This window comes from Ruditapes philippinarum, unplaced genomic scaffold (assembly GCF_026571515.1).
Source record: "Ruditapes philippinarum isolate M1 unplaced genomic scaffold, ASM2657151v2 ctg1013_1_1_1_1, whole genome shotgun sequence".
NCBI lineage: Eukaryota > Metazoa > Mollusca > Bivalvia > Venerida > Veneridae > Ruditapes > Ruditapes philippinarum.
In genome coordinates, this window is record NW_026851668.1 from 107223 (window position 1) to 168170 (window position 60948).

The 60948-nt window shown below is 33.9% G+C and overlaps 3 protein-coding genes and 1 long non-coding RNA gene across 6 annotated transcripts; 1 reads left to right on the forward strand and 3 right to left on the reverse strand.

The window, feature by feature from the left end:
* Positions 1–10384: 10384 nt before the first annotated feature.
* Positions 10385–20717, reverse strand: LOC132736283 (uncharacterized). 2 transcript variants are annotated; one of them, XM_060723388.1, is made up of 6 exons: positions 20537–20717; positions 17008–17195; positions 16453–16617; positions 11862–12295; positions 11418–11586; positions 10385–11208 (listed from the first exon to the last, which is right to left on the reverse strand). In XM_060723388.1, the coding sequence occupies exons 3-6, from the start codon at positions 16577–16579 to the stop codon at positions 10385–10387; spliced, it is 1554 nt and encodes a 517-aa protein (XP_060579371.1). In that variant the 5' UTR covers positions 16580–16617; positions 17008–17195; positions 20537–20717. The 2 variants fall into 2 exon arrangements, with proteins under 2 accessions (XP_060579371.1, XP_060579379.1); XM_060723396.1 differs by lacking the exon at positions 17008–17195.
* Positions 20718–35312: 14595 nt separating this feature from the next.
* On the reverse strand, positions 35313–43187 carry LOC132736263 (heat shock 70 kDa protein 12B-like). Its single transcript, XM_060723367.1, has 3 exons — positions 43001–43187; positions 36148–36253; positions 35313–35576 (listed from the first exon to the last, which is right to left on the reverse strand). Exons 2-3 carry the CDS (start codon positions 36249–36251, stop codon positions 35330–35332), a joined length of 351 nt encoding a protein of 116 aa, XP_060579350.1. The 5' UTR covers positions 36252–36253; positions 43001–43187; the 3' UTR covers positions 35313–35329.
* Positions 43188–49568: 6381 nt separating this feature from the next.
* On the forward strand, positions 49569–50047 carry LOC132736313 (uncharacterized). The gene is made up of 3 exons (XR_009626564.1): positions 49569–49697; positions 49741–49842; positions 49930–50047. It is a non-coding gene; the product is annotated as an uncharacterized LOC132736313 (long non-coding RNA).
* A 195-nt stretch (positions 50048–50242) lies between these two features.
* On the reverse strand, positions 50243–60528 carry LOC132736299 (RNA N6-adenosine-methyltransferase mettl16-like). Of its 2 annotated transcripts, none has more exons than XM_060723405.1 (8): positions 60398–60528; positions 57196–57543; positions 56533–56673; positions 55853–56108; positions 54882–54951; positions 54398–54487; positions 53540–53677; positions 50243–51013 (listed from the first exon to the last, which is right to left on the reverse strand). In XM_060723405.1, the coding sequence occupies exons 2-8, from the start codon at positions 57506–57508 to the stop codon at positions 50273–50275; spliced, it is 1749 nt and encodes a 582-aa protein (XP_060579388.1). In that variant the 5' UTR covers positions 57509–57543; positions 60398–60528; the 3' UTR covers positions 50243–50272. The 2 variants fall into 2 exon arrangements, with proteins under 2 accessions (XP_060579388.1, XP_060579396.1); XM_060723413.1 differs by lacking the exon at positions 60398–60528 and adding an exon at positions 60246–60336.
* Positions 60529–60948: the final 420 nt, after the last annotated feature.

The window sequence follows — 60948 nt, forward strand, 5'->3', positions numbered from 1 at the left end:
TGCGATTTTAATTTTGCCTTCTAAAATGATGAATGGTTTTGTCCTGATTGGAAGAAAGACAAACCCATTTAAGATATATAGGAAAATCAAATTATAAGTGAATTTCGAACACGCACATTAACCGACCGACCCACACCTTTCTCCCTTGAACCTCATTTGTTAAGATACACGTAAACCTACTGTACTGTTCATAATTGCTATATTTTAGTGTAAACTTTTTTTTTTATTTGCTCAGACTGAAAGATATGGATATTCCACCAATTATTTCTCTTTGTGAAAGTCTAAGTATGTGTAACATTTACATTAATCGACGTTTTTTTTCCCTATAAGTAGGCGCCTATAGAGTGTTCATACAATAATAAAGTCTGATAAAATGAATCAAAAATTAAAGTTAAAATCTTTTCTAAGTAATGAGGTAACATTCTTTTATATTGACAGGATATACTCGAAAACACAGTTATTTTAAGACAATATACAGTTGAGTTCACTCTAAACTTCCCACCCTTTTGCACTTATAGAATAAAGTTACGTAATCTCCAACTTGATATACTTACTAACTTGCATTTCATTTTTTTATACACGGGAAGACGAAGATTTATGACAGTGTCCAGGAATCTGACAAATAAGTTATGTAATATGAATGGTTAGTTATTCACAAGGTTTTTTTAGCAATTTTCAGAGTGGCCCACGATTATTGAAAACTCTTCATTTTCACGTATATGTAAGTATATAGAATATATCTTTAATTAAGGGCTATTTTTCCGTTTATATTTTAGGATATTAAGTCTTTAAATCTATACGGTATCTTCAGAAATGTTTGAAATTGTATTGTCATAATTTTCCTCAATTTCACATAATATTTTTTTTGTCATCAGCGGACATTTTATTTTTAAGGCTTTTGACGAACGTATAATTGGCTTCAAAGTGTTCATTGTTTTTGTGCAAATTAATTTAGAAACATTCAAATGACTTATGGGACAGTCCAAATGCATGCAGTCAGCACTTTTTATTTTATCATTATTTCATGTTTAAAAAACACCGACAGCAAATGAAAAAAAATAGAGTTTGTACTTTGAGGTACCGTTTACATTTAAACTTAATGCATGGAAATATGTTTAATTTCGTTTTCAATACATGACAGTTTCTGTCTTTTTTATGTTATGGAACTGGAAAAATTAAAACGGACATGCTTTATTATTACGTTATTCTTGTGAAGATTTATACAGTTTTATTCCTCTATAAGTCCTTTTATCATATCTTTATGTCTTCTAATTTATTTCACTATATGATTTTTCCTAAATAGGATGTTAAAAGACTAACTTCGGAATGAACATATGAATATTTCGGGTTTTCCCAGCTAATCCGTAGGTAAAATCTTTTACAGTTACAGCTTCGAAAATAAGCGAAAGAGGTTTGCGGATAGTGCACCGTGAAGCCTCAACGTGTAATTATAGATCCACATTTGCCGAGTTCCGGATAACATCTATTACTAACAGTTATTGTTTCCCCGCCTTTATATCATCTCCTAATCTTTGTTGTCTAACTGGGTACTGTATCGACAGTCATGCGTGGCTAGATTACATATGGCCTGCATGTGTTCTATGGACGTCGCAATTGCCTTGTTCATCTTTCTCATATTTTATACACATATTTTAATTGACTTCTGTCGGTGATAATCAGTGAAATTATACTCATAAAAAGGTGAATGTCGGTGGAAACAAATAAATAACCCTTGCTTCCTGCTACGAGTTTTCAATATCTAGTATATAAAACTTGCTATAAAGGACTTATTATCGCACACTGGTTCTCACTGGTTAGGATTACAGATTTTGTATCTGGGATAAAACATGTCATAATATTGAGATTGAAAAATATCTCGGTAAAATATCCCTGCGAATGAAGTATATAAGACATAGGTTTTGGACACAGAAAAGTGCACCTCATGTAGCTTCAGAGTTATGTCCCAGACAAAGTTCAAAGAGCAATAATTCCATAATTAGGCATGGAGTTATTGCTCTTTGCACTGCACTTCTATTCAATAAGATCTATCTACCAACTTAATTTCTTGTTGACATCTCTTGTAGTTTCACACTTATTTCCCTCACTGTGTGAAATGGGCAATGATACCAAAATTAAGGAAGGCAGAATTACGGTTCTTTTGCGCTGCATATCTAAGCAATGAGATCTATCTACCTAAAATGTTAATATCTCTTATACTTTCTGGGTCATGTCTTGGACAAGGTTTAAAGTGCAAAAAATGAACAACGGGCAATAATTCCAAATATTAGGCAAGGCAAAGTTACGTTTTTTTGCACTGATCATCTACCAATGAGCTCTATCTATATACAAAGTTTCTTTTTCATATCTTGTATAGTGTCAAAGTTATGTCCCTGACAAAGTTCAAAGTGTAAAAATAAACAAAGGGCATTAACTCCAAAATTAGGCAATGCAGAGTTACGGTTCTTTTGCACTGCACATCTACCCCATGAGATCTATTTACATTCAAAGTGCCTTGCACATATCTCTTATTCTTTCAGAGCTATGTCTTGGACAATGTTCAAAGTATAAAATGAACAAAGGGCAATAACTCAATATTAAAGGAAGGCAGAGTTACGATTCTTTTGCATTGCACTTTTATGAGATCTATCTACCCACAAAGTTTCTTGTTGATACCTCTTATTGTTTTAGAGGTATGTCCCGAATAAAGTTTAAAAAGTAAAAATGAACAAAGGGCAATTACATCAAAATAAAGCAAGGCAGAGTTACCGTTCTTTTGCACTGCAGTTTAATTTCACGAGATCTATCTACCTACACATTTTGTTTTTGATATATATTATACTTTAAGAGCTGTGGTCCGGACAAAGTTAAAAGTGAAACAAGAGCGATCAGTGATCACACGTGTCGCCTCATGATGGCCAATTTCATGTTGGGACAAGTTTTGTGACAGACGGACAGACAGACGGACAGTGCACAACTAGACTTGGTACTGATCATTCCTGTAAGGTTTGGATAAAATTGCACCACTAGTTTATGAGGTGTAGTCCGGACAAGATTTTGTGTATCTGGCAACACACAGAAAAAACACATTTTGATCAAAGGGCCATAACTCGGCCAAAAATCATTAATTCAGAAAACCCGTGCAATATGCGCAAGGACTGGAGCTACAGATCAAGCCTGTCAACTTTCATTGAAATTGCATTAGTGGTATAAGAGAAGTAGTCCGGACAAACTTTAAAAATAAAAATTATTAAATGGCCATATTAACTCTGACAAAAATCATTGAACCGAAAAATGCTGACAATATGCACAACTAAACTTGGTACTGATCATTCCTGTAAAGATTGGATGAAATTGCACCAGTAGTTTATGAGGAGTAGTCCGGACAAGCTTTTGTGTATCTGCCAACACACAGAAAAAACACCTTTTTATCAAAGGGCCATAACTCGGCCAAAAATCATTCAACCGGAAAACCCGTGCAATATGCGCAAGGACTTGAGCTACAGATCAATCCTTTAAAGTTTCATTGAAATTGCATTAGTGGTATAAGAGAAGTAGTCCGGACAAACTTTAAAAATAAAAATTATTAAAGGGCCATAACTCTGACAAAAATCATTGAACCGGATAATGCTGACAATATGCACAAATAGTCTTGCTACTGATCATTCCTGTAAAGTTTGGATGAAATTGCACCAGTAGTTTATGAGGAGTAGTCCGGACAAGTTTTGTGACGGACGGGACAGACAGACGACGAAGAAGTGATCCCTATATGTCGCCACTACTCCGTAGAGGCGACACAAAAAATGAACTGCACTGCACTTCTGCCCAATGAGATCTATGTATCTGCAAAGATTCATGTTGATATCTTTTATAGTATTAAAGTTATGTCCCGGACAAAGTTCGACAAAGGGCAATAACTCCAAAATTAGGCAAGGCAGAGTAATGATTCTTTGACACTGCAATCCTTTTCAATGCCCTCTACCACTGTGTGCAGTTTTAACAAATTATGGCCAAGGGTTTTTAAATTTTGCTCCGGACAAAACGGACGGACAGACGGATAGGCCGGCGGCTGTATGCTCTCCGTTCGGGGATCATAAAATAGAAGTATTTTAAAGTGAAAATCTAAAACTTCGGTCATTGTGATTCAATCATTATTTTACAGCTGTTGAATACAATACTCAATCACAAAGATATTTGCCACATACGCCCTTTTTACATTGTTATTTTTCAAGAATGTCAATTTGACAAAGTTCTATTTTTTTTTTCAAATTTTATTCCCACAAATACAAATCATATGATTATTTTGTTAACACTTTCATTTCAATACTTCTCATTTCAATACTTCTTATTTCAACTTCCTTTCATTATTTTGAATATCTTCCATTTCTTAATACGCAAATTGATTTGTTAACAAATTATAAACAAGAGGGCCATGGTGGCCCTGAGGTCGCTCACCTGTATAAAGGCACCCAGAGCGGGGCAAGTTTAAACTCCAGGGCTTTTATTTGAACAAACTTGGAAGACACCCATTAGAAGATGTTTCACGATGTTAAGTTTTTACTACACACATAAAATGAAAAACAACAATCTACCCCCCTCCTCCCCCCCCTCCCTGGCAGGGCCAATTTTAACCCAAGGGCTTTTATTTGAACAAACTTTGTAGACACCCATAAGAAGATGTTTCATGCTAAACATCTAAGCTCTAGCTCATTGGGTTTTTTTAAAAGAAGATTTTTTAAGTTTTTACTATACACATATAGTTAAAATCAATGACACCCCTGGGGCAGGGCCAATTTTGACCCCAGGGCTTTTATTTGAACAAACTTTGTAGACAATTACTAGAAGATGTTTCGTGCTTAATATCTTAACTCTAGCTATTTGGGTTTTTTCAAAGAAGATTTTTAAGTTTTTGCTATACAAATATAAGGAAAATCAATTACACATCAAGTTTTTACTATATGCATATAGGGAAAATCAATGACCCCCTGGGGCAGGGCCAATTTTGACACCAGGGCTTTTATTTGAACAAACTTTGTAGACACTCATTAGAAGATGTTTCTTGCTTAATATCTAAACTCTAGCTATTTTAAGATTTTTAAGTTTTTACTATATGCAAATAGGGAAAATAAAAGACCCCCTGGGGCGGGGCCAAATTTGACCCAAGGGCTTTTATTTGAACAAACTTGGAAGACACTCACTAGAAGATGTTTCATGCTTAATATCTAAACTCTACCTATTTGGTTTTTTTTTCAAAGAAGATTTTTAAGTTTTTATTATATGCATATAGGGAAAATCAATGACCCCCTGGGGCGGGGCCAATTTTGACCCAAGGGCTTTTAATTTGAACAAACTTGGTAGACACTTATTAGAAGATGTTTCATGCTAAATATCTTAGCTCTAGCTCTTTGGGTTTTTTAAAAGAAGATTTTTTAAGCTTTTACTATATGCATATAGAGAAAATCAAAGACCCCCTGGGGCGGGGCCAATTTTGACCCCTGGGCTTTTATTTGAACAAACTTGGTAGACACTCACTAGAAGATGTTTCATGCTAAATATCTTAGCTCTAGCTCTTTGGGTTCTTTAAAAGAAGATATTTTAAGTTTTTACTATATGCATATAGGGAAAATCAAAGACCCTCTAAGGCGGGACCAATTTTGACCCCAGGGCTTTTATTTGAACAAACTTGGTAGACACTCATTAGAAGATGTTTCATGCCAAATATCTAAGCTCTAGCTCTTGGGGTTTTCTAAAAGAAGATATTTTTAGTTTTTTCTTTCGGTTGCCATGGCAACCAGAGTTCTGCATGGAATTAAATTCTTTGAACAATTTTTAAAGGTGACCACCAAAGGAACATTCCTGTGAAGTTTGGATGAAATTGGCTTAGTGGTTTATGAGGAGATGTCATTTAAAGTAAAAGTTTACGGACGGACGGACGACGGACGAAAAGCGATCACAAAAGCTCACCCTGTCACTTTGTGACAGGTGAGCTAAAAAGTGCATAAATTAAAGATCAATAATAAGATAAAAATCTTCATTAAACAATAATTGGGAAAAAACTTGCATCCATATAAAATAGGATGAGGTTTAAAGTATATTATTAGCTGTCAATATTTATAACATGCTATATGACCCAGTATTAACTATTATAAGTTAAATCAGTGTCTCTTTGAAAGCTTATATAACAAGCAGTCATATAACCTGAGAAAAGTGTTTATAATAAATTTATAATACAAATGCTTTCTTCAATTAAGATGTTACTTATTTATGAATTTGCAGCATCTGTGTATACAAATGTAACAAGTGTCAAATGAAAATCGATATTACAAACGTGTAAAACTCCAATTGTTGATACATTTTTAACAAAATAGTCATAACAAAGAATAGTGATACTGCCTCTAGCGCTCTTAAAAGGGGTTTCATTGTAGGAAAAATACCTATGAAGTTTTAAAGGCACTCACAATGTTTTATGAGGAGATCCTGTGGACAGGCAAAACATTATTAATTCTTTTGGTCTCCTTTCGTTTTCCTCTTCATTTTTCCAACGTCTATGAATGTATAAATTTTTTGACACATTCGTAAAAATCACACATGTTCTCTGATTAAAATGCCGTTAAATCCGAAGAAATTAATTCCTTCTTTCCCTTAATTGAATTTAAGTATAAGTATGTACACATACCAGTAAAATCTATAAACTATTCAATACAAAGAATAGTGTAGTAATCTTATTACCAGTATTTTTTTTATTTTCCTCACTCGTAGTAAATGTCTACGAGAATGATTCTTGCCGACCAGGTTCGTGTTTAACTGTGTCTGCATCATATTATTTGCTGCCATGGTAGACTGCATTACGATTATCAAACAAACAAACTACATTAAGTTTTATATTTTGCTATAGGTTCTTGAGAATATTCTCCTTAGAATTTCTCGAATTTGTAATTTGTTGTTTGATGTATCAAAACAGTAACACAACTTTACCACGTTTGTAAAGGAGGCAAGTTGTCTGTATAGATACGAAGTACGCTGCCTTTACATTTATAAGAAGCCCAGCAAAACATTTTCTTAGTAGTGAATGTTGTTGCAGCCAGAACTCCACATTCAAAAACCAAATCACAAATTGCAGGACTTATGAAAAATACATCTAGTGTCTGTGTTTGGTCATACAGCCTTAAATCTTTGTTTGGATTATATGATGTGTATTCTGTTCCTGATTGTACTTTAATGATAAATTTCTTTTCACTTAATTTGTCTGGAGGTTGACCTTTTCCTAAACCTGGTAACGGAGCATTAGTCCCCCGGACTACAGACTTTCCAGGACTGAGAAAATCGTTCCATTTCACTGTATTTACCATCTTAATATCTACTGTAAAGTTTTCAACAATGAGTCTGCATATTGACTTGTGTCGTTTCCAGTGATGTGTCTGACATTCCTTTGAACAGTAACTTGCCTTTTTACACTTCGCACAGTATTTTAATGTTTTGGAAATAGCATGACAGAAACAACAGGTTTCTAGAAGGACTGCCATCTTATTTGGATGTTGCTGGCCTCTATTGTTTTTCTCAAAAATATTCCTTGTAGTAATAATAGGTGGTATTGAAAATCTAGTGTTCTCATCATCCAACATACCTTTACTTTTCATCATCGGACTTGCGGGAAATGACCTTCTAAAATGATTCTTCACATCTGGTGTCAATGTGTGAATAGCAGGACCAGTATGATCCCGAATGGAATTTCCATCTAATACAACTACAGCAGAATAATTTATTCCAATCCTTATACCACCGCATTTATTCTCAAATATATCGTTGTTGCAAATATTTGCTGTTGATCTAGATTTTACCATCATTCCCCAAAGCCAGTTGTCAAAAATTTTGTTTCCGGATACATCATATGACCCTCCATCTAATGAAATTCCTGACATACCATTTTGATAGATCAAATTATCAAATATCTCGCATGTAGACCCACCTCCTGAATCTGTTGTGACTGCTAAACGTGATTTTCCTACAAATGTTATGTTGCCGCCACACCAGATACCTTCATTTTTGTTATTCTGTATAATACAATTTTTTATATGTCCTTTTCCCATTGGTCCTATAGCCACCCCGTGATACTGATTGTCACAAATTGAGCAATTTCCAACAATGGTAGTGCCACCATCTCTTGCTTCAATACCCATCTGTCTCATGTTACAAACAACACTGTTCTTGATCTTTAACACAGCCCCTCCTGTACTTACAGTTCCACCACCACCGCACCTATCAAGAAGACAATTGTCTATCAATACATTTCCATTTTTAGTTGCACAAATGCCTGGAAAACCAACAACGCCACTGGGATGCGGAGCTGACAAATTCCTTTTTTTCAAAAATAAAGTACTGCATTCGTCAGGATATGGATTGACACAACCGGAATTACCATCGCAAAATGGAAAGTTTTCGCATCCTTTTTTCCCGTTTGAGAATTTGCATTTGTAGAATATTGCATTAACATTAGTGTGGATTGTTATTTGACCAGTATCATTTGGAAAAGAGACGTTTTCAAAATAAACATTTATTTTTTGTTCGATCTGAAACTGGGGCATAAACTGTTTCGGATTTATTAAAGCAACGCCCAATTCGCTATGAATTTCAACTCCATCCTCAATGCCAATGATCTGAACACTTTTTGTAGTGATCTGCCCTTTATCAAGCTTAATTTGGTATCTGCCTCTACGCAAAAGTAATGTCGTGTACGTCCTATTCATCATGGACGATATCTCCTCGCCAAGTTCAGATTCATTGTCAACAATTATGTATCGTACCACGGGATATTCAATTTTCATCCTGTATTCAAGTAAGCATTGTTTGTTTAGGTGTCCAGCAACAGCTGCTGCAGCTAACCCGGCAGACTCCCAGGATTTGGGTAAAACTTCAAGACGTATGAGATTACTTATTGCATAGGCTTTCCAACAATAGGCTTTGAATGATTTCGGATCAATTTGTATGCACTTATCTGCATCACGTAAAGCATTCTCATAGTCGCATATTCTTAAGTATGCCAGACTTCTGTTCGTAAGACACTTTGTTATGTCAATGTTTTCATTACTTGCTGTGATCGCCTCAGAATAACATTGTATTGCAAGTTGATATCTTCCAGTCTTAAATGCATCATTTCCCATCTTGCGCAACGATTCTTTATCCAAAAGTGCGATAGTTTGGTCTTGACTTGAATCTGACGATGTATTCGATTCTGCTGGTATAACCATTGTTATGCTACTTTGAAGAATAAGTCTGTCATTCTGTAAAAGAGGTATCTTGATTCTAGTCAGATAATTATAGTCACGTTCTGAAATTGAAAGAGCCGGTATAATACTCAGCATTTGCGCCTGGCATGCTAAGGCCTCATCCTGCCTTTGGTACAAACTGTGATATATTGCACTAGTTTGTAAAATCCTTGTTGTTTCTATGTTAAAGCAGATGTGTTTCGATGTTTCATTTCTTTTTGTGTAGTCAAACAAATAAGTTTTGAGGGTGTTTGCATTGAGTGCTAACTTACTCCACATTTGCAAGGAAGCTCTGCCTATATTTTCCTCTTGTAATGCATCCATTGGTGATTGTGTGTTTTCTAACGCCATATTGACCATTCGTGATGCACACTGTAGGATGAAAGCATTTCTGTCTGCATCTTTCATATTCTGTCGAATTACCTCCTGAACTAATCGATGCACACTTATGCTATTAGTGGTACATCTGTTAAACAAAGAAAATCGTGATAGTATTTCGGCAACTTGCTTGATTCCCAATTCTTCTTCAAAAGTGTCGAGTAGATCTTCGTCAAGTACGTTTGGCGAGCCAACATTCAAAAGAATCATAGGGATATCGTCAGCATATAGGAAGGCCGCAATTTCCATCACAGTTCTTGCTGAATTTCCAAGTCCATCTTCTTCAGATTGTTTTTGAATGTATTCAAAGTTTAATTGCCAAGTTGTTCGCACCGCTAAACGTTCTTTTGACACTTCATATTGTGATCTTATTGCTTTGAGTACACCTAATCTCTTCCGATTAAATTTCTTCAGATACTCATCAAATGAACAGTGTAAAGCTTTTATATAAGCAGCTGCTTGTTCCAAAGCAAGTGGAAGTCCACCGAGCTCTTCTGCTAATTTTATGAGACTGTCGTCAATTTTACCATTCTGATCTGAACGTATCATCAAAAATTTTACACTTTCATTTCTATTTAAAACATCTAAAGAGATGCAGTCATCCAATCTCACATAAAATGTCTCTTCTGCGTTCTCTGCTTTTCTCCGAGAAGTGATAATGATATGCCCCTTTGAACCCTTTTTCCAAGGTGAGAGAAGTATTTCTTTCACACTTCCCTGAATTTCCTCCATGTCTACGTTGTCGATTACAAGCAGCCATCTGTCTTGAACACAGCACAACCATTTAAGTGTTTAACAAGCGTTTCTTTAGCATTCTGTCCGACAGTATTTGTGTCTATAGCAAGGCGTTGTACAGAATCTTCCAATGCTTCATTTGTTTCTGCTGACATCCAAAACACACCTCCAGGATAAAATGTTTGAAATGTCCATGCATATTCCACCGCCAGTGTTGTTTTACCTATTCCCCCTAATCCGCAAATAACTTGTGTATGTGTTTCACTACTTCGAATTTCAAACACTTCTTGCAGTTGTTCCAATTCATCTTGTCGACTAACAAATGTAGAAACCCTGTCCGGGGGATAGAAGAATAATTTCCCATTTGGTCTTACATATGATAGGTATTTTGCTATATTAGCGATATCCAAAGTATTTTTATCGACGTCCGATTTTGTACTTTGAAAGTTAAGTGTACTAATTTTAAGAGCTTCTTGTGTCCCCTTTAGTTCATTCTTCACACCAGTTACCTCTGTATCTATATTATGCAATTCAGTCTTCATCTTTTCAACACTTTCAAAATCTGCTTTATGTGAATCTTGCATACCTGTCACCGCATCTGTCAACGACAGTATGTCCCCATTCATCTGAAGACTCTGAGTTTCAATGTTATTTATTCTTTCAAGTGTATTGTTTAACGAACTTTCTATTGACAGTATAGATTTGTGAACAACTTGAAAGCTCATATCATTTTTTGAAACAACATCTAAAATGAACTTACTTAATGCTCTAGTCTCATTTTTAAGTTCTTGCACCAGTTCAACTCCAAGTGTTGTCCCTTGCAAAAATTGCAGACCTGTAAGATAAATTATCTTTCATATTCCATAAGTACCCAAAGCTATCACACTTATAATTTCATAAATTGTTTAGATAATCGAAATTTGTATATAAATGTAAAAAATGTTTTAATAATTATGACCTCATTCATATTGTAAGAAAAGTAAATCAAAGTTCCTGCCATTAGCTTATCGAAAGAATATCTTAAATAAAACATGTCAAACGAACCATTTGTTTGCCACTGCATCAGTTGGGCAAGAATTTCTGTCTCATCTTGAACTGGAAGTAACAGATTTTTTATGAACTGTTGCATCAGTTGGAATGAGTTTTGGTACTTGATCACGTCCCACTCGGAAAAGTTGCAGTGTGCCCAAGGATTTCGAATATCAGACCTTAACTGTAAAACAATTTTTTTATTTTCAAATATACCTTTATAAATGACAGGAGATCGTATAAATTAAATGTCTAAATGTATACTGTCACAGGCAATGTATATATATGTATGTCTAGTGTTACTGTTGTAAACTTATAATTCGTTTGACATCATTAAACATATTTGCACGCCTTGTTTGTTTTATTTCAAATAAATCAATGATTTGAATCGTTCGAAGATCCTTAAAGATTTTAAATAAAGTGATACAGTAATTTAAATATTTTTAAAAAAATAAGTACCTTTTTAGCCGTTTTTTGTGGTAGAACTGGGAAAGTATCTATATTAACAATGATCCCCAGGAGAGCTGAGGAGTCACACGTGTCATCGAATCCGGTATAGTGTGCCATGCTGGTAATCATGAACAGTTTAGTCAGATCTACATCGTTTGTTACATCATAGTTGTATTTCTGTTCATCCTTTTTCCCTTTCACTTTTGGTATGGCACTGTTGTTATTGATCGCCTCGTAGTTCAATTCTTTGTTTGTAGGTTTATAACGCTTCATGTGTTTAGCAAATGTTTGTGCGTCTATCTTGTCTGTTTGCTTCAATTTGTTGTAGAGTTGGCTTACAACAGGGGGGATATACTTTCTTAATGCAGGAGATATGACACTGTGTAGACATATTCCAACAATCAGCCATCTTTTTTGGTCATCTTCTATATCAGGTTTAACTACTGTATAAAATAAAAAAAAAAAAAAAGAATTTTAAATTACAATATGAAATCAAGTTCCGTGCTATACGGTTAGTTAGAAAAGTTTGTATGATATTTGTTGACATAAAACGTGTGAGTACCTACACTTACCTCAAGTCAGAATATTAAACCACTTATTGTTCGTTAGATATACAGTTTTCTATAGAAACAGAAAAGTTATAAAATGTTTTGGCCAATTAAAATGAAAGTTACTTTGTTTGCCAGACGCTAGAAAGATGCTAAAACTGCAGCTTGTAAGGTGACCTGATGTCAATTCTACAAATTTTCAAAACTGCTACAGAGCTCAAATTAATACGACACTATTTTATTTCCTACCATTGAATTGCCGTATTCCAAATAGCTTTACATATCGTTTATTAGCACAGAGTGCTTTAAATTAATTCTTAAAACTTGTATTAAAATATCACATGTACGTTCACGACATTACTCTCCTGAAATAGCAATAACTATTTGAATACCTAATTTTAATATATAAATACTATACAACAACGTTCGAACTGCTGCTGCTGTAACTACGTCAGTAAATTCCCGTAACCTAGTTTAAACTCTAATGTTCATGCCTTCAGATCAACCACAATATATCCAAAAAACAACCTTGAGACAAATGAACTTAGACTTTTAAAAAGTAAAAAGTACTCACAATTCAAACAAGAGGGCCATGATGGCCCTTAAGTCGCTCACCTGTATATAGGCCCCCGGAGCGGGGCCAGTTTAAACCCCAGGGCTTTTATTTGAACAAACTTGGTAGACACCCATTAGAAGATGTTTCATGCTAAACATCTAAGGTCTAGCTGGTCAAGTTTTTTCTTTACACATATAGTTAAAAACAATGACACACCTGGGGCAATGCCAGTTTTGACCCAAGGGCTTTTATTTGAACAATCTGTGTAGACACTTACTAGAAAATGTTTCATGCTTAATATCTAAACTCTAGCTATTCGTGTTTTTTCAAAGAAGATTTTTAAGTTTTTTGCTATACACATATAGGAAAAATTAATGTCACCGGGGCGGGGCCAATTTTGACCCCAGGGCTTTTATTTGAACAAACTTTGTAGACACTCACTAGAAGATGCTTCGTGCTTAATATCTAAACTCTAGCTATTTGAGTTTTTTCAAAGAAGATTTTTTAAGTTTTTGTTATACACATATAAGGAAAATGAATGACCCCCGGAGCAGTGCCAATTTTGACCCCAGGGCTGTTATTACAACAAACTTGGTAGACACTCACTAGAAGATGTTTCAAGCTTAGTATTTAAACTCTAGCTATTTGGTTTTTTTTCAAAGAAGATTTTTTAAGTTTTTGAAATACACATATAAGAAAATCAATGACCCCCGGGGCAGGGCCAATTTTGACCCCAGGGCTCTTATTTGAACAAACTTGGTAGACATCCATTAGAACATGTTTCATGCTAAATATCTTAGCTCTAGCTCTTTGGGTTCTTTAAAAGAAGATTTTTTAAGTTATTACTATATGCATATAGGGAAAATCAATGACACCCTGGGGCGGGGCCAATTTTGACCCTAGGGCTTTTATTTGAACAAACTTGGTAGACAACCATTAGAGGATGTTTCATGCTAAATGTCTTAGCTCTAGGTCTTTGGGTTCTTTAAAAGAAGATTTTTTTTATGTTTTTACTATATGCATATAGGGAAAATCAATGACCCCCGGGGCGGGGCCAATTTTGACCACAGGGCTTTTATTTGAACAAATTTGGTAGACACCTATTAGACAATGTTTCATACTAAATATCTTAGCTCTAGGTCTTTGGGTTCTTTACAAGAAGATGTTAAGTTTTTACTATATGCATATATGGAAAATCAATGACCCCCTGGGGCGGGGCCAATTTTGACCCCAGGGCTTTTATTTAAACAAACTTGGTAAACAACAATTAGAGGATGTTTCATGCTAAATATCTTAGCTCTAGGTCTTTGGGTTCTTTACAAGAAGATTTTTATTTTTTTTGCTATACACATATAAGGAAAATCAATGACCCATGGGGCGGGGCCAATTTTGACCCTAGGGCTCTTATTTGAACAAACTTGGTAGACATTCATTAGAACATGTTGCATGCTAAATATCTTAGCTCTAGCTCTTTGGGTTCTTTAAAAGAAGATTTTTTAAGTTTTTACTAAATGCATATAGGGAAAATCAATGACCCCTGGGGCAGGGCCAATTTTGACCCCAGGGCTTTTATTTGAACAAACTTGGTAGACACCCATTAGAGGATGTTTCATGCTAAATATCTTAGCTATAGGTCTTTGGGTTCTTTTAGAGAAGATTTTTTAAGGTTTAACTATATACATATAGGTAAAAATCAATGACCCCCTGGGGCGGGGCCAATTTTGACCCCAGGGCTTTTATTTGAACAAACTTGGTAGACATTCACTAGAAGATGTTTCATGCCAAATATCTAAGCTCTAGCTCTTTGGATTTTTTGAAAGAAGATTTTTCTTTTGGTTGCCATGGTAACCAGAGTTCTGCATGGAATAAAATTATTTGAACAATTTTCAAAGGTGACCACCAAAGGAACATTCCTGTGAAGTTTGGATGAAATTGGCTTAGTGATTTATGAGGAGATGTCATTTAAAGTAAAAGTTTACTGACGGACGACGGACGGGCGGACGCCGGACGAAAAGCGATCACTAAAGTTCATCCTGTCACTTTGTGACAGGTGAGCTAAAAATAAGTTACATGTTATGCGCAATTAAAGATGATTTTTTTCAGTATTTATCTTGATATTTTCACTGCATGACTAAAGCAGTAAGGATTTTTTTTGCAAAATCTGATTTTTGTACATGTATATTTTATGTGTAAAAAACCCTGGACGTGAAGATCGTGGCGAATTTGTGTTGGGTAATAAAATACTTTTAAAAGATTCTCAAGTTTCATCTTTTATTGTTCTTTTTCGGCTGAGGCCGTATGGTTTGGGTTGTTTGTTTTATTAGGGTTTACGTCAAACCGACACAGGATAGGTCATAAGGCGACGTTCCAGCTTTACTGGTGGAGGAAGACCTCATGTTGTGTGTTGAACTTCTTGTAAAACTTACAGGGAAGAGCTTAATATTTGTAAACATTTCATTGGTCATTTTAAAATTACAATCTCGGAATCTGATAGGCCAATGTAAAATTGTTGTTAAAGTAATATATAAAGGATTTTTTCTGACATGGCAAACGCGTCCACTTTCAAATTGATCAAAAGGAGTTCTGGAAACGAACCACAATGTATCATACAGTTATAAGTTCTTTAACTATCAAGATAATGCATCCTCGTACAGATTATTTTTCGCTATAAATTTTGCCAAAAATTAACGAAACCACCACTTAAAATGCAAATAGAAAGTTTTTTCCCCAAACCAAATCTGTCCATGTGCAAAAATCGTTTTAATTCAGTCGAGTATCTTTTTTAAAGATCCTTCTTGTTTATTCTTTCGTAACGCCGTTTTTCTAACAGGAAAAGACACATAGGTCTAACATCTCTGAAACAAATCTTCTTTTACGATGGTTACTTCAATTGTACAACTGTGGTGTACTCTCCAGAACTTATCTGACAATATTTTACTTTTAATAAAGTTTTAACAATTTCGTGAATGTTTACATGAATCTGGAGGCTTGTAGCTATAGATTATCAAAGTAAACTGCCGCTGTACTGGGATGAATCGGCGAAAATTTATGACTTTTTATGTCGGCTCTACAAAGTAGTGGAAACATCTAGGGCTCACTTCTCCGTCTTCCGTCTGTCCATCTGTAGGTCTGTCACACAACACTTGTCTATCCTTAAAACTACTAGAGCAAGTTCATCCAAACTTAACAAGAATGAATATTTGGATGAAATTGAACGTATAGTTTCTGAGGAGTAGTCCAGACAAGCTTTTGTGTAGCTGGCAACACCTCATAAAAACTCCTTTTTTATTTAAGGGCCAAAACATTCAACCGGAAAACCCGTGTAATATGCCCAAGTACCTAAGCTACAGATAAATCCTGTAAAGTTTCATTGCCAGTGCATAAGTGGTATACGAGTCCGGACAAATTCATTAGGCGACACATGTGATCTCTGATGATCGATCGTGTTACCCCAAACGTTTCCATTGAATTCAAAAAAAATGTAATTTACTCTTACCTTGACTTGAAGATACTTCATTGGCAATATCAACAATTATAAGTTCAGCTTCTGGCTCGTTCAATCGGGATGAAAAATCTTCAAAGTTGAAGGACGAAGAAAAGTTTCCAGTGTTGAAAGTCGTCATTGTGAAATTGTTTGGTAAGTTGTTTCTTCTCTGTAAGCCTTTAAATACAAACACATACTCTCAACTTAAGAGTCTTACTTAAATTATTGTTTTAATTTTGTTTCAGAATATCCAATTGTGCAGAATGTTGAAATCAAAACATTCAGTAAAAGTTAACATATTGATCCTATAGTAAAATAAGAAGTGACAGATAAAACAGACGACAGAATAACATGTTGAAATACTTAAATAAAATTTAATGTTAAACTGGTTACACATAATACGTACATGTACTACGGGATAGATAACAATTTATATATCAAACTGTCATCGTTTTTGCCCTAACGTATCTCATAAATATTGATAAATTTAATATACAGGTAAAGTGAAATCGTATGACAGATAACACGTATTTAATTTCTAAATAATCATTTTATGTATGTACTTACATGATTATATATAATTCAGTAAGGGGGTATGTAGTAGATCATCAATCCGAAGTTTATTCTCTATCACCGCCTGCTTTTCTCACGAAACTTGTAAAGTGGACTGCCTTCTCAACAAAGAAATGACCACGTCTAAAAAAACACCACAAATAACAACAACCTCACAAACGTCTGAAATCATATACATGTACCTGAAATAAATACATTTCATACTAAATATTAAAAAACACATGAACCTCATTGTAAAAATCAATTTTACTTGTCTAACATTTAGTATTCTACTTGAAAATTTGAACACAATTGTCAAGAATAGCCAACTTTTCCAATCCTGATGAACATCATACGCTGTTGTGTATTCTTCTCAAACAGCAATCTGAAAATACGTCTTAAGTAAGTGTCGTGATTATAATCATTCTTTTGAATACCGTTTAGATGGAACAGCTGAATTCCGAGCTGACACACCTGAAACACTCACACCTGGCACGTGCATTTTTACAACACATCAGTTGATATCATATATTAGATACTGAAACTTGAAAATAAAACAGTTCTAAATATTAAGAAGCGCAAATATCCTCTTCAATTTTTTTTCTTATTTGTAAACTTGAACCTGGCAAGTTAGAAACTTACCGACTGAAAATATTTATACAAATTGCATTGTTTCGACATGACACCGCTTGTTTGAAATGTACTTTAACCATTACACGTGTGATTTAAAGTCGGTAAGCTGCGAATGAAATTGGTAATTACTGGTTAGTTATGAAGGAAAACCGGTTTGATGGATTGTTTTCAGAGATATCACGAAATCGGCTAAAACCAGACAGTCAAAGAATCAAAACACCGTAAATATTAAAGGCATCATGTAAGGATATTCCAACCGGAGATATTACATCGGCATGTAAACATATCCAATATACATATCATATTACCTTCTTGTCTTATTTGGTGTAAATTCATTGACATAAAAATAAAAATTATATTTTTTGCTGATAATTCCTAATACAACAATAAAAATGGTTCAATTATCCACTTCTTTTTCAAAATAATCTCTTATTTGATTATATAATCGTATGACAAGTCGTATAATTAATTTGAGTCTGATTTTCGGACACCTTTGTAAATCATCATGTACATCTTATTTTCTCCAGGTGATAAAGATGACACACTCTGTGTGACAAGTCACGTGGTAAACTACTCTCTTCTATCGTGATTGTTGGCTAGGTGTTCCGAAACGACACAGTTTTTTCTAGATTTGAAAAGCATAAACCGGATACCTAGTGTTTCCACAAAAACAAATGTGTAACAGTTATTTGTCTTTGGCACCATCAACAATTAAAATAAAATAAACAAAATCTTGACAACTACGGTATTATACAAATGCATCCAATTTCATATACATGTATTTCAACAGACTATTGTTGTATGTAGGAATGTATTTTGCTTGAAGAAACAATAAGTGTTTTATGAAATATTCTGAACATCGAACCCTTACATATCAATATCATCTAAAGCAAACCCAAGAACAAACAAATGGACAGACACAAGGAACATACACAAGGAACATAGAACATACACAATGGACATACACAAGGAACATACACAAGGAACATACACAAGGAACATACACAAGGAACATAGAACATAAACAAGGGACATAGAACATGCACAAGGAACATAGAACATACAGAAGGGACATACACAAGGAACATACACAAGGGACATACACAAGGAACATAGAACATGCACAAGGAACATAGAACATACACAAGGGACATACACAAGGAACATACACAAGGAACATACACAAGGAACATAGAACATAAACAAGGGACATAGAACATGCACAAGGAACATAGAACATACAGAAGGGACATACACAAGTAACATACACAAGGGACATACACAAGGAACATAGAACATGCACAAGGAACATAGAACATACACAAGGGACATACACAAGGAACATACACAAGGAACATACACAAGGAACATAGAACATAAACAAGGGACATAGAACATGCACAAGGAACATAGAACATACAGAAGGGACATACACAAGGAACATAGAACATGCACAAGGAACATATAACATACACAAGGGACATACACAAGGGACATAGAACATACACAAGGAACATAGAACATGCGAAAGGAACATAGAACATGCACAAGGGACATACACAAGGAACATGGAACATACACAAGGGACATAAACAAGTGACATACACAAGGGACAAACACAAGGGACAAACACAAGGAACATACACAAGGAACATACACAAGGGACAAAGACAAGGAACATGTACAAGGAACATAGAACACACACAAGGAACATACACAAGGAACCTACACAAGGGACATACACAAGGAACATACACAAGGAACATAGAACATACACAATGGACATACACAAGGAACAAACACAAGGGACATACACAAGGGACATACACATAGAACATACACAATGGACATACACAAGGAACATACCCAAAGAACATAGAACATACACAAGGAACATAGAACATACACAAGGAACATACACAAGGAACAAACCAAAGGGACATAAACAAGGAACATACATAAGGGACATACACAAGGGACATACACAAGGAACATACACATTATACTTAGAACATACACAAGGGACATACACAAGGGACATACACAAGGAACATACACAAGAAACATACACAAGGGACATACACATTGAACATACACAAGGAAGATACACAAGGAGCATAAACAAGGGACATACACAAAGAACATACACAAGGAACATAGAACATTCTCTATGCAGAAGGTTTGGAAAAAGTCATGCATTGCAGCTTCTTAAGGTGATTCAGCTTTGTCAGCCATGTTTGTTTTCACTAAGTGGGTCCAAAGTGAAAGCAGGTCAAACTTCATTGAACATTTTGCAATTACAATTCCAGGTCGACTTATATAATATTTACTGTCGCACAACGTCAAAACAAAGGAGACATATAAAGTTATGGAAGCCAGAACTATGAGTAAAAAATGTATTTAATGTTGTTTTTGTTCTTCATTTGCCTATGAAAGACATTGCACATCATGCAATCACAAAACATCACCTCTGAACACTTTGTTAATTCGCAAAATTATGTTTAGAAATATTGGAACCATAGAGAAAAGATGAATAGTTAAACTAGTACTGTCGCCTATAACTGTATAAAATATAATGCATACGAAAATTCAAAACACACACCAACTCCACAGGTGCGCATCCAGTCTTGGTGCCCATATAAAAAAATTGAAGTTAAAAAAAAAAAAAAAAAAACATCAAAATAACTATTTTGGGTTGAGTGTAAGAAAAAAAAAATCGAATTTTTTTTTTCCTTTATACCATTACTACGAAAAGGTCACCTAGTCGCCGTAACGCTATGGAGCTTTGTGGAACAACCACAATGTCGAGTTCTGTAACATTACAAGCTATTTTGCTACTCTTTACACATCATGCATTTAGAAAATTGTTAACATTCTTCTTCTACCTTACATACAATCTTAAATAACTTACATTTAAACTCGGACACTCCAATTTGTTAAAATCTTGCCAAATTCCGTTGATGGTCGGCCATTTTGTCGAAAACGAAAGTACAAAACCTACATCGTACTGTTCCGCTCTCCTGGTTTCCAACGACTACGTGCGCAGAACAGAAGACAACGGTAACCATCAATTTATTGGTTACTGTTGTCTATTGTTCAGCGAACGTAGTCGTAGGGGACCAGAACAGCGAAACAGTACGGTGTTTGTTTTGTACTTTCGTAAATGGTATATAGGGAAAAAAATCAATTTTTTTTTCTTACAATCAACCCAAATTAAATAGTTATTTTGATGTTTTTTGTTTTGTTTTTTTTATTTATTTTTTTTAACTTCAATTTTTTTATATGGGCACCAAGACTGGACGAGCACCTGTGACCAACTCTAGATCTACCTCAGTTTTCGTTAAAAAGTCATGCCGTGAACAATTAAGCTGGAGCCAAACAGAGATGTAATCAATAATTAATAACATGATTAGCACAAAAGACAGACAAAATTAGTAAATATCAACTAAAATTTACTTACATACGTCAGCGTTACATACCAATAATATAGATCTATAATAGCCGAGACAGTTCCGAATGCGTTACATACTTGAATGACTCACAATCGTAACAACTCGGCAATCTCCGTCAAGTTCGGAGATTGACCTCGTACGTAAGTGTAGGAATACACCAAATTGTTATACGGCCCGGCAAAGCACCGATTTTGATCATTGATGTAAACAAAGATGGCGGAGTTCTCTCAGCTGTTTGTTATATGCGTTGAAAGAAATGAAAAATGATTTAAATTTAAATCATGAACAAGAAAAAGCGCAAGAGAACATGAGTCCGGTATTAAAAGCAGGTCTTTAACATGAATTATACATAAATTATACAATAGATATAGATCTATATGAGTATTCATTCGAGAACTCGGATGCTCCTCTGTGCACCAGAAAAAAATATAAACATGCTCCATCACTAGTTCACAGGCACTAGACACAATTTATTTATCCATATCCATATAAGAAAAAACAACATCAAACTATAAGAAAATGATCGCACAAACAGTGAAGTATAAGTAACACACTTATAAAGGTGCTTATTAATTAACTGATTAATTAACCAGTGTTTAACAAATTCTTTCACACTTCTAATTGTTCTTATAAATATAAAAACATATTTTAATTAATCAATGGTTTTATTTAAGGTATTTAATTTTTTGACAACAAAAAAAAATGAATAAATAAAGACTTATAGCTGATTATTCTCTCAGAACTCATATAAATTATTATTTTAATAATTATTTTTTAAGGGAAAATTCACTATTTTTTTGCCAAAAAATATCTTCTTTATATCATAAATGTAATTGTGTGCAAGTATGCGTTACGTTACATATGATATTATAACTCATAATGGTATTTATTTTATATATTTATCAAATTTAAAAAGGGTGCCGAAAAGACCAGGGTTTTGAGGCTGAAACGTCCAGAGCTGAAACGTCCAGGAGATGTAAAGTCCTGAAATCGCCTGATTGACCATTCATATTTCTAAAAGAAGTGATTTTTTTTATTGAAAGGTCAAATTTGTTAAAATCATTGGGACCTGGCCTTAAAATTTGCAAAAAATTGTTGATACTGGTCAAAATTACCCTCAGGATTCCATGGAAACCCTGTGACCCTGAACCACAGACCTTTTTTTTACCTTATTCAACATTGTTTTGCAAGTGATCATTATATTAAATATGTACTTGTACAGGTCCAGTAAAGTTGTATATTCATAAATTGTCTATAAAGTTTTAGATAAGGTGTAAATTAACAGAATTTTCATAAAGATTGAGAGGATTTCATGAGAGGAACTTTCATGCTAAGTGGTGCATTTTATAATGTAACTTGTTTCACCTTAATGATACTATAAAAAATGCTTAATATCAACTGTGTAATTTAGTTCAATAATCTTTCATTGTAACTAAAGTATCTACATGCATACAGTAATTATCAGTTCCACTTTAAGATATGAAATTTAAAAATGGGTTAAAGTTAGTACATGTAACCTGTAATGTACAGAAAAGGAAAATTAAAGGAAAAAGTAATATATTCATGTAAAAAAAAATATATATCATATAAAAATTACAATTACAAGTTAACCAGATAGCTCAGCTGGTAGAGCATCCTAGACTTTGTATAGACAGGGTTATAGGAAGGCCTCAGGTTCAAGTCCTGATCTGGTTGTTACTTGTATAATACTAATTCAGGCTATTTTCGTATAAGTATTAATTATATCTAAATATTTCAGAATGTTTAATAAATTTATGTACTTCACAAAAAATTAATTCATTTTTTACAGCAGTAAGTGATGAGTTTCCAAATAAGTTTTTCTTTATTTAAGGGTTGAAAAGGTCTTAATAGCTAAAAATAAGATGCAATTGTTCCATTATCGGAATACCCAGCTTATTATCATTGAGTTACAGTAAAAGTTGTGGCACCCTATTATAACTGACACTGAAAATTTCATTGATAGAAATTTTTATATATTTTTTTATTGTTTTTTTATTTGATTTCCTTTTATATATAAATGTTTAGTCTACAGATGGACAAGCCAATGCCCAAAGGCCCTTGACTTCCCCATATAAAATAAAATTCTGTGATCATCAATTCCCTATTACTCACTCCACATTCTTAATATATTTTTTAAGATCTTTAACACTGTGAAAAATTAATGTACTAAAACAATATTATATCTTAAATAAATAAGTTAATTAATCAAAAAATATTCCAAATATGGCGAATTCTTGAAGTCGCCCGAGGTGTTCCGATTGGAATGACTCATAGTACGCGCTGCTGACTTTTTTCGAAGTATAGAGTCCCATCCGGTACATTTCATAAATACCCGATGATAATTTTAGACCTCAGTTTATACGTAAACAAAATTCTAAAAACTATTGTTCATCTTAAACAATTTATAGCCTCTGTCAACAATGTTTATTTTTTCGATAAATTACATGTATTTAAAGTTAATATACCAATGATACATTACTCATATCATATTTTTTTTAAAACTGAGTAAGTTATAGAACTTTGGCCCTGTTCTATTCATAGCCGCTGTAACGTTGTAAACTGACCCTCATAAAATAATGAACCCCCGGTCAATATTTTATATAAAATAATGCCCTCCCCAGGTCCTAATATTATGACTCCCCTACACGTAGAAAAATTACCCTTGCCCCAACCCCCAACCCAAACTATAAAGCCCTTACTGGATTTTTTTCAAAGGAACATTCTCAATATAATTATCTCGGATGAGAAATATGTTAATGTCAATTTTTCCGTCCGTTTGTCCGTCCGACCGTGCAAAGATTCGACCTAAGATTGGGCCAAATTGTTTCAAACTCTCGGGGATAGCTACTTTAATCGAACCCCAGCCTCAGTCTGCATTTTCTACAAATGACAACGGCTCGGGGTATTTTATTCGACTGTTCTTATTAGCTCGGCTATACGAAGTATATCGAGAGCTGTCCTACTCGCCTCGACGTCGGCGTCCGCGTCCAGATTTAACATCAACCTCAAAGTTCACAACTCATGTTCCAATATTTTCAGATTTATCTCCCCTTAAACTTAGAATTTTCCTTAAAAATATTTTTTTACTGTTACTTCTTTATCAATTAAGGAATAAACTTCATACTTCAAATATATGTTCCTTATCATCAACCACATCTTATGTAACAAGGTTCATAACTCTAGCACCAATATTTCAAGAATTATCTCACCATGAATTTAGATTTTTTTTTACTATAACTTCTTTAGTTTTAAAGGTATCTACGTCAAACTTCAAAATCATATTCCTTATTATCAACCGCATCTTATGTGACAAGGGTCATAACTTTTGAAGCAATATATTTAGATTTATCTCCCCTTAAACTGAAAATTTTCTTTAAGAAATATTATAACTTATTTATTTTTAAGGTATCTTACTTCAAATATATATTTCTTATCATTACCCACATGTTGTGTGACAAGGTTCATAACTCTAGCGTGACTATTTCCTGAATTATTCCCCCTTGAACTTGGAATTTATATTAACAAATGATATCTTTTACTATAACTTCTTGTCATATGGATAAGAGTTACAAAACGCAAGCTCCTGTATAGACCTTTTTACGACGCGGTCCGTTGCTATGAAAAATCGATCGGAAGTAGTATTTTCTGGCGCATGCGCAATCTGCGTAGGGCAAAAAATGCATAGCATAACATAGAAATACAGAAGAAGTTCATAGACAATTCCGAGTAAGTTTAAGGTAAAAGGTAGAAAAATATGTAAATTAGCTTTTAACAAAAATAGAAAAGATTCCTTTATAGTTTTGTGGCCAAGATTGCGATACAAAGGCATTGAAAAGGAAATTGTTTAAGAATTTCCCCTTACGGTCACGGACCTGACTTTGAGATTTCTTTTTAAGAAAATGTGGAACTATATCTATCATTCAAATGGGAGTCAGCTAAATTGTTGTTAAAATAGTTCATAAAAAGATAAAAGAAATTTAATGACATATGAAATCGAGGTTAATTATCATTAATTATCACGGTAATAATGCATTTTTAGAGTTCAGTTTACCTGATTTTATCCTTTATTTGACTGTGATGCAAAGCAAACAATTTTTAAGTCACATTTATATATTTTAAACAGTTAATTTTTTTTGAATATCTTTAAGGAAAGTGAAATAACACACATTTTATCATGTTGGTGAAGTTGGAAGCCTACCAGCCTGAAGTTGGCAGCCTACCAGCCTGGCAGCCTAACAGCCTGGCAGCCTAAAGAAAACTAAGGATAGTACAAACATGAAAACAGTCGGAAATACATAAGTAGCACTTTTTTTAGATCATTCCACGCCTTTTTTCAATATCGTGATCTTTATTTTTTAAGATGTTATAAAAAAGATGTTTTAAAAAAATAAAGACTGCGATACTGAAATAAGACGTGGAATGGTCTAAGTATGTGCTACCGATTCATTTCGGACGGTTTTTTTATGTTTGTACTATCCTGCTAGTTCAACATCTAAAAAAATAAAGATCACGATATTGAAAAAATGCGTGGAATTATTAAAAGAAGTGCTACTTATGTATTTCCGACTGTTTGCATGTTTGTAGTATTCTTAGTTTTCTTTAGGCTGCTCGGCTGCCAGGCTGCTAGGCTGCCAGACTGCTAGGCTGCCAACTTCAGGCTGCCAGGCTGCCAACTTCACGAACATCATTTTATCCGGTTCCTCGTAACACCTGTTAATATTTTTAATGCAAGTCACACTAATTGTCACTTCTCAAAATCAATAAACATTGATGAAATCGGTATATATAAAAATTACTTAAATTACGATTTTCATAATTGTACGTGATTAACTATGTCATGGTACTGAAACGTCCGGGTTGAATGATATTATAGCTGGAAACAAACAACCGTGTCGTGTGTCAATCTGTTTGACACTTACCGCCTGGCCAATCCAAAAGGAAGTCTACAATACACACTGTGTACTATTATATAATTATTGTAATGCAGGGGTAATAAAATTTAATCTTTAACACGCTGCTGTTAATATTTAAATAACAGATGAAAAAGTCGTCTAATGATACGACTTTTGTGTGCGCCTTTCGATCATTGGATTATTAGTCTCGCATATTTATTATATGTTATAAATATCAATTAACGTTTATCGTAAGTACTTATCGCTTAAAGTCATCCAAAAGTTACTGTTTTTATGGTTGCCATAACATGGAATCACGACTATTAAAGCCTAAACGTATCATACACTGTTTTTAATTTTACTGCGCTTTTGCCCTACGCAGAATGCGCATGCGCGAAATGCAACGAAGAATCGTATGTAAAAAGGTCTATTCCCAGAATTATCTCCATTTTATTTTTGAACTTAGATTTCAATTGTAAATTGATTTTTAGTATTGTCTTTGTTATTTTTAATGGTATCTTCTCTAGACTAAATATTTAATTGTTCTTTGTCATTAGTCACATCATGACTGACAATTTTCATAATTCTAGCATCTTTTTTCAAGAGGTACTTCCTCTTTGAATTATAATTTTACTTTAAAAACTTCAAATTCTTTTGACTCTTTTTGTTTGTGGATTTTCGGATTGGTCTCAAAAATATAGAGGATTTTTGACATCACTTCCATAGCTGTCATGAAACATAGTCCTTTTCCATGCCTCAATCGCCTTCTAACAATATAAAAATGAGATGTGTTGCCGTCAGTTACTGAGACCGTGTGCTTTTTTTTTCAGACAACATCACCGTTTTCTGTTTCAGAATACATACATTACACTGCACACATGGTATGCATATTATGCTAATATGCCCTCTTAATGAGAAAAACAGGTATCAATAACAACATAAACCGAAGTCGGTATAGCTCCATTTTTAAAAAATGCGTTACTAGTATGCAAACGCAGTTCAAATAAAAGTGTATTAAGGTACAGCATTTTGCCAGACCGACATAATAATGATCGAAAAATAAAGAAAATATATTGCACTGATAGTTAGCATTCATAAACAGGGACAACTTTCCTTCATTTCCTTTATTTTTCTTTTATTAGTAACTGAAGTATAAAGGCTTATTTTCTTAGGGTATTATTGTGAAAACAACATTCGAGAGCCCTTAACATAAAATTAAAGTAACATGACTGTCTTATAAGGCGAAATGTCATTATTTATGACGGACGTTAAATGGTTTGCTATTCCTTTAAGGTTAGACGATTTTGTCGACGACTTAAGCAGGTGATGTTTTCTTTTGTTTTAAATATATATATTAGAAATAATAAACCCCCAACAGTGATTTTATCGCTCAATAAAATCACTGTTTGGAGTGTGGATGCGAAAAATTTTATCATACGCAACTATGGTGGCTGATTTGTGCCATTTGTGTTTTCGTCCGGCGACACCGTCAAACGAAAATTCGAGAATAAACAAGGTAAAATGGCGGGGGCGCGGAGCGAAAACACGCTAATTAGCGGGGGAGCGGGGCGAAGTTAAATAAATAAAACTTCGCCCCGAGGTGGCGCGGAGCGAGATTTAAAAAATAAAACGGCAGGGTTGCGGGACGAAAACACTCTAATTAGCGGGAGCGCGGGGCGAAGTTTAATAAAACACAAATGGAAAAAATCAGCCACCAAACGCAACCGAACGACAAACAGTCATTTAATCAAGCGATATAAAATGACAGATTAGGATATGTTAATTCGACTTTATCAACAAATAAATGCTGTCGTACATTATATAAAGCTAAATTGGGCCTTATTGGTTCCGTACATATTATCAGCGCGCCGCATTTTTACGTCACATATCTAATGGTTACGTCACATGTCTAAATAAAGAACGTCAACAGTGATTTTATTGCATATTCCAACACGACCCGCATTTTTCCCTATTGAACATAGAAGAACCGAAAGTGTGTGTTATTATGCTATAAAATAACTGTTTGACGTTCTATATTTAGACATGTGACGTAATCATTATACACGTGACGTAACCACTAAAAATGTGACGCGCTGACAAATAAGTAATGAAACAAATCAGGCGCAATTAAGCTAATTATAATCTACGGCAGCATTTATTTGTTGATGTCGTGTTAGAATCGAAATAATATATCCAAATCGGTGATTTTATTGCTTGATAACATCACTGTTTGTCGTTCGGATGTGCATCATTATATCACTCAGACTACGTCCTCGTGATATAATTCCCCGCATCCGAACTCCAAACAGTAATGTTATTTAAGAAATAATATATCCCAAACAGTGATTTTATCGCTCAATAACATCACTGTTTGGAGTTCGGATGCGAGGAATTATATCACGAGGGCGTAGCCCGAGTGATATAATGATGCGCATCCGAACGACAAACAGTGATGTTATCAAGCGATAAAATCACTAATTTGGATATATTATTTCGATTCTAACACGACATCACAACAAATAAATGTTGCCGTACCTGATAGCTAAGCAAAATTGCGCCTGATTTGTTTCCGTACTTATTTTCAGCGCGTCGGATTTTTAGTGGTTACGTCGCGTGTATAATGATTACGTCACATGTCTAAATATAGAACGTCAAACTGTGCATCTGTTGCATAATAACACACACTTTCTGTTCTTCTATGTTCAATAGGGAAAAATGCGGGTCGTGTTAGAATGAGCAATAAAAGCACAGTTTGGAATATATTATTTCTTAAATCAGTCATTAACCCCTTCAGCTGACTTAAATTATGGCGAATACAAATTAGTGTAAAACTTCATGTGTTCAAGTAAATCTTTGTTAATGAAATATAACATTCATTAAATTGAAATGTAACAAAGCAAAACCACTAAATATGTGATTAAAACGACTTTTCCGGGATCCGAACGTTTACGAAACGAACGCTATATCACTGCGCCATACTCACTTAATATGTATACAATGTAATTGAGTGAGAGTGCAGCTCGTAGAAAATTCAGGTGATAAATGTTTGCTTAATATGCACGGTATGTGTTACATTTAGATCTTAAATTAAGTGATAAAGAACTGATTTCTTTCAGTCAAAATACTTATTTACATATAAAAAGTTGATGGCCTATATATAGCTGAATTGCCTAAATGAAGGCAAAATATGAAGAAACAAGCAATTATCATAGTATTGCAAGCAATCCATAAGTCTCCTAGCGGAAAGAACCCCAGCAACATTCTGATGGGCCATTAAACATTCAAATATATTATTTTAAGTAAATTTGTTGGAAAAAATCTTGTCATATTATTATGATGTGGGAATTTGAAGTAAATCCTTAAAGGAATGAAGAAATTGGGAGTAAAAAATACCAATTTCTCGAAAAAGGTTCAAGGGGGGCATGATTCTGAAAATAGTCTAGCTAGAGTATTGAACCTTCTCACATATGTTGAGTGATAATAAGAAACATTCATATGAAGTTTGAAGCAGATACATTAAGAAATAAAGAAGTTATTAAAAAAAACATATTTTTTCATTAAAATTCTAATTTCAAGGGAGGTAATTCTGATAATTTTTGTGCTAGAGTTGTAAACCTTGTCACATATGATGTGGTTGATGACAAGAAACTAATATTTAAAGTTTGAAGTATACCTTAAGAAATAAAGAAGTTAAAGTGAAAAAACGTAAAAATCGGATTCAGAAATCTTGCAATTCAGTGTATTTGTTGCCATAGCAACCAGAATATTCAACATAGGAAGTAAAGAAAAAAAAGTGCATAATCTCCAGACTGCCATCTAGCCATATTTAAGTGTCATAAAAATATTTTCAGTACTGTTAATTTTACGTTATCACTGGATCCAGTTTATGTGTTAAAATTGCCATATTTTCAGTCTATTTGTTGCCATAGCAACCAGAATTTTCAACATAGGAAGAAAAGAAAAAGACGTGCATAATCTTCATACTGCCATCTATCCATATATCAAGTTTCATAAAAATATTTTCAGTACTTTTTAAGTTATCGCGGGATCCAGTTTTGTGGACGGACGGACTGACGGACTGGCAGACGGATGTTCTCACAGGACAGTAATTATGTGGCTACTCTATTGTTCTTTCTATTGTTCTTTTTAGCCACACAAAAGAAAATAGCCACATAAAAGCATTACGGAATGAATGACATCAAAGAGAAAGTACAGTTACCTATTGTCCCTTTAGCTACATAATTACTGTCATGTGAGTGCGGACAGACAGACGGACGGACGGACAGACGGACGGAGGGTAAACCTAAAGTCACCTCCGGTTAAACCGGTAGGGGACTAAAAAAGAAAAAAAATGCTTTGCTCTTGGCTTTGAACTCATTCTTTACTGAAACTCTGTGTTCTCACTGAAAAGGAACAGTCTTTCAGATAGGAGAATTTGGATTAAGCATTTAAAACTTTAAATTTCATTTTTATTAGATGTTCGCTTATTCTTAGCGGGACCTCTGAATTTTACCTTTGTTTTGCAAGCTGTTATCGCAGCAGTAGCAGCAGCAGTACCAGAAGCAGCAACAGGCACAACAACAGCAACAACACGAATACGCAATTGTAATACATGACGTTAACTTTACAGATTATTTTAGGTGGGGGTCAATATTTTATAGATAAAATAGGTGGTTTTATTTTATATTAAGGGGGTCATTTTTTGTAAAAAGGGGGTCATTTTTTATATAAAAAAATGACGGGGTCATTATTTAGGGGGTCATTAACTCCTTAAATTTTGTGGGAAGGGGGGGATATTGCTGAGAAACTGTTCAAAACCAAATGTAAAGGATCGATTGTGCAAAAAAGGGATTAAAAAAAGGGATTTGTAAATGTTTAGTCATAAAGAAAAAGGGTTTAAAATTTTATATAGAAAAACATAAAAAAAATTTGCCGAATGGCTGATACCCTCCCCGTGAAATTGGGGGCCCATCTTATTTTGGGTAAGCAGTAGGTTTTCCCCCCTTTTAATCTTTAAAAAATTTTTAAAAATTTAAAAATAACTTTTGCCGATTTCTTTGTTGGTTTTACTTCGGTTAAAATTTAACTTTTTTTTTAAAATGATAAACATTCAAATCCCTAAGAAATAACTTTTGCTTGCATTTCCCGTTGTGCCGTTATGACAGACAGTGTATCTCTTTCCCCGACTTCAATCTCAAATAAAACACTGTGTGTCGGGCCCAAAATTTCTTGGAGTTCTAAACATTTCCCCCCTTTAATCCTTCACTGGGGTATACTTGTGTAGGCAGGTTTTGCTCTTACTTGATTTTGCCCCTTTGCATTTTTTCGGTTTCCCCAAACTTTTATTGATTTTTCCCCTTTTGAAAAACCCTTTCCCTTTACAAAAATTTTTATATATCTGCCCCTAAGCCCGGGGGTGCGAAAATCCTTTGTTGTAGGGGGTGTTTTGTTAAAAAGCCCGGCAGTTTCGTTATTAATGGTATTCTTTTGTATGTTTCTGGAAGATGGTGTCAATACAGGCCCTTTTGAAAAGAAGATGGTTGCGGGTTGACAATTTTTTTAATTTTTTGGCGAGGAAGCTGCCATTTTTTCTGTTTTTTACTTGTAAATAAAGGGGAGTCGGCAAAAACCCCCCCCAAAGTAAAAAAGAATGGTGGGAACCCTTTGTTCTTTACAATTCTGTAAGCATTTTTTCAATTTTTTCATGGGCCCTTTTAAAAAAAAAAAAAGATCTTTCGTTTTTTTGGGCCTTTAAACTTTCCCCCCGCGCGAGAAGATATAAAATTTTTGTCAAATTCGCTTTTTGGGTTTTTTTTGGGTGTTTTTTGATTTCGGGTTTAAAATTTTAAAAGGAAAAATTTACAGATGCTTCCCCGGGGGCCTTTGACTTTTTTCCTTTTTTGTTTAAAAATTTTATCTTTTTTAAAAAATCTTTTTTGGCAGTGGGTTTGAGATCATTTTTTCCGTCCCTACCGTTTCCGAAAAGAGCCCTTTTATTTTTTCGTGTAGCCCCCAGGTTCCCCCGTAACCCGATGCAGTTCACGCAATTTTCCACCGTGTAATACCTTGTGTGTCGCAATGTCAGCTGTTCCACCTATTGCAATATATAGAAACAAACACAAATATCATTTCCCGATTTTTGACCAGTTGAAATGCAGTTTAAAAATAGAGAATGACTCAACTACAGTTCTTCGCCTCTTTCTATCTTCAGTAATGTTTAATAATCAGTGTGTTTTTTTTTTCAGACAGAAATTAGGTAAAATATTGGTATCCAACTTTTTTCGTTAAAAATAAATTTACCTCCTAAATCAGCAACAATGTATGTGTGATCCACCGGAAACGGATGTAATTCGACAATTCCGCCAGCTTGAACATTTCTCACCGTACAATTTGCCTGACAGTAAACACTAGCTGCTTCCGGTTCCAAAACAAGACAGCAAAGCGAACAATTATATATGCCGCCTATTAAACAAAAACACACATCATTATTTTCTACGTTTTTTTTTTGTTTTTTTTTTTTTTTTCTTTTTTAAAGGTCAATTTTGTATTTTAATGCATCTGCTTTGTTTACAATTAGACCACGTCGGCCATTATTGATAACCTATTGTCGAGTTGGTTCATGTTATCGGAATACTACCCCCCTAGATATAAACATTGCAGCGTCCCAACAAAAAATGTACTGAAAAATTTCACTGATAGGTATATAATTCTATATATTGTAACTGACTTTTTATTTGATTTCCTTTCAAATACACACGTGTAGTCTAAAATATATAAGTGTAGTCTATAGCCAGACAAGCCAAAGCCCGGGCCCTCTTCGCGGTCACGGCATTTGACTTCTCTGTAATATTAAGGCAATCAGGATGAATACTCTTAGCTTGCTAACATAAAGGATTACCCTATTTGCTGCTTCCCTCATAAATTGCTTTGCTGGTTCCGACCAGATGGGAGGGACAGTTTGAAAACCCCGCTGAAAGTCGTCCTTTAAAAACCCCAAAAAGTTTCCCTTTTCGTCTTCCCTCATTTTTTTCATTTTATTCAAATTTACTAGAAAAACCTTTTATTGAGCCATCTTTTTTTTTCGGGTATTTTCAATAAGCGTTTCCCGATCCAAAATTTTTACAAAACAAAAATTTTAAAATAATTATTTTTGGGATGTTTTTTAAAGTTGTGTTTAAAAAAAAGTATTTTTTCCATTGAACTAAAGGGTTTTTTTAAAAAGGGCTCCCATAAGGTTGAAATTTAAAGTAAATTTCTTAATTTTGCTTTGAAATTTTTCAGTCCTTTTAAAAATTTAAAACAGAAAAACAAAAAAAAAGGTCATATGCAAATATATGCCCTTTATAAACTTAAATTAAGTTATTTTTTTATTTTCCGAGTATAAAAAAAAATTTCTTCCAACTTTTAAAATGTTATTCGAAAGTTTTTAGATACGGTGTCCCCCGACATGAAACCCCTGTTGACTTTTCCGTTTCTAAATGGTCTTTGGTTTGCATTAAAACATGGCCCTCCAAATATATTCAAGTTTTTGAAAGAGTTACCAAACACATGTCTTTTTTTTTACGCGAAAATTACGGGGATTGTCATCCTGGTTAAAAGTTACTGGTTCTTTTTATTTTTCACTTTTGTATGGGAATTTCAAAAATTGGGGGGCATTTAATTTGGGGGTTTAAAGGTGGGCGCAAGGGGGGGGGGCCCCTTCCCCCCAGGTTTTTGCCGGGGTTGGGGTCCCAGCCCTTACCCAAAATGGGGTTTTCCCCGGTACTGGTACCCGCCCAAAAAGGAAAAAAATGGGTGGAGGTCGGCAAAATGTCCCAAACCAGCTTTAAGGTAGGTTTTTGGGCCTTCAGGCAACGTTTTGTGCAAACCCGCAAATTATCTTCAAAAAGTCCCTTTTCTAAAGCTGCGGGGTCCCCTGTTTCCCCGAAAACGGTATGTAGAGGGCTACATAAAGGTAATGTTTATTCAAGAGGACCTTGCATACGTATTGCCTTGACGCGACGACATCGCCAGACCAGTTTGGAATGAACCATGGAGTTTACACGGTGGACCATTCAACACTGGAGACACGTTCTGTTCACTGATGTGTCCAGGTTCTGCCTAAACTTCACAGATAGGCCGCAAATATTGCTGAGCATGACCGCTACAGAGGTGGGTCAGTTTTGGTGTGAGGAGGCATAGGATGGACGAACCGACCGGATTGTGCTAAATAGAAGCACAGTGACAGGTCAGCGATACATATACGACATCTGAGATTGTATGCTGGAGCAGTCGGCGATCAGTTCATTCTAATGGACGATAATGCTCGCCCCCATAGGACCAGGGTGGTCCAGGACTACCTATCGAGGGATTCTATTGAGCGCATGAACTGGCCAGATCGCTCACCTGACTTAATTCCAATAGAACACATGTGGAATGAGCTGCAAGTTAGAATTTCAGCTCGTCAGCTGCAACTCAGAATCATCCAAGGGCTTGGAGCCATGTTGGTCAAAGAATGGGCAGCCATACCCGTAAAAACGATCAGAAACCTAAAAGGAAGTATGCCAAGCTGTCATTGATAGTCACGGGTCACATATATGGTATTAAGTCTAAAACTGTAAAAAGAAATCCAATTTAACAAATTTGGAAAACACGCTGCATGTTCTGAAATCTTCAAAGAGGGGGGATCATCCTCTTCTCTAGCATAAAATCAATGTAAAACTAATTTATAGGTTTAAATTCGTCCTTCAGCTGAATTGATAAAACAGTAAATCAACATTTAGAACCTTTCGTTAATAAAATTATCCCAAAACATATTCACACTCAAACATATGGTGCTTGAGTAAAAGTTGAGTAGTATATGTGCCAGCCCGCATGATCCAATCGGTTAGAGCGCGAGACTTGTGGGTTTGATTCCCGGGCTGGCCTATTAAAATTTCTAATCAGTCTTTCGGGTGAGACTTTAAATCGAAGTCCAGTGTTTGAATGTCTTAACACTTGGCATTCTGTAGGACAGGGAGAAGCTTCTTGAATTGGGACATCTGCAGGACATGGGCAACATCTCGCAAGTGTAAATAAACTCAAACAAACACCCACAAAAGATGTGCAAGCTGGCATGCCTCTACGCTAAGGGAAAAGACAAATTATTTCCAGATATATAGCAGGTTGGCTATGGGTTAGAAATTTCTATCGATACATGCTTTCGGCAAACTTTAACAGCATAATGCTAAGAAACACACAACTTTACAGTAATTATTGGTCACAAAAAAGTATTTATTTATTCATTCATTTTAATTATATGATTTATTGAAACTAAATAATTTCTTATATCATGTCATTTTCATAATGTGACTAACGCTTTTAGTCATGATAAAACATAAACATGCATACCGCTTGTTTGTATAACTCCATCTTGAAGTTCTGAAAATAGTACCATCCATTACTGTTATCCTCGTCAACTAAGTTACTGTACATTTCTTCAGCCTCAAAACCGAACGCTTTGAAATTACCATCCGGATCCAGAAGAACTGTTGTGGGTGCTTTACCCGTAGATAACATCATACCATCAGCGTACCATGCATTTGTGAATATCTTTAAAGGTTGGTGCCTAAAAATAATTTCGGTCCTTTGAATCGGTTCTGAACACAATTATATTATACATGCTTTTCGGTGGTTTATAGAAATTTAATTCATGATTTGCGTTGTTTTATTGTAATTCATTACATGCTTTTCGGTGGTACTTATATATCAGTGAAATAAAAAAAACCTGATATTTCACTGTTTCAAATAATGAAATTATAAATTTGATATTTTCACTGTTTCGAATTTAAGTCCGTTACAATACCAGCGTAGTCTACACAATACTGGAAACCAGCTTAATGACGTGATCTCGTAAATTGATGTCACGTTGTATTATTATTTGGCGGGTTTTTCATTTAGTATTAGGTTAACATGTCTTTCCATATAATAAAAAGAAAATTTGTTTTGTTTAGTGTAAGATCGAAATATATTTCACCTCGTGAATATCAAATATTCATATATCACTCGTGGCTATTCTTATTTTACCAATAAAAAATACACGGTCTTCTCTTTACCAAGATATATTTTCCTAATTGTTGACATTAAAACTTGTGTGGTATTCTTGTTGTGGTCAACTATACAAATGATAAAGAACTCACCTGAATGCAAAGGCATATCCAGAACATGCTGTTCCAAAGTCTATTGCTGCGGTAACAATCGAACCAGCCATGGGAGGTACTACACGTGGGACTGGGGCTGCCATGTCTGGAATAGAAAATAACACACCGTTATACTGATTCATGATAGTTTGCAATAACTTTGCATGTAGCACAGAAAATAGAAAGCACAAAGCATATTGAAACCACAATGTCATATTTTGTACGTCTTGTTGGGAAGCGCGCAGTAACAGACTATGAGATTGTTGTGCAATAACATCCTCTTAAACTTATATTTCACTATGAAGTATTATCTTTAGTGCCAGGGTCAACATAAATTCAAGGTCACGTTTAATATGATTGTCTTAAAAGGCTTGTCCCAAGGATTTTGTGCCCAAATACGATGATAGTCCATTCACTTATTGCAAAGTTACAGCCAATTATAGCACACAAATTACAAAAATTTGACCTTCTACGTCAAGGTCATGTTTCATTCAAGTCAAAATTGAGTTTGATGTCTTTTAAGACACTGTCCCTAACATCGTTGCGCTCAAGGGTGAGGACAATTTATTTATTTTTATATTTAAAAGTTATAGCCAATTAAAGCAAAAATCGAGCAATATTCAGTAATTTGACCTTCAAGGTCAAGTTCATTCACGAGTAAACGTCATAATCAATTTGGTCCAGTTCAACTAAGTATTGTTGTATCAAAATATGAAATCATTCGTAAATAACAAAGTATAGTCAAATGTCGCAACAAGAGTTGTCAGTAAAACAGGGTGGTCGACTATTCTCAGTGCAAAATACAGAAGTACAAAACGGGGCATAATATTTTTTATTTAAAAAAAGCTTGATACAGTGACCTCCTTTTGGACACAGGTTGAGATTAGATTATAATGGTGAACAAGTGTGCCAAGTTTCAAAGATGTATGACGATGGATTATCTGAGGTGTACCACATAAATTCTAAGTCGTAAAGGGGCATATTTCTGTCAAAATGATTGATAGTTACCTCCTCCTTTGTACACGTTGGGAACATGATGGCGAACAAGTGTGCTGAATTCAAAACAATATGTCAATGGACTTTGAAAACATTTGAGGTGGTACACAAACTTTAACATAAGAGGTTACGCGACACTGACGCCGGCGCTGGGGTACTTGGAAAGCTCTCCTTATTCTTCGAATTTTCGAGCTAAAAATCAAGCAAACACTTGACCTTGAAGGTCATTGTCATTAATGAGAATAGGGTTAGTTCAGTTCTGTCCAGTTGAAGGTCTTATCCAAATGGCAATAGCTCGAAATTCTTCTTAGAATAAGTCGAGATAAAAAAAAAATAATATTATCATGTCATCTTGCTATCTATGATCTCCAAAGGCAACATGCCAAAAATGTTCATAGTAGTTTAGAATTATACAAATATCACATATATGCATTCCGTTAGACTTAAATAATGGACATTTTGATGGACCATTCAACCATTTCATAAAAGTACTTGATGTGTAGAGAGGGTCACAACAATTTCTAGTACTAAAGCCTATAAGCGTCTCAAAAGTAGTTAGTTAACATTTTATGAAATTAAGTATTTCGAATCATATTTCAACGTCAATAATAATTATGACATGTGCTGGGAGTGACAAATATACATTTTATTTGAATTTAAAGGCGTTTTGAGCCCGAAGTGTTTGTGAAAAAATGTTCAATCACAGGTTAAGATTTCAACTTTTTAACATTTATAAAAAAAATCAAAGCTTTTTTAAAAGAAAAATGAATTGTATTTCTACCCCAATATTTACCCATTTTTGTTAGGATTTTTATGCAGTCATAATTGGGATATTCTTTCTGTCGTGGGTTGTTCTAGTGTGCCTTAAATATGCAATGCGTATGAAGAAAATGTCGCTAAACGGACACCAAATACAGAGTTTTCACAAAATCTTACCATCAAATGATGCTTAACATTCAAACAAACTCTTATAGAAACAGTTATTGAGATTGGTCTCAACATAAAGGAATTGTTGGTGAAAAACCCAATCGAGCTCCAGATGTGTTGAAGAGATCCATAGATGATTAAGGAAACCATCTACAAAACTACGGATCACTTTCATAAAGTAATTGAATAGCCAATCTAAAGGAACAATTTAGTTCCGTAGCTTTGACTAAAAGAACATTTATTTTGTCCGTGTGTTTGGTAATTAAGTATCACTACCTCAATAGGCTTACTATCTGTTGCTAGCAATATAAATAAATATTAAAAATCTAAAATTACTTAGTGTATAGACATTTTGACTCAGAGCAAATACTACTGGTATGATATGTATTTTTCCACTGAGAAAACGTAACTTGGACAAGATTAAACAGCCTACAAAATGAAATGGGCCATTCTTTGTAAAGCTATTAATTCATAATATCTTCTCCCTAAATTATTTTTATTTACATGCGTATTTTAAGATTTCACTAGTGTATTTAATAGATTTTCACTCACAGGCACAAGTATTTTCTTATTGATTGTAATGTTGTGAATTGCAAGTTCTTCATAAAAATTGTCCTCAAAAGAAATATTCTGCTCTCGTGTCGAGTAAACAACCCAAAATCAATTCAATATTTGTATGACAATGGTAAAAGAAGAATCATTAACTTAAATTTATTAATACTTTTGGCAGCAACATAATCATAGGTGTCAATATAATAGACATTATACACGTACCGATACGATATACTTTTATAGTGACATGGGGGTGGGGGGCTGAAAAGAAGTAATGTGTTATTCTAGTCGACATTGTTTTTCCGTTTTAGTTTAATTTTTGTAAATGGTAATCACATAATATTTTACAAAATAAAGATACTTTATGGCGACAACAATCAATGTCAAATACTAATATTGTACTCAGGTTGGAATAATTCGAAATAATTTCAATGAAACAACCGATAAAGTCATTTTTACCTCCTCAAACCTCATCGTCGTCGAATATCTCGATTAAGACAGCATAAAAAATCCGGGACAAAAATGGGTAATTACAGAGGAAAGTAAGGAGGGTAGAATCACATTTCGATTTTTTTTTTAAAAAAGCTTTGAATTTTATATTAATGTTTTAAAAAATGTGAAAACTTACCCTGTGATTGACCTATTTTCTCCTTCACATTTGTATCAATTTTGAGATCCATAAGGAGTTCCACCCCCGTGTATTTCAACTTCATTAATAAATAAGTTATGGCCATTTGTAACAAAAATTCACTGATTTCACCTTTTATGTCAAGGTAAAAATAAGGTCTGTGTTAAGTTCAACAAAACCTTTTTTTAAAGTCTTGTCCCAATGATTGTTGTGTCCTTCAAGGTCAATGTCATTCATGAATGAACGTCATAATCAATTTGTCCAGTTAAAAATTGTCCTAAGTATTCTTGCATCCAAGTATGAAGCCAATCCATTCATAAATAACAAAGTTATAGCCAATTATAACAAAAATTCAAAAATTAACAAAAAATAAACATCTGACCTTGAATGTCTTTTTCAATGAGTCAATTTCAAGTCCAATCTGGTCTTCTTGAAGGTCTTGTACAAAGGGTTGTTTTTAAATATGAAGACTATCCATTTAGAAATATAAAAAATATGGCTAATGTTAAAGTTTCTCACGGCAACGGGAACGACTGTAGCAATAGCTCCAAATTCTTTTTCGAAAAAGTCGAGATATAATTATTATTAGACAAACATTCTTACAAAAATTAGAGCAAAACAGATTTGTTTTTATTTGTTCTAAGTTCAAGAAGGATATCTCATTAAATAGTGGACTTTTTATGACAACCATTTCGTGTATGTTTGAGGTTCGGATCTCCTTTGCAGTTGCAGTTGGGGGAGCTTTTGTCATCAAATGACTCGGCAATTCTCAGTCCATAAAGAAATGGTGATATACGTTCGTTGTAGGCCAGATATTAGTACTCGATGTGTAGAGGGACACATTAAAAGATACACATCTCTCTAGATAAAGTTAACCACTGGTATGAAACTTAAACTTTCAAAAAATTTTAAAAAAAAACAGTTTAAGCAATGGCACTTTGCGTGTTTCATACAGAATTGTCAGAATTTACTATTTTCATCATCCAATAACGTACTGTTTCTTAATGACATGCCGTGTATAAATGAATTATGAGGACAAAAAAGTTAACCATTTACCTATGGAATTTGTGTAATGTGTCTTGCATTTTGTGAAGAACAGTGCATTCCAATTAAGTTTAAGGGATGTCAAGATCAAAATACAAAAAAATGAGCAACCTACAGTGTAGACCTGAACCTTACTTACACTTGATAAGAATTTAACCAATTTGTCCAATAACTACTTTTTCATACAATATAACGCAAAGTTTGAGACAGATATTAATTAAAATTACATGTATATACATATATAATGATGAATACGTATTGTTTGTGGTAAACTATAATACAGATTTTATCTGTTTCAAATTTCATAAATACATTGTACAATGCCTTAGCGTTACTAATTATGGAGTACAATGAATGTCAAAATTGAATGTCATTTTATTATACTACATTTTTGGAGTGTTCGTTACTGTTTTAAATTATAGTTTTTATATAGTTGAACAGGTATTTCATCTTGAAGAATGACAAGATAACTACGCGTCTGTTATAAGGAATCTTTTTTACAGAAGATAGAATCCGCATTCCAGATATCACAGTCCGTGAATTAAAAACCTAACAAGAGTCACCGCCGGGCAGGGGCAACGCTCGACTTTTTTACTTTTCTTAAAAGCAAACAAATAAACGATTTAAACAAATCTTTAAAAAGAAAAAAATCTTTTTTTAACTTCAATAGGTCTGTCTTGTCACGCTTGTTGTTTTGTCCAATAATGAATCATTTCCAAAAATAAATAAGAAAGTTAGGAAAATATAATCAAAATTCAATCTTTTGACGGTCAAAGTCGTTTAAGCTCAAGGTCATATCTAAATTATTCCACATATCTATTTGGCCACAAATGTTGTTTTGTCCACATATGAATCAAATCTGTATAAAAACAAAACATAACAAAATTATGACAAATCATTATGGTCAATGTCATTTCATGCTAAAGGTCAAGGTCAGTTCAATCTGTTTTAATGTATTGTTCAAAAGGTTGTTTCGTCAAAATATGAAAATAATCCATTGATTAATTACTAAATTACAGCCAATTATAGCGACAATCACTGAAAATAGAATAATTCGACCTTTAAGGTCAAGGTCATAATGAGCAAAGGTTAATTTGAATTTGATATACACGAAGGTCCTGACCTAAACGATGTTTGTTTTAATATAAAGTTAATCAATTTATGAATAACAAAGTTATAGCTAGATATAGAAAAAATAAGAGAATATTTCATTAGTTTGACCTTGAAAATGTAAAATTGAGGTCAATGTCACATCTCAAAATTCAAAATGTTTGTTTAGAAGCCAAGATTTAAATCAATTCTATGAAAATGTAATCAAAATTCAATAAATTGATATTGATGGTCAATGTCATTTAAAGCTCAAAGTCAATGTCAGTTCAACGTTTTTAGAGGGTCTTGTACAAAATGTTGTTTTGTATACTTATAAAACATTTATTAATTACCAAGTTACAGTCAATAATCGCAAAAGTTCCATAATTTTATCTTCAAGATCAAGGTCATAAAAGGCATAAGGTCAATTTGAATTTAATATACATGTAGGTCTTTTCCTACAGAAAAAATGTTTTGTTAAAATATGAAGTAAATTCATTCAATATAAACAAAGTTATAGCCAGTTACAGCAAACAATTGAAATTTCAAAAAATTGACCTCCAATGTCAAGGTCAATTATGAGCGAAGATCGAGGTTTGTCTGGCTTACTATTTATTTATTTTTTTTTTATTTAAAAAAAAAAGACGAGGTAAACAGACACATTTTTCAGGACAACATATAAATGCTTGAAACTATAGTTATAAAGAAACCCTGCAATTTTGACAATGTTGGCACTCCATAATCATCGATTTTCAAAGTTTGTACAAACTTAACCTTATCTTTTTTTAAACCTTTAACAGTCACAAATATGTTTACATTCCTTATTTTCAGTAATCAATAATCATTCGAATTTTGTTTGTTGGGGGGGGGGGAGTTCTTTAGTTGTAAATGGAGTTAACAACCCTTAACCTGCTGAATTCGTGAAATGGGCTTGTCCTGCTTTGAATTTGGAACAGTCCATTCAGAGTTTGAGGGATTTTACTTTCTGAAATATTAAAAAAGATCAATCAACAGTTAAGAACCTGGCCAGACTGCACAAATGTGCAGTATACTTCTTACAAAGGGTAATAAAGGGTAAAATCTACCAAAATGCCTTATTAAATGACCTACATATGTTTTCGTATCGATTATTATATTTAAAATTATAATATTTTACTACGTGAATCGATCCGTAAAACTAGCGTACTCTTCTTTACGCACCAAGTTTCGATATAAACATGAAAATATAATAACATTAAAATGTAGGTCATACTTAATTTATTTATTCTTGTTTTAGTATAACCTATATAAAAAAAGAAACACTAAGTGGTGTCACTATAATGAAATGAATGCAAATAAACTCAAATCATCAAAAAGAAAGAAAATTTAAAAAAAGCTTCCAAACTTCAAATTTACATCCAGAAATTCCTATTTTCTTGGACCAAAAATATACTCTTTTTTTTGTCCCTAACAACTTTGAAAATGGACCGCTATGAAGAAAGGTGCCGAGAAAGTCGATTTAAACAATCGGTGTTTTTTTCAGAGTTAAAAAGCATTTTGATTTTTACATTAGATTTATTGCTTTATCTAACATAAATAGATTTGAAAATATAAGATATTGAAATTAAACCACCATACCTTATTTGCTTTTCTTTTTAATCCGTTTATGGGGTCCTAGTAAAATCTATAAATGTATCAATTTGTACGGCGATTCCTTTTTTTAAACCATTAAGTCATACAAGTTTTTTTAATATATGGAGAACATGTTTACAAGATGAAGATTTAACAAATTATCAAATTATGATTTACTTCCTTGTATAGAAAGAAATACGTGGAAATAATATAACAAGGCCTTTTATTAACAAAGTTTTCTGATAGTTACACGTACCAGCTAGGGAGGTGATATCCGGAATGTAACCTCTTGCCCTCAGTATGTGCACCTCGTTGAGCATCGGGAGAATATCTGAAGAACTTGCAACGGCGAAAGAAAACACACCCAAATATTTTGTTCTGCAAACCAGCTACCAATGTCTGATTCCTAGGAGAGTAACTGCAAAAATGCTGGGACGACGAAGGGTATTAGGGTGCATATGAGCTCTCAGTATAATGTGACGGCTTAAAAGACATGCAGGCCCTTTGCTTACCACCACCAACCTTTACCACTTCATAACTTCTCTAGTTACGGTACGTTTGACCTACTTTCCGGCCCAAAATTAATCTCTACCAATGGCCAATGTATTGCGGAAACTGCAACGGTGGGGTGGGGGGTTCAAATTAATAATTAATAAATTAATAATGAAATTATCACCATTTTGTGCTTCGAAATAAAGCCTTTAAGGCCTAAGGTTAAGGCCATTACTTGTGGCATATCGGATGTGAGTTACCGACAGTCATGTACATTTTATTGCTTATTCCTTATTTAATGTGCCAATGGACACTCATATGAAACATAAACTAGCAAACTATCAGAGAGGTATTATAATTAACGTCATTCTAAGACGATGCAAAGTTTACATAATTCCTGTGGGTCATAATTTTATGAAGCTTTCTAAGTAAATAGTTAAGATAGTATCATACTCCACTAAACCGATACATGTACGCAATATAATGAATTATCAACCTATAAACAGAATGAATAAATCAAAATACTTGTATATGGTGGCATATTTATGCCCACATGTAAGTACTTAATAATCACGAAAATTATCAGTGTGTTCTCTTTATAAAATTATGTACTTATGTGGTTATTTACCTATTCAACATTACAAATATCTATAGTTTATCAGATAAATTAAGCATATTAAACGATATAGTGGGATAATTAACGCGATAATTAAGTGGACGTAAGGAGTCATGATGTTTCCATGTTGAAAACACACATCTTTCTTGAATGTTATAAATTCGTTATATTTATTTCTTTCTGTTTTGAATGGAAAACATGCTATGTTCGAATTACCAACGACCTTCTGGTTGGTTGTTGGGGATTTGCGCTAATAACCAACTGAGCCCCCTGGTGGATATGAGGAGACATTGTCTTTCTATGTTGGAGAACACATTTTTCTTTTCATACAATGTATTTTCATTTAAGTAAGTAGTTGTGGACCAACTGAGTCCCTTGGTCGATTTATAGTGAAGGGAGTGTTACCATATTAGAGAAAACACACATCCAGTTATCATGGTTATATAACCGTAAAATTTGTTAAACGTTAACATTATCAACTATTTTCTGGTAGGTAGTTTGGTATTCATGCGAATAACCAACTGAGTACCCTTGTCGATGTAGAGCGAGGGTGATACCATTTGAAAGAATTAATCAATCTTGTCATATATCTGTTACTTTAAATCTGAAAAAAAAATCTTTAGATAAAATTATCTAAGATTGTAATTGAAATATAACTATTTTGCGTGACTAACGAAGTTAGGGCTTTTATGCATATTTTGACATTTATATTTTGTAATTTACATGGGCTGAAAATGTTGTTTGCAATATGTAAATTACTTTCTTTGTTCACTTGAAAATATTTTACCTTTAATTTACATTACATCTTTAAATTTTTCAAGAACATTAGCACGAGTTTGGGGGTTTGCTACTTAAACATACTTTTTCACCTAATTTCCGCCAAAAGAAATATTTATAACTGTTAAAACTTAATTAAATAGACTTGTCACAAATCATCATTTGTCATTATAACAACAATCAATATTAGAACTGCAATTCTATTTATATTTAACTGAACATGGCTTTCTCTGGTATGTTTTTTTATTGCCTATCAACAGTCTTACTTACTTTCCATTTAATACTCGTTTGTGTAAAGTCCTCGAGCAAGGACACGAATGTCAGTCATTGTAAAACACTTAAGACCTAACAGCTATATTTACTATTTAGGTGTGAAAATTCATTTGCATATTAACTCAATTTCACGTTTACTAATGTGATAATGTATATAGGACTTTCAAAATAGTTATAAATCAGAGCGGGCGCTGTGGTGCAGTGGTAACACTGTGTGACTACAAGTCTAGGGGTTGCCAGTTCGATCCCCCGCTACTCCACTAAAAATACTAACAATCTTTCGTATTTAAAAATTAAAATAGATTAATAAAAACTACTAAAAAACTGACTTCACATACAGGACACACTACTCACACACTGATACACAAAACACTACTCACATACACGTCACTACGGACACACAGTACACTACTGACACACAGGACACTACTGACACACAGGACATTACTGACACACTGATTAACAGGACAATACTGGCACACATGGCACTGACACACACGACATTATTCTCATAAACATCACTACTGACACACACGACACTACTCACACACACGACACTACTCACATACACGTCACTACGGACACACATGTCACCAGACACACAGGATTCTACTCAAAAACTGACACACACGTCACTACGGACACACATGACACTACTCACACACTGATTCAAAGCACACTACTGACACACACGCCACTACTCACACAATGACATACACGACACTACTCACATACACGTCACCACTGACACACAGGACACTACTGACACACTAATTCACAGGACACTACTGACACACACTACACTACTCACCACACAATGACACACACGATACTACTCACATACACGTTATACGCACACACATGACACACAGGACATTACTGACACACATGACACTACTCACGCAAACAACACTACTTAAATACACGTCACTACGGACGTACAAAACACTACTGACACACTGATTCACACACACGTCACTACAAAACACATGACACTACTCACACACTGATACACACGACACTACGGACACACAGGACACTACTCACATACACGTCACTACGGACACATAGGACACTACTGATACACACGACACTACTCACATACACGTCACTACGGACAAACACAACACTATGGACCCACTGATTCACAGGACACTACTCACATACACGACACTATGGACACACAGGACACTTCTGGCACACAGGACACTATGGACACGCAGGACACTACTTGCCACGCCGACACTACTGATACACAGGACACTACTCACACACTGATACACTGGACACTACGGAAACACAGGACACTTCTCACACACTGATACACAGGACACTACGGAAACACAGGATACTACTCACACACTGATGCATTGGACACTATGGAAACACAGGACACTACTCACACACTGACACTACTGATACACAGGACACTACTCACACACTGATATACACGACACTATGGACACACAGGACACTACTCACACACTGATACACAGGACACTACTGATACCATTGACATGCTGACACGCAGGCCACTACTAAAACACTGACCTTGCACATAGGAGGCTTAGCATAAACCTTCTACACATCGGGTAAACACTTATCTGACACATTTCACACACAACGAATATGACACACACCTGGCACGTAAGCCACTACTCAACACAGAATACTGCTCAAACAAGGACACAGGACACTGCTTATACACTGGCCTAATACACAATACATTACCTAACCTATAGACACAGGGCTACACTCAAAACACTGACTCACAGGACACTTTCACATACATGTACGACACTACGTACACACAAAAGACAACATCCTGACACACTACGCACACAGTGAACATGACACACAGGACAATACTGACAAACAGGATTTTACCTCACTGACACACAGGACACTACTATATGACACTGAATTCACATGAATAACCAAACTAGGTTCCCTCCTTAAAAATGTATATGTTCAAACATTTCAAGCTGGTGAATTACAAATTACCAACTACCAGCTATTCCAATATTCAACTACCAAAGTGATGCTCATGTCATATGTACGTAACACTGGCATGACTATGCTGAATTTATGTCCCAGGTTTTGGGAAGATTTGCCCACTGTGAAGGTGAAATTATGTGTCAAAAATAAAGCAAAATGTAAACAAAGTTGTGTTTTGACTTCCATACAAAATATACTAAATCACTACTAAACTGTATTTATTAAAGAAAAGCAACTAAAGCAAACTTTGGTTCAAATAATCGGGCAACGAGTAACTTTTTGAAACCAAAAATAAACAAGAGGGCCAAAATGGCCCTCGATTGCTCACCTGACCCATAGAACTCATCCGAGCAATTACTTAGACAAGCATCCTGACCAAGTTTGATGACTTTTGAGTCAAAAATGTGACCAATAGAGTGATAACAAGGTTTTCCTCTATTTGGCTGGTGTAACCTAGTTTTTGACCCCAGGTGACCCATATTCGAACTTGACATAGAAATCATCAAAAAAGACTTTCAGACCAATTTACAGGATACATTGTATTTGGATTAAAACAGTAGACACTAGTGTTAACAAGATTTTTATTCTTAGCTCCTGTGACCTAGTTTTTCATCCGAGATGACCCATGTTCCAACTCATCCGAGCAATCATCTAAACAAACATCCTGACATAGTTTGATGATGATCGAGTCAAAAATGTGACCACTGGGGTTAATGAAAAAATGTTGATGGATGACGGACATTCAACGATTCTAAAAGCTCACCCTGACCCAGCTCAGGTGAGCTAAAAACCTTTGAGAAATTAAAATTAATTTTGAAAGAATTTCTGGGGCATAATTGGCCTTTAACCTTCTCATTGGTTTATTATTGATTATATAGAAATAAATGCACATTTAAAATAGTAGCAAAAATGCAAAACAAACATCTAAAATATGTATTATTTCCAAAAAGGCTTGTAATTCAGTTAAAATCCATTTTAGAGTTATGGGCCTTGAACCTCCTGTTGTGATCTCAAATAAGTGTGTGAAGTTTCAACCAATTCCCTTCAGTAGTCCTGGAGATAACAACTTGCACGCAAAATCATAACCAATGTGTGACACTGATGCCGACGTCTGAGTGAGTGCAATAGCTCTTCTTATTATTTGAAAATTACAGCTAAAATTCGTCTTAGGGTAGAGGTCTTTTACTATTTCAATACGAAGACCTCAATAATAAGTGTCTGGCTTATAAATCAATGTTGTCTGACTGAAAACAGTGTAGCTACTAAAATTTGACATTTTAATATAAAATCCCCTCAGATTTACAAAGGATCGTTCCAAAATTCAATGCAGGTCCATTGTTAAAGTTTAGGATGATTCAGCAAAAAGTAGCACAAAGTAAAAATATAATGAATGTTTCAACAAACTTAGCACTTATTTTTTAGTAAGATTGATATGTATCTCAATTTTCGTGTTATTAAAAGAGCTCCATTGAGGTCATAAAGGCTCAAAACATAAAATTTGAAATTATGAATAAGATCAAGTGTAAACATCTACAAAGGATAATAAACACATATTCTCAGAAATATATATTTAATTATTTTTTTGTGCGATTCTTAACCCGATGTGAGCGAATAGCATTGCAACGCTTTTAATTTTTAGGCCATGTTGGACAATAAAAATGATTATTCCAGAGAAAACTGGGGGAGGGAATGGTCTGAAAATAAGCACACGAGTTATTTATACAGACCTACATCAAATGTTTCATAAATCGCATAAAATTATTTCCAGTCTTGTCATGTCAAAAAATCTCAGTGGAGTCCCTTTAACAGATAAATTCAATAAATTAAACAAACAAATTCTAAATGAATAATGCTTTATTTATATTAATCATTTTTCATATGTCAGGGCATTTATAAATATTACTTGAATAGTAAAAATGAAACCATATGTTAACCCTGAATAATAATAAAAGATTGTGTCAAACACAGTTAGCAGTTCCAAAAATACACAGTGTCTCCAGTCTCCTGATTTTATCAGGGTTACATTACTAACAGAATGAATTTCCATATCATCTGCTTTCAAATGCTATCAAAGTCCCTGTATATCAAAATATCATTCATGACACATTGGCCAAATATGTTGTTCATTTAGGGCATTTGTTACCTCAGATAAAAATAAAAAACCAATACAAATATCAATTTTACATTTTCATGAATTCATATCTACATTATTTAAGACAAATAAGACAAAATCAATTTTGGATGACAAAGACATTTTCTGTTTATCTTAAGTCAGATTAATTTACATCCTAATGATAATTGTTTAATTTCCTTGTGATAAGACACCTTGCCCTCCCTTCAATTCATGTACATTTTAAGGCACTTGAGTAATACTTCCAACCATCTATGAGCTATCTGGATATCTCCCCTCACAAGGAAGAATCAAAAGTCCCTGGCTGGATCCAAACTTTGTTGAAAGGGGAGGAAAGATTCAGTTAGCTACCTAAACCACTCAGCCACATAGCTTCAGTGCTATCTGATGAAGATAATGACCACTCAGCCTCATAGGTGTATAGTTTTCAGATTGGTGAGTGACCACTCAGCCACAAAGGTGAACAGTTTTCAGATAGAGAAAATGACCACTCGGCCAAATAGGCCAGGAGTTTTCAGATGTACATGGTTACCACTTAGCCTCATAGGCAAATAGTTTCAGGTTGAGAGAGTGACCACTCGGCCACATAGGCAAAGAGTTATCAGATGTACATGGTGACCACTCAGCCACATAGGCAAATAGTTTCAGGTTGAGAGAGTGACCACTCGGCCACATAGGCAGAGTTATCAGATGTCCATGGTGACCACTAGCCACATTGGCGAATAGTTTTCAGATTGTGACCATTTGCCCACATAGGCAAAGAGTTACCAGATGTAGATGGTGACCACACAGCCATATAGGCAAATAGTATTCAGATTGAGAGAGTTACCACTGTGCCACATAGGCAAGGAGTTTGCAGATATAGATGGTGACCACCAAGCCACATAGGCAAAGAGTTTTCGACCACTGGGCAACATAGGTGTTATAGTTTTCAGATGGAGATAGTGACAAGTCGGTGTGATAACTGTCATTATGAATATATTACAAGTTGCTATTTAGTTTTACCAGCACACAATTTGTTCTTGTAAAATTGAAATATCTGATGCATAGCTTCCCTATTGCCTGCCATATATGTCATTGAAAATGAGATAACTCCCTCTTCTTTCCGAAGCATGAGCTTACTTAACAGCAAGCAATCCTCATTCTCATTAAATGGTTCAAGTGTCTCATAAAATGACTTGTTAGCTTTTTTCCCTTGTGATTTCTCACTGTTTGTCTCCTTTTCCTTCCAGAACTGCTCAATTACATCTTTACGTACAAGTTTATTAGAACTTTCCACTTTGGTTTCATCATTCTCACTATCCTTTGTAACATTAACCTTATTTAATATGTTACACTGATTATCAGATTCAAGTTTTATCTTCTTAACTTCATGATCACTGTCTTTATCACTTAATGTTCTTTTCCCATTATTTTTTTCAGTACATGAATCATCACGTTCAATTTCATTAGGTTCATTCTTTACTACATCATCATTTTCTGCAGCATTTTCGGTGTCAAGCTTTTCACCTGTGATATCTACATCAATGTCTTTTGGTGTATTATCAGAAGCATCTGTGATTTTTGTAACATCATCAGTTTTATCAGATACTGCTGTTGTTTCGTCATCGATACATTCAGAATGTTTCTTCTGTCTCCTTCTTTGTCGTCTCTGATGTGACCAAGTGTTCTCCTTAGCCTGTATGATGAAGCACGAGTAGAACTTCCCATTGTGTTTTGTGTAGAAATGTATCTGAAACGTGTATCAAAAAAATCTTTAAATAAGTGAAAAAAGGCATTGACAGAACTGTTTTAATCTAGTGAAACTATGTTCTTTTTTTTCACTGTTGAACATTGACCTACAAATGATAAAGTGAAAACCAATTTATAAATAGCAGAAAACGTTTTTGGTAAAGCTAAAGATATCTTCTACCAACAGTGCAAGTAGTGTAAGGCAATTATTGTCCCCGCCTTTTGCACAAATGTTTATTATAATAAGACGATGTGTCATGCGCAACAACCAAACCCCTACCTCCAGGGTCAAGGTCACACTTGCTCATTCAAGGTCAACATTGTCTATTTGAGGGTATATGTTGTGTCCGGTCCATAACTTTCTTATCTTTGAAGGGATTTTGTAAATACTTGCCAAAATTATTCATAATAATCAGACGATGTGTCATGCGCAAAAACCGGTCACCTACCTCCAAGGTCAAGGTCACACTTGGAGGTCAAATACTAAAATAGTCTGTTACAGGGTATATTTTGTGTCTGGTCCATAACTTTTTCATAGATCAAAGGATTTTGAAAATACTTCACACAAATAGTCACTATAATAAGAGGATGTGTCATACGCAACACCTGCATCCCTACCTCCAATGTCAAGGTGACACTTAGAGGTCAAAAACTAACATAGTCTGTTATAGGGTATATATTTTGTGTCAGATCTAGAGCTTCTTCATAGTTCAAGGGACTTTGAAATAACTTGGCACAAATAGTCACAATAATAAGACGATATGTCAAGTATAACACCTGCACCCCTACCTCCAAGGTCAAGGTCACACTTAGAGGTCAAAGCTTAACATGATAGATTTTGAAGTTCTGTGTTTCATTTTATCTTTTTAACAAATTTATTGTTGCATTTGCAGATCTAGCATTTATCATAATTTTGGACTGAATGTTCTGAGATCCATACCTAAATCTTTTGAAATAGCACAATTTTATGCTTCATATAAAACTTCCCCAAGACGGGGGACTACAAATTCTTGTTTGTTTTAGATTTAGTTAATATTGCATGAAAAGTGTGATTTGTGTCGATAGTTCTCGTTTATAGAATAAAGTTTTTACAATAATTTGTTTTCAAACGGTAAATCACGAACGATGCACTGACAAAAGTTGAATGAAGTGACAGCGAAAATTTGCATTCGCACCTCATTATAGATAAACTTTCATAAAGCTATTATTAGACTCGAGTTTTTGGAAGACCAATAAGGAAGTTACTTCTTATAATAATCTAAAGTAACAAAAAAAATATACACTGGAGCCACGATATAGCGCTCTTCGATATACCGCTTATCTCAGGACAATGCTCATATGCCTTGGCTCCCAAAAAAAAAAAATTATTTTTTCGCCGATTATGATTATTTTTTCATGTATATCAATACCGCACCTTATCCACTATAACGCTTGTTCAATGTGTCAGTCGAGTGCAATAAACAGTCATAATTACGTCACTAATGATCAGAAGGTGTGAAGTCATACACAGGTAAGCGTTAATCCGCTCTTTTGTTCATTTTGAACTGTTGATCAGTCAGGTATCAAACTGTTAGCTAAGACATGCAAACACCGAAGAGTTGAGTAAATCACACAAGTGTACAATTAATTTAAAAAGCATGCACTTTCGATCTATCGGCAAAAAAGTAGTTGAAGATGACTGATTTTTTCACAAGAGACAGCAGTAAAGACGATTAATTTAGTCCCATCCACTAGGTATCAATTTTCATGACCACACATAACTCACATTAACACAATTTTTATAAACAATTATACATTTGTGGTTTATATTTTTAATTCGTAAATTTCATGTGTATATTAAAGATATTCAGTAATGCTTTACAAAATAATCAATATAATATATAAAAAAGTTTGGACTGATATCCATTGATGGTAAGTAAACAATCATTTCCACTAACAAGCGTTATATGTTTCGGCGGTGGGTGGGGTAATGAGATATTTTCACTATAATGACAAAATGAGCGTTATAAAAAGTTACTCGTTACAACCCTGTCTTGAAATCATTGACCCCAACATGAGCGCTATAACGGAGCTCCAGTGTATACGACAAAATACTTTTTTATAACGTTTATATGGTTCCAATAAGTGTCGTTTTATATGCCTTCAACATTTTTTTTTTATATATTGTACACTTTTTATGAACATGGCACTTTAATGAAATTTCTATTCATACGTTAATGACTTTTTACACTCTATGGCCGGTTCATATTGATATCTGTGTATGCATCAGTTCCAAGGACATGCTTCTATACTGTGTAACAGCACATTTATTGCTTTTTGACTTTGTTATCAAATAATGCCAAACAGCTGTTGAGTTCGCCAGAATATGGAATTTAATATGGTGGTCCGACACATTTTTTAGACTCACTCATATCAATTAAATAGGGTGATATACAACAGGAACTTGTTTAATATCAGTGAGTCGCTATGACAAGTTTGACAGTATTTGTTTTAAAATTTTGACAATCTTTTTAGTGAAGGCAGTTACCTTAAGTTCCTCCAGCAGTTTAATAATGTACCAGGAGTGTGTCGGGACAGTGTAGTCTCCAACCACATCTGCCGATGAACGTGGAATTTCAAACTGTAGTGGCGGTTTAACGTTCTTCTGTTCTTGAAATGCAGATTTCTGAAGAAAAATAAATATTTATAATATAACATTTTTTAATACAATATTAACAATGAACATTATAACATTTTAAATGATGGGCATTCAAAGGATGTAAATAATATTTGGACAGACAGCCTTGTGGTTCAAGGTGTTTCCATGTTGCACCAACACAGTGTAGGTCATATGGTGACTTTCCAGCTTTACTGGTAGAGGAAGACCTCAGCTGACCCTCTAAACATTATTTATTCACAAACAGGCACCTGAGTAGAACCACCAACATTCCATAAGCTAGCTGGATATAACAAAAAATGTTGAAACTAACTGATATGAAATCTTCAATACAATGTTCATATTTCAAAATAATGTCTATAAAAGTATTTGACACTTCTAAGATATACTAATTTATTTTAGTTTGAGCATGCTAGAACCTATAAGCTTATTGAAACACTCTCAAATCTGTTCTGTGAACCAACCAGTACTAAGTAATGAGTGTAAAGTTTCTTGCCCATGGAAACAATGGTTTGCCTCGGACAGGGTTTGAACCCACACCGCCAGCAACCCTTAGATTACTAGTTTAACATCTTAACCTCACAGCCATGCTGCCACTTCAAGAATGATTCAACAACAAACATTCCTGTATGTTCTTGGACAATGTATCTTAAAATGCACATTTTTAGCAAATGAAATGTTTTTTTAAATAGGCAATATGACATTCAAAATAATGACATAAAATCTTACAGGAAACTCCACACTTTCATCAAAGGTCCATGCTATTCCCCATCTCATGGTCCTACCCTGACAAAATTCTGTGGAGGAATACTTTGGAACCTGAAAAAAAAAAATAACATCATTAAGATGTACATGTACAATATTTAACACCAGGGTGATGTACCTTGGTATATATGGTGTTGGTAACACTAAAACATGTTATTAATTTACACCAGTAATTAACCTTGTATATGGTTTGGGTGAAACAAATGCTTATCATTTGAAGTGAATTTTTCTTGTTATATTTTGTAACAAAGAACATTTTCCTGGGTACTTAAATTTGTGAACAATTTAATTTTTCCAAAAGGTGAAATGTAAATAAAGTGATGCAAAATAATCTTACAGCAGATAAAATGAAATTATGTTTGATCTTAAATTCATGGATTGACCTTTCTACGAATAACCACAAAAATTAGGGCCCCACGAATAATATTGATTTTGCAGTATGAATTACCTTCTTCTTTTGCAGCACATCTTTTAGTGAACTCAAACTCATCTTTTTACCAAGCAGACTTGTATATACTCTATGGAAGAAGAAAATAAAAAAAATATCATTGCATGTTATCATACAAGTAATTCTGTGTATGTTTTACTGTATTTTTCACTCCTTTAGACAGGTTTGATAAACAGACACATTCCCCATCCCAAATAGTTCTCCCCCCTACACTGTTTGAAATTCGAAATTCTAACATCACAGACAAGTAAACCTGGTCTCATTAATCCATTTCTTTTTGTTGACTGTTTCACAAAACATGAATGTTACTTGTATACAAACTTTTTGTGATATTTCATTTTGTACCATTCATTTTTTTCTGAAGATCCTTAGAATTATTACACAAAAGACATTATAAAGTTACATAATTTACAAATTTCACAATTTTTTCTTAAAAAAAATTATTTTTTTTATATTGACTTGCCTTGCATTGAAAAAAGAATTATCTCTTGCTACTCTGTAGCTTAATTAACTCCACTGTAGGCTTAATTAACTCAAATGTAGCTTAATTAACTCAACCAACAGTATCTGTTGAAAGTCTGGTTTGTTTGTTTGTTTTAAGTCACACTGGCACTGTTAAGGTCATATGGCAACTTTCCAGCTTTATTTGTGCAGGAAAACCTCAGGCGCTCCTCTGTGCATTATTTCAGGAACAAGCTGGCACCTGAGTAGAACCACCAACCTTCTGTAGCTTCCTCACATGAAAGAATCCCACGTGACCACGTCTCTGTTAGGGTTTTAACCTACAGCAAGTTATTTGAATTCTGCTACCTTAGCCACTTAGCCTAGGAGGCCCTCTAGATTTTCACAGACATGGGAGCTGTGCAGGCAATATAATGCTGACATAGGTTAATATCTGGAAACAAAGAGATTCCTCGGAAACATTAAAAATTATGCTTCTTCACTAGCATTCGAGGAGATAAGACAATTACCGAATTTTCTTTTTCAAAATAAGAGACTCTTCTATCATCTGTGTGACAAACCTAACCTCGCCACCCCAAGCTATGCTCTCATTTTCGCTTGCGGTAGAGATCGAGGAGGACTCTGATCGATTGTCATTACGCGTAGATGTTATTCCCTGTGCCTCGAGATGATCAGAGTAGAACGGAGGGTTGCACATACAGAAATCATACGTTTCTTCTTCATCAATCAGGCCTATCAAGACAGTGTCTTCTGTTACCTTCTTTACTGTCAACATAAAAAAAATGTTAAAGTTTACATAAAACTGCACATCCAACTGCATGCTTGATAATTTCTAGAACTTGATAGAAAAGCAGGAGTCTGGATAATGGAAGAAATTCGAATAAAATTTCTAGTAAAATTCAGCATTTTAATCAGCGAACTGCAGTTATTACCCTGAACACGTGTGAAGCATTTACTGCAGGGCCCTTATTAATATTTTAATTTATAGGGGACTGGGGCCAGAGTACTCGGGTAGGTGAATTTGGCTTCATTTTGGAGAAAAAAAATAATTTGGTCTGTTAACAAATATGCTCATTAATATATATTAAATTTTTAATTAGGGAGGGGAAAGTGGCCGAATTTCCATCTAAAAAGATTGTGAAATGAGGGCCATCAAACCTTGACCAGACAATAAAATTGTTCCACATACTTGTAATTTGGTCCTCCATTTTGTTACCAGCTATATTTTTGCTGGCAAAGTACATGTTTTGATCGTCAATTTCAGATGCCAGAAATTTCCACTGGTTCAGTCTGCAGCCAAGTAATGGATATATACAGCTAGAGCCAGTTCCTGAAAAAAAATCAATCATAATAATCAAATTATTTTATGTTATACATGTACAGTCAAATAACAAGAGCTTTTATAAAGTCCATTTTATATCAGTTATCCTGTCTTGTATTTTTTCTTCATATAGTGATGGGATTTTAAAAGAAAATCAGACTTTTTGACATTTTTGATAAAATTTCCAGTACCTGTGGTCAATCACAATTTTTTTTTGAAAATTCAAAATTAAATGAACCAGTGGTTAACACAAGGAACTGCAATGATAAAGTAATCTAATGGTATCGAATTGTACATTATCAATGGTAGGATACTACATCATCACGCACCTGCAAAATGCTCCCAATCGGACTGGGTTTTTTTGTTAACATCCGTCAGCTCGAAGGTAAAACATGTTTTTATTCTAAGAAATTGTAAGAATAAAATAATGTAGTGCACCAAAGATTCGCTTTAGCACTTGATATAATTTTAAAAGAAGTTTTACTGCCTAGTTAGTCCTGAAAACGGGTTTTAGTCCCAAAACTTATTTACCAATATCTATTCCTTTGGCTCCATTTTCTTTTCCTATGATATCCTCTAACCATAAGATGTAGTTCAATCTCTGTGGAACAGTGGGTATGAGCCTATCAAGAGGCAATGTAACGGTAAGTCCAAAATCATCTTCCAACAAGGCCCTAGTAAGGGCTCTTAGTGCGGCTGGGTCTTTGAAATCAAGTATTACTTTGCCGGACTCGTTTATCGTAACCTTCTCTTTGAAGTAATCAAATTTTGTAGAAAGAGCCTGAAAGTCTGGTTTTCTTTTCTTGTATGTATTTCTTGGGTGCATATACTTGTTCAATGCCATGGCTGACTCTTTGATTTGATATATTTGTCTGAAAACTGAAAATTAAAAATTGTATTTAAAAAGTAAGTAGTCTCCAGTAATGGAAACTATATAATAATACTTATAGTTAAAACTTACTGTTGAAGTACAGTATTTTGATGCATTCCAGAAGAATATATTTTTATCTTAGAGTAGTTATAGGTTAACTCGGACTCCTTAATTTCAAATGATACATTTGTAGGAGACCTTAGTATAACTCCTATTTGAGACAATTTAATATGTAGGTCCTGAGTTAAACAGTTATTTTGCTAAGATAACAATACATAACATTCAGAAGTATGAAATCAGAATTATTCTCACTAAATGTACTATGCAACAAGATATTGAGCTATTTTGTGTATGGGATAATTACATACTTTTTTTTGGTAGACAGACGTTTCACTATTGAGACGGTTCACACCAAGACGGTTCACACCAAGACGTTTTACTCCCAAATGGGAGTGAAACGTCTTGAAGACGTTTCACTCCCTTTTTATACCAAAAATATTTTGATACTTATGATATACTAAAACAGACTTAAAATATTGTATTGAACTAAAAAAGACCTTAAATTTAATAAAAATAAATTAAAAAGGGGGAATAAATTTCACTTTTTTGTCAATGACTTAAAACTCAGTGCTTTAAGTTCTATCATTTCAGTTATCTTATCTTCTTTATTGTTGTTTTGAAATAAGGCGTTCTTCTATTCTAAATATCTTTGATCCATATGTGCAATTATCACATTATGTCACTTAAAGAAAAAAAATATTTTTGATCAAAATAACACTTTAATATAACTAACTATTTGATCTTTTGTAAACATGGACTCAATAGACATTTTTAATTTAAAGCATAACAATCTTGTGACAACAATTAACTTAGAGTAACATGTTTTTTTGTTTTTGTTAATTTTAAACATGGGATACAAAATTGTTAAATTATTTAATGCTAGTATACTGCAGTAGTGCTTTTGCGATATATGTCAAAAATTTTAATGGCCATTGAAATCAGAAATATCTTTAAATTAAATTAAAAGCATTGAGACTTTTCAATATTTGTCATGTATAATCATTTTTTTTTGTGACTAAAATTCATTATTATATAAACAAAACTTATGGAAAAGTTTCTGTTTAAATTGGCTGTTGTCAAAATATATTTTAATGGTCCAATAAACCACTGATTAGTAAGCTGTTGATGCTTAACTTAAGAGCAGTGTTATACAACTGATTTTACAGGCATTTAGATCACCAATATATAAGAAAACCTAATGTTATGTTATTCAAATCTGTTATGAATATAGATACAAAACATAACGATAAGTACAAGCATTTTTGTTTATTTGTTAAGGAAATAATTATTAAATTTGATATTAGATAAAGTTGCAATCTGATGTACGTCTTAGAATTACTACAAAGATAAGTGCTTTGCTATTAAGATCTGTCGCATATTAAACATTTTTTCAACTAATATTTAAGTAACGGAAGTTTAAGATCATGTTATTTGAGTATATGACTGATCTCTTTGGCAAAGCATATATATTTGTAACATTATTGGTATTTAATTTAAACATATGGAATACTAAATGTCTCTCCCTCGTATGAAAATACGAGATATGTCTATGCATGTCATATATGCCTCTATAGTTTATTATGTAAATATGTTATAGCTCATATTGTCATGTTATTCATGAACTGAGTATGAAATAAACTTGTATTAATTACAGTGGTGTCAAACTGTTAGTTGTTTATACAACTAATTAGGCGATGACATAACGCCACAATTTCTTAAGTTTGTTTAATGGCTACTGTTTAATAAATTGATGAAGAAAATAATTTTAAAAATAGTTTATTTTATACACATGTTTCACATTCATTGTTTAAGACTTACAAAAAAAAATCATTATATAGTCAATTTATTTAATATATTAATACTTGAATAATATTAATTACTTTACTGGTAGTGATTTCAATATTCAAACCGATACTTATAATATGTCTTTGTTGTTCTTTCTATGTTATTCTTTTTTTTAATTTACTATAAATAGAATTTTCTCATGTTCTTACACTTATAATAAAAGTGATATTTCAGAAATTTGTCTTTCTATTACACCTCTTATCACTCAACCCATAATTAAATGAGTAATCTTCTAATAATTCGTATTAACAATACCATTGAAATCAACAAAATGAAACATTAAATTGAATTTCCTTTTTACACTGTTTATTAATGAAATCAAAATTTGTTAACTTTCCTAGTAAACATCTCTAAAAATTGGGAGTGAAACGTCCATACAATTGACAAAATGGGAGTGAAACGTCTAGGTGTGAACCGTCTTGGGAGTGAAACGTCTCAATAGTGAAACGTCTTGGGAGTGAAACGTCTGACATTCCTTTTTTTTACTAGAAACCATTCTGTCTCTTGTCAGTTCTTCCCATTAGTCTAATTTATCGCAAGGAATGTGGTAAATTTGTAATCATCATTTGTTTTTAACATATATTAAGCTCCATGGTTTTTAATAATTATTTTAAATATTTGATCAATTATAAGCGATGAATTATAAAATTTTAACAATTAAAGCTTTAAAATGATAATAATCCAATCTGGAATGAATAAAAACACTTACTTATTAGTAATCATACAACAAATTTACATTCATAAATCAACCTTACCAAAAAACTTCAACGATCTCTCAAAAATGATAATAAAGTGAAATACGTACTGTAGACTGATCTAAAACGAAAACGACATGCTAACGTAGGCCTATCGTAGTTTCAGTCCATTTTTTTAAACCTTTCGAATTTGATTTATTTATGACAGTCGTACATTTGCATACATTTCGACATAAATTTTCATAAAATATTATTTTTTTACCTTTTAACTAAAATCTAGCCGCTAAAACTTCGAGATTTTAACCTGTTAATGCGAGGGAAAATTTACAATGGAGGCTGCCATTTTGAATTTTCTGGCTAAACGCCGTCTTATATTATTCGTGACAATACCGGACACTTTATCGATATAGGCTTTAAAAGTGCTAAAATACGAATCGTTTCTTATTTTTAGATAAAAACTGTTGTTATAAAAATAACCGAATATGTTCGAAATTTACATAAAAAATTAAAGCGGACAGTGTTTACAAGCATATGCTAACTGTTTAGCTAGGTTTTCGAAAAGGTCAATTAGCATGGCTTCAAAATATCCTTAACAACACTTCTTAAAAAAGTTAAACATCCAACACTGAAAATTGAAAATATTGCAGACTCAGCTTGATTCAACCAAATCATGCCTTCATTGGAACTGTCTAAACATGTATTACATTGGAATTCTACATGTACTGTCCATCATTGCTTTAATATTTGATATTCAACACTCGGATTATACATGTATACAAGTATATATTCATTCAATCAATAGTCAAACTCATA

Excerpts from the sequence above, each read along its gene's own strand:
- LOC132736283 (XM_060723396.1), bottom strand. The coding sequence starts at position 16,579 with ATGACGACTTTCAACACTGGAAACTTTTCTTCGTCCTTCAACTTTGAA. Across the intron at positions 12,296-16,452 it reads TGAAGTATCTTCAAGTCAAG|TAGTTAAACCTGATATAGAA; the intron begins GTAAGAGTAAAT and ends TATTTTATACAG. Across the intron at positions 11,587-11,861 it reads CACAAAAAACGGCTAAAAAG|TTAAGGTCTGATATTCGAAA; the intron begins GTACTTATTTTT and ends ATTGTTTTACAG.
- LOC132736263 (XM_060723367.1), bottom strand. The coding sequence starts at position 36,251 with ATGGCAGCCCCAGTCCCACGTGTAGTACCTCCCATGGCTGGTTCGATT. Across the intron at positions 35,577-36,147 it reads GGATATGCCTTTGCATTCAG|GCACCAACCTTTAAAGATAT; the intron begins GTGAGTTCTTTA and ends AATTATTTTTAG.
- LOC132736299 (XM_060723405.1), bottom strand. The coding sequence starts at position 57,508 with ATGGCATTGAACAAGTATATGCACCCAAGAAATACATACAAGAAAAGA. Across the intron at positions 56,109-56,532 it reads AATGGAGGACCAAATTACAA|TAAAGAAGGTAACAGAAGAC; the intron begins GTATGTGGAACA and ends TTATGTTGACAG. Across the intron at positions 54,488-54,881 it reads ATGTGCTGCAAAAGAAGAAG|GTTCCAAAGTATTCCTCCAC; the intron begins GTAATTCATACT and ends TTTTTTTTTCAG.